Source organism: Lotus japonicus, chromosome 5, assembly GCF_012489685.1.
Source record: "Lotus japonicus ecotype B-129 chromosome 5, LjGifu_v1.2".
Classification (NCBI taxonomy): domain Eukaryota; kingdom Viridiplantae; phylum Streptophyta; class Magnoliopsida; order Fabales; family Fabaceae; genus Lotus; species Lotus japonicus.
This window is the reverse complement of record NC_080045.1, coordinates 63,172,765-63,242,433: the sequence shown is the minus strand read 5'-3', so window position 1 is coordinate 63,242,433 and position 69,669 is coordinate 63,172,765. Positions and strand designations below refer to the sequence as shown.

Sequence of the window (69,669 nt, the reverse complement as noted above, 5' to 3'; positions counted from 1 at the left end):
GAATTTGAGTAGAGAGAAAAATATTACACCGTATTTTGCTCATATAAGGAACATCAGCACTACAAGCAGAACAAAAATATTGCAATAGGAATTTGAGAAGAAGATATTCCAATAGGAGTTTTTCCCTCATTTTTGCTCATATTTTTGTAATATTTTTATATTATTTCATTATTTGTTTTAGGTTATAGCTAATTTTTAATTAAGTATATAAATAGTTGTTATGAAGGGCAATTTGTAAAATGAAACTGAAGATGCTAAGCCACTTCTTGTTTCTTCTCAAAATTGGAAGAACCGCATAAAGTGTAAAACAGTAGAATGTCAGACTCTCTCCTCTTAACGCCTAACGGTTGAGACAACCAAACGAGGGAGCTTGCCACAATAACTCTCTCTCGGGCATTTCTCTCTACACAAAATCATCTAAAACGTACACTGCATAAATGAAAGTGACGGTTGGTTAGGACAGACTATTCTTTGATAGAGATTATCAGGTATACCTATTTATTAAACGCCTCTAAGTTTATCTTCTATTTCTTATGCATTATGGAAGTTTTTAGAGTGAATTCCTATTCCATGTTTGTCATAATGACGAATAAATCAGTACTGAGCTAATCATTAAGTTTCTACCTTTTATTTGGTTTGTGTATTATTTAAAATACTAAGATTTGATGCTTCCTGATTTCTCGAGACTGCAAAAGGCATCATGATATCTGAGTTTCTCTTGCTTTTCTACTGGGTGTGTGTTAAAATGTTTTATGATATGAGCTTATGCGTCATGGATTTTACTTTATATATCTCTTTGTAGTGCACATGCATGTACAACTTTGAGTGTTCATTTCCTATTTCATGATAGGATTGGGATTCAGATGATGGGAAGGCCTTGTATGACTTTGGAAATAAACACTCTTTTGAAGTGCGGACAGCTCCTATCAGTGATGGTGTTCTTCCAGGAACGATTCGCCAGCTAGTGCTTGAGTATGATTGTATTATAAATTAAAATTTTTTTGCTGTTTTTTTTCCTTCAATCACAATTAAAATATGCCCATGTGTAGATATTTTAATAATATATGTTATTTACAGTGGACAACAATTTGCTTGATATTAGTGTAAAATTGGGTCTTTATCTCATATTGCTAACAATTAACAAAAAAAATGGGACCAATACACTACTTTTATAGGATTGAGACTGAAAGCACTATCTTTTTCATGGGAATGAGCACTGATTTACATTATTTGCAGGATATGCAGAAGTGAAGGAATCCCGTTCCAAGAAGTTGCTCCCTCATGGTCAGAACGTGAAATCTGGGAGGAAGCATTCATCACCAGTATGTTTTTGTCTTTTCATTCTTTCTAGTTTTAATGAGGATGGAATTGAACTGGTTAAGAATAGTATCTTGAGGTTCTTTTAGAAATGCAGTTCAAAATATCAAGCCTTTCTACATTTAAATGCTTCATAATCATGAACATTTGCTCTTAATATTCATTCTAAACAAAAAAAATTCTGACTCTCTCTTCCCTTTCTTTTTTGTTTTGATTATATTCTAACATTCACTTGGGACCTAATGTCACTGCAGATAGCTTGAGGCTTTTGCAACATGTGGATAGTATTCAGGTTCCAACAGAATGGCAATCAGCCCATTCTAAAACGTGGAAGGATATACCATGGACAGAAAAGCAATTTCAGGTGGTAATTTTTACTGGTGCTGCATTTATATTACTTCTTTTAAGATTTTCTGAATTTGAGTAACTGCAGGATGGACCTGGGATGATCACAACTCTAATCCAGGTAAATTTAATTATTACTTCCTCATTTTGAATGAAAAAAGGTGGGGGTGGGGTTAGAGGAAAGCGCTTGTCCGCTGTCTATGTGACTATGTGTCCATTGACAGCGTTTTGAATCAGCATATTTTTTCTCATAATCAGTTATGGCACCCAGAAGCTACTCAAGGAACTTCTTTTCATTATTGATTTTGACTTTAGAACCGATTGTAAAAGTATTTCAAATCATGCACGGCATTTGAATTTGATTTTCCAGTTAAACTTAACTCAATGCACTCATAAAGAACTAAATACTTCAAAGCTTTCATTCAATCAAGCTTTGCTTACCTTTTTTGTTTCTGAATTATATTCAACGACATTGCAAATTTGCAATAAGAAAACCATAATTCCCTTTTTATTTTAACCAGGGAAAGATTTTGGAGAAAGCAACGCTGGAAGGGTACCCAATAAGTATCTTGTGTGCAGGGTGATGATCTCCCTCTTCCTCTCTTGAATTGGCTTATACATTTGACTATGCCATAGTTTCTTAGCTCAATGAGTAGATGATGACATAATGACATATGATCTCTTGGAAGATGTCCATTCAAACTGTGGAGGATAGGAATGACAATGTGTAGTGCATTACAGCAATTATTTTTATATCTGTATTTTTTAAAGATACCCTAATTTGTTCCCATATTTTACATATTTAAATTTGGACCCTTATCCCTATTTTAGTTGACTAGAATGTGATTTTTTATGATGTGTGTGTGAGATAAATCAGAATACAGGATTGTAAAAAATGGATTTCAAATGAATGTGAAGATATACCTCACATTCTCTAAATTGTATACCCCCTTTATTTTACTTAGTAATAAATTAAACTTTTAAATGCCATAAAAGATGAAGAAATAGCGTGAAATTATTCATCCAAATTGTGGAAACAATACTGTAGCCCTTAGCAGAGAAGGCAGCTTTCATGTTCTTCTGGAAAAAATACTCAGAAAAATAAATAATTAAAAAAAATGGCACATGCCAGCAGGCAAACAGTATTGTCTTTTGTCTATAAGCCCAATGACAAAAATGTACCTAGGAAAACACGAGATTTTGTAATGAAAAACCATGAGTTCAATTTATAAATGCAATATGTAAGCTCTGCTAATTGAACAAATCAGATGTATAAATAAACTGTTATGTTTATCTTTTTGGTTTTGTCCCTTGTTTTGGACATAGTGGCATCAGGTTCAGGTGAGATCACATTGGATCACTCTGCAACATGTTCAAAGTCCAAAGATCCATGTCTAATAGAGACAGGTGTAGTTGCTGCATTAGACACTTTGATTATAGTAACACTTCTTTCTCAAATCACACGCATTTCTTTGGTGTTTAGCTCTAACCTTAAATATTTTATGATGTTTGAATCACCGCAAACGTCTGATTAAGAAGAAAGGACAAAACTAGAAGAAAAAAAAAAGTTTTAGTCGCATAAGATTAGGTACTTAGATATATAGACAACTTTGGATTTGTGTTGCAGACAATTTTAGCCTTAAATATTACTCCAATTTGATAGTATATAATTGCAAAAACTAAAAATTGAACAGGGCTCATTGGATGCAAGAAACCAAGAACCATAACCTATGAGTAAATTATAAAGCACTTGTTTGATAAAGTCTTTGCTATGTTTTATTTACTTCTTTGCTTTTTGCAATTCTATTTCTTTATTTGTTAGTTTCATTCCAAACAAAAGTACACCTAAAAGGTACAATTTCGTTGTCACAAATGTTGGAAGATTCTGATCTTGAGGCTGAGCTGCTGTCTTAAGGTTCCATCCTCTTTGCCTAATCTGCCACCGGCCTCTACAAGATGGTAGGCACTAAAACCAGTTTGGGAGCACCAGCCATGTGCATAGGCCTTGTTAGGAGGAAGCACTTTAAGATTTCAGGTCACTTGATTTGATTGTTATCTATATGCAATGCAACTTATGGAAGCTTATCAAATTAGCTACGATGTGTCGTCGTCCAGCACATTCTTAAAGACTTATGGGGGTAATTTGACAAAAAGAAAGACTTGTAATTTTTATTAAAAAATGGCTTTAATTAATGATTTTTATATTTTTCATTACATTATATGTTTGGAACTCATTAGATTTTCCCATCCAGAGAAGAAAAATTTCTGAAAGAGATATTATGAAGGAAAAAATGTATTCAAAATAATACAATTTGGAAGAAATATATTATGTTTGTTGATAAACTATTATTAAAAATTCATTTTTGAAAATAGAAATGTACTCTACTCTTCGAAAATATAATCTTGGAAAATAATGGAGATTACAAAATTACACCAAAATATCCAAAAGCAAAACTAGAGGTTGAAAAGCAATTCTCTACTAAAAATCTAAACATGAACCCACAACTTGAAGCTTAGGCTAGAATCCACCAGGAGTGGACCCCTCTGTGATTGAGGCCAGGTAACATGGAGGCTGCCAGCGATTCACCTGCCTTCTCTTACCCAATCATCTCCACTTTCCTCCTTATTCTTTTGGTCCTAACTTCAACTTTTGTTGGATATCTGTGTGCTCCACCGTGTAAAGCTGATAAAAAAGGAAAGAACCCATATACAAGTAATTCTGAGAAGATAGCCCAAACCAAACTTAGAATTAGCTTCTTCTTCTTTTTTCTTTTAATTGTCATTCTAAAAAGGTCCTTATACATATCTGTGATTGTGAATGCAAGCGTTTAGGGACAGTTTCAATGGTCGCTAAATGCAAATTATAAAAATAAAGAGTTTAGGAGGGTTTTCACTCTCCACCAATAAACACACAAATTTGGTAGCAGTTTTTTAGTATTTCCAAACCGCTAAAAAAAATTGGAATAAAAAATTGTAGCAATTAGAAACCGCCATAATTTATGCATGTCTCATGATTTGTGTATGTTTATAAATTATTATTATTTTAATTTTTTTTTCAAATAATATTTTAAAAGTTAATCTTATTTAGTTGTGACTTTAAAATCTAACACGATCTTAATTATTTTTGTACTTTTTTTTTTATCTTCACCTTATGCAATCTTCCCAAATCTCTAATCATTGATAAAATCCTAGTTATCTAGTTAACTAATAAAAAGGATAATTGGTTAAAAACTTGAAGAGATAAAGGACATGTTAAAAATCGAATAATAATTCTTAGGCAAGTGACTCAATTATATCAGGGGAATGGTAAGAAAAATATCACTTATATGTGAGCAAAATTGCACATAGCCTAAACAAGGGGATTAGAAGTTCAATTAAGCATTGCTTAGGGTTAAAAAGGAAAACTGGTGCTATAAAACTCTTGTTACGCACAAAGGTGCAACAAATGGCTGAATTCATTTTGTGAATCTAATGTAAACAACTTTAACTTGCATTTATTTTTACAAGAGGTTAATTTCAATACTCAAACTTGTAAAGTCAAATCAAATGACAACAACCTTAACGTTGCAACTAGGCTATGGTTATCATAAATAATTGAGTGTGAAGTTTTTTTTTTTTTGAGAAAGTGTAAAGGAGAAATTTATTCTAAAAAGGCTTCATAAATTTGAATATTTGAAAGCTAACCTTGCCATAAATGCACAGGACCCAAATTCCCTTCATGTGTAGAGCACCACATAAAATGTTTGTTAAATAATAAAGCCTACAACTTTGCTTGGTCGCTGTAGTGCAAGCTGTTGCATTTAGAGAGTGATAATAGTTTTACAACTCGTGATGAGATGTAAAAAAGGAGGCAAGAGGGTCTGTTTTGTCAGTTATTGTCTGGTAAGCGTGGTTATAGATAGATCATTAGAGGCATCACTCTCCTACCCTGTGAAATCTTTGCCTTGTTGTACTGGCACTCTTGTTTTGTCCTTTTGATGGTCCTTCCTAAGTTCTCTGCTCTCCACACAAAACCAAATATAATCTGTAATCAAAGGTTCCTCTTATTTCTTCTACTTGCATTGACACAACTACCTCCTTTTATCTCTATTCTCGTGTCCTTTGTCTCTCTCCCACCCATATGAGCAGGTAAAAGCTTTGTAGTTGTAGAGAGCAATAAAATAAAGACAAGGAAAAGAACACATAACAAGAAGCAAAGCATGAATGGTGCTGCAAGTGTTGAGACAGACTCTGAGTTTGTGGAAGTTGATCCTACAGGAAGATATGGACGAGTATATATACCCTCTCTTCTACTCCTCAGCTTTTCTTTTCTTTTTTGAAGTTCTTTAAATTCTCAAAAAGTCCTTTATTTTGATTCCGGGTTTTGAATTTCATGCAGTACAATGAAGTTCTTGGCAAAGGAGCTTCCAAGATAGTGTATGCATCATAACCTTACTTTCTTGGTTTTAAGCTTGTCCACCCCAAATTTCTCCTAACAAAATCTTCAAATGGTTTGGGATTACTTTTTTTTCATGATTTTAACATGAAGCCATCTTCATTTGTTGCAGCTACAAAGCATTTGATGAGTATAAAGGTATAGAAGTAGCATGGAACAAAGTAAAGCTTTATGACTTTTTGCAGAATCCTGAAGACATTGAGAGGCTATACTGTGAAATTCATCTTCTCAAGACATTGGAGCACAAGAACATCATGAAGTTCTATACTTCTTGGGTTGATATTGCAAACAGGCACATCAACTTTGTCACTGAGATGTTTACCTCCGGGACTCTAAGACAGTAAGCCTTATATATTTTTTTACTAGCATATATATATATATATATATATATATATATATATATATATATATATATATATATATACTCTTTAATGCCTTATTCATGTCATGTCATTTCAGCTCCTCTTTTTGCTTTTGGCTTTTGATGTAAGCATGTTCATATTTATTTTCTGAGCAGGTACAGGCTTAAACACAAAAAGGTTAACATCAGAGCTGTTAAGCACTGGTGCAGGCAGATATTGGAAGGGCTTCTCTATCTCCACAATCATGACCCTCCTGTTATCCATAGAGACCTCAAGTGTGATAACATTTTCATCAATGGCAACCAAGGGATAGTCAAAATTGGTGATCTTGGCCTGGCTGCGTTTCTCCGCAAATCTAAAGCTGTTCGCTGTGTTGGTGTGTAACAGCAGCAAATGAATAGAAAAATGTTACTTTTTTTTCCTTTCATATATAGTTCTCTGAATTCAAATGCTTCAATCATTTTAAGACTCTGGATTTGCTTATTTTTCTTGTTTGTTTGATTTCAGGCACACCTGAGTTTATGGCTCCCGAAGTGTACGAAGAGGACTACAACGAATTGGTTGACATATACTCTTTTGGAATGTGCATCTTGGAGATGGTCACGTTTGAATATCCATATAGTGAATGCAGCCATCCTGCTCAAATTTACAAGAAAGTTGTCTCAGTAAGAACCTTTTTCTGCTTGATTCACTTTCCTGTTTTATTTCTTCTTTCTGCTTCTCTTACTTGGAAGAATATTTTATAGGGAAAGAAGCCAGAAGCTCTTTACAAAGTAAATGATCCTGAGGTTAGGCAGTTTGTAGAGAAATGCTTAGCTACTGTATCTCTCAGACTTTCAGCTAAGGAACTCTTGGATGACCCTTTTCTCCAAATTGATGATTATGGATCTGATTTGATAGTAGAGAAGTATCAAAGAGATTGCTATGAAGTAACACCAACAGTTAGGCAACCTCTGAATGGAATTCATAGCATTAATAACACCTTAATGAGTGTGTACAGCGAAAATCTTGGTGGTTTTGGACCTGTATCTGAATCGGATTACCATCAAGGTGATTTTGAACCATGTGAAATTGCTCTATTTGATTGTGAAGAGGATGATGATTTGGCTGTAGATGACACCACAATCATAGGTAGAAGAAGAGATGATGGCATCTTTTTGAGAATCAGAATAGCAGATAAAGAAGGTGGGCATTTTTCTTTCTTATTTTATTCTTGAACATATTCGTCACTGATTATTCCATATTCTGTTTGTTCTTCTCCCCTGGTTGGTACTTGCTACTTAATCAAAGAAACCAAATTAACATTGCACTCCTCTAAATAGGTCAAGTTCGAAACATCTACTTCCCATTTGACACAGAGACTGATACTGCATTGAGCGTTGCAAATGAAATGGTTGCTGAGCTTGACATCACTGATCAAGATGTAACAAAATTAGCAAACATGATAGATGAACAAATTGCAACCTTGGTCCCAGGGTGGAAAACAGAACCCAGAACAGAGGAAGATTCCGAACGTTCAAGTTTCTGCGTTAATTGTGCTGAAAGGAATTCCTTAATTGATTATGTTCAATCAGACAAACCATGTGCCAAGAACCTGCAATTTCTTCATTGTTCTAAAACTGGATGTGCTGCAGTTCATGGCCGATTTGAGGAAATCACATTCCAAGTTGAAGGGTCTGGAAATAGTGCTACAGGAAATCCACCAGCTGCATCAAGCCAAGTCAATGGCATTGGTTATACCGATATCTGGGCTCAGCGAGAGGAACCAGAGTTATGTACTGAAGAGTTAAAAGACAAACATTGTGACCAAGCTAATGAGGCATCAAACCTACCAACCATCAAGGAGGAAGAGAGAACAATTGATGTTGATGACCACAGTGATCTCAATACCAGAAAGCTTCCTTCTAGCCCTGCATCAGATGGTGTTCTCTTAGACTACGAGAATGAAATTAGGCAAGAACTAAGATGGCTCAAAGCAAAGTACCAAATGCAGTTAAGAGAGCTTAGAGACCAACAACTTGGGGGTAAACCAAAATTTACTAGCTTATCTCCTGACACTGATGAATTAGAGCATGGGAGAGATGGGGCTCTGAGGCTATCAGCTAAATCCCACTTGAGGATACAAAACAACAAACAGTTGATGAGATCTTTGGCTTCTGGGAAGCATTTTCATGCTGACGCTGAGCAATGCACCACTTTGGTTGATCAAATGATTCAAAATGGTGATGTGACTAGTGGGGCTAACAGTCCTGAGCAACTAATGTTCACAGCCAAGGATTTCTTCACAGGAGCCTTGCTTCCACACCCCCTTCATAGGGCAACCTCGCTTCCTGTTGATGCAGTAGATGTTTAGAATCTAGAAACCACGAAAAAAATTCATAGTTATCACATAAGTGAGCACCAACAAAACATACTTAAAGGGTCACTTCTTTGCTTAAATTTATGGAAAAGAAAATCAGAGCCAGAGGTGATGGAAGTTACTCCAACGAACCTTTCTGTAATGTACCCTTCTCTAGTAAGATCACATGACCTAGTATGAGATAATGTCAGATGTATATCATACACAGGCTAACAAATGAAATAAGTTTTAAGGCAAATTTTCACACTAGACGCACTTCTTCATATAATATGGGATGCTTTCATGTACGTTTGATTCATGAGATACTTTATTTGATACTTGTAAAACCAGGAAGGCTTCTCTATGAGAAAAGTTTTTATCCTTTTGTCTTTATTTCTCCCACTTGTAAATGCACTAAGACTGTGCATTCCCATTTCTTTCAGTTAAAGCACAAACCTGCTTCCCTCCTTTCATGGTTTTTGCATATTGGGGAGCCAGGCTTTCTAAGACAAGATAACGAAATTTTAATTGGTAACTAAAAACCCACTAAGTCATTTCAGAAATGGAGGTATTATCCATCCCCTAAACAAGATGTACGTATCATATAACCACATACCTATACAATTTGGAATGTCTCCAGGAAGCTAAGAATAAATTGTTTTTAGTTCCTTGGCAATGCAATGAAGGGAGGGGGGGGGATATCTAAAAAGCTCTGATGTGAGATATATACCTTAGTCAATTTGAGGTATATATTGCATAAATGTGGGACCACTTCCCTCATGTTCTCCATTTTGATCGATACCACCAAGTATGACCCCTCTGAGACCTCTGCGTGGGAATTTTAAAGGAGCTATGAAGAAATGGTCCATCTTTTGGCATGACGTTCATTGTTCGGCAAATATGAACTCTTGCACATAAATACGGCGCCATGTGATTTTGCTGCTGCATACCCTAGAGAGTAGAGTCGAGGTCAAGTTGGTAGATATTTCAAGGACGTGGATAAGATATTGACCCAGAAATAATACCGTTGCCATATAAATAGATATTTCAAGGATGTGAAAATTTTAGTGGCCAAACAAACCCATTAGTCTGGGAAAGGTTTAAAGGAACTTTGTTGTTTATGATTTACTGCACATGAGATAGGTCCCTTTTCCGTTGAAGTGTGCCACTTGGGATAGGTCCTTTTAAAGAGAAAGTGCTAGATGTTGTTTACTTGAGCAGTGAGTGAAGAGAAGATAAGAGCTCAGTTTAGAAGTGACAAGCAAAAAAGTGACTCTCTGAAGCTAACTAAAGGGTTTGCACAATTTCCTTCATGGTAGTCTTGAGTGAGAACAATGACCCAATACAATGACTCCAGCAGCAATCTAATATTTCCAACCAAAGCATAACAATGGAGGACATCCTTCCGAACCAAATTAAGGGCCATTTGTGAATCCAACTCCACTTTCAATTTGTCCACTTGAATCTACTTTGGCATCTGAAGACCCACCATCAGTCCACAACTGAACTGTCATTAAGATGAAAATTGCGGATGAACTCACTCGCCCCTTTGCGCAAGAGATCTCCATAGCAGTAGCATGCACTATTTGTATCTCTCCTACTGAACCATCCACATTAGTTGGGAAAACAACGTGTGCACGCTTGTTCCACCTACACCTAGAGAGATAGTAATAAAGAAAGAAGTGAGAAATATGATGGGTGATATGACAGAAAATAGGAGAGATAGGATTAGGAAGAAAATTTGAGTGAAAATGACATTAAAGATAAAATGTGTGTATTATATAGAAGTTGTACATTTCCAGCTTATCGCTTTGTATACTTTACAGAAAGAATCAACACACCGACAGCAATACATGTTTTTATGCCCCCAAAATGCTCTTGCGCTCCTTATAGAACAAATTCCCCTCGAGCCTACCACTAGTAGACTAGCAACTAAAGAAATCGAAAGTCAACTATAGGGCATAAATAAACATGAACGGACAGCAGTTGTAACCTTTGCAGAGGGCTGCATTATCTGAAGTGATATGCTCAAATCCAGAGTTCTTGAATATGTCCAATTTGGTAACATAGGATTTCATCTCCAAGATACATAGAAAGGAGTTCATAAAAGCAATTGATGGACTCATAAACATTCTTGTACTCATTCATTTGAAGCCAAACCTAAGGTCAAAAGTCAACTCAGATAGGAAGTGATGGCAAATTTATGCTCCTGTCAGTGTTTATATTATTCTCAGGTGAATATACATGTACATTACTTGTTTCTTCTACCAGTAATCCTGACAGGAACAGAAACCATCCTTGAAATGATGAAAACGCGTGGCATCTCTTACTATAATTTCTCTTCCCATAAGCATAGAGATATATTTTATGGCGGAATGGCAGTCATTACAAACTCTAAGGTTCTTCATGATCCTCAGCGTAGTATATTTTGGAGTATTTATTAATGCAAATGCAATGGCGAGTTTTTCACTATGATGTTTAAGGATTTGTTCCTTCACTTCTTGCTCTAGGTCATGCAATACAGAATCAGTGTCCGGAGTGTAGCCCATTTTCTTTATCTCCTTCCATACTTTCGAAATCATACTGTAGATTGCATCTCTTTGCGGGTGAAGTGCATCTCCAGCCCCAAAAATATGGACTTTGTTCTGGATTTGAACCCAACTGACTCCTTGTTCTTTCTTCACTGCTCTGTCTTTCATTGACTTCCTAATCTTTGCAGCATCCTCCCACTTACCACAGGCTGAAAGTGTATTAGCAAGCGCCGAGTAAGCCCCACTATTGTTAGGATCAATAAGAAGCAAATTTTCAGCTGCCACTTTAGCCAAATCCACATTTTTATGACTCCTACAAGAAGACAAAAGTGAACCCCAAGCTATAACATCTGGTTCAATAGGCATACTTCTTATAAAATTATATGCTTCTTCAAGCAATCCAGCACGTCCAAATAGGTCAACCATGCATGCATAGTGGCTAGGGGTGGGTTGAATGTGATGAACAATTTTCATCAAATTAAAGTAATATTTACCCTGCTCTACCAGTCCCACATGTGTGCAGGCAGACAGCACACCTACATAAGTTATGTGATCAGGCTTTAAGTTAGATTTTAGCATCATTTCAAACAGTTCTATTGCCTCGTTTCCAAGACCATGTTGAGCAAGAGCAATAATCATAGAAGCCCAAGTCACTGTATCCCTGTTGGAGCATATCTGTGCAAATACTTTTCTTGCATCATTGATGCTTCCAGATCTTGAGTACATGGTAATTAAAGCATTACCCACGGAAACAGATGATACTTCTCCCAATCTTATTGCAGTTGCATGAAGCTGCTTACCATGCTCTAGAGAAGCCAAGGCACTTAATACCGCTGCCAGGGTGTGACTGTTCGGCTTTGGTCCTTCTCCAATCATTGTCCTAAAGAACGCCAAAGCATCACTGATTAAGCCATTCTGTGTGTAACCTACAATCATTGCAGTCCATACAACTACATCACGACGTTTTAATGAGTCAAATATCTCTCTTGCCAGGATTACATCCCCAATTTTGACATAACCATCCAACAGTGATGTGAGTGCTATAAAATTAATACTCGAAGTACCGGTTAGTTTTACTATCCTTAGAGCTATCTCAACAGCACCTGATTTTGCATACATTGAGATCAGCGCATTTTGTACTGCCTCAGAGATGTCAATATTGGCTCTTATAATATATGCATGGATTTGTTTCCCAAGTTTCAAGTTTTCAAGATGGGCACAAGCTGACAGAACACTCCCCAGTGTAAAATTATCTGGCTTTAAGGATGAACTCCTAAGCATACTAGAAAATGTTTCCAAGGCCTCGATGTCACATCCCTGACGGCTGTAACCTGTGATAATGGAATTCCAAGAGACAGTATCTCGATCAGTCATTTGGTCAAAGAGGGCAGCTGCAAGGTCAAGTCGACCAAACTGCATATGCATTGAAATCATACTATTCCAAGTTGATTTATCTTTGATCCTCATCCGGTCGAAAACAACATTCGCCATTACCGAATCACCTGACTTAGCATACATGTTAAGCAGCGAATTCGCAACTGGAACAACACCGGCTTGCCCCAGTTTCACAATGAAGGAATGCAGCTTCCTACCAATACCCAATGCTTCAGTTGCAGCACAGGAGGCAAGAACATTAGTAAAAGTGAACTGGGTCGGCGAAACTCCAGAGGAAATCATGTTGAGAAACATCCGAATGGCAACGTTAAAGAGGCCCACGCGGTTATACCCGACAATCATCGTGGTCCACGACACAGAATCCGGTTGAGGAATTTCGTCAAACACGCGGCGTGCAGTATCCATGTGGCCCCCTTTGGCATAAGCGGAGAGAATGGTGTTCCAAGAATGGGTGGTCTTTAGTGGCATTTCATCGAACACTCGGTGAGCATCGGAGAAGGAGCCGGTTTGTGCATAGAAGTTGAGGAGGTTGTTCATCAAGAAGACACTGCCAATGCAGAGGCCGTGTTTGATGATTTGAGCGTGAATGGGTCTTCCGACGAATGGGTCTCTGGATTTGATGGCAGATTGGAGAAGATTGACGTATAGTTCCGAATGGGAGGGAGGTTTTGGGAACTCCATCAACACGAACAGGGTGTGTTGAATTGGCGCCTGAAGCTTGCACCAACATCAAGTGTTCGTTACTGGCAGTTTGAGAAGACTTTGTATGTTCTCACACTCTCATAGAGTCATAGTCATATATCTAGGGGTGTACAAGACCCCACCCTACCCGTCAACCCGTCCCGGCCCAAGCCTTTAGGGTCGGGTTGAACCCGGCCCGATCATTAAAAGAGACCGGGTTCGGGTTGATCTTCGAGTTACCCGACTTCGGGTAGGGTTGGGTTCGGGTTGACACTCGGGTCACCCGGCCCGTCCCATATATATTTTATAACATTATTTGTTATAATGATTAAAATGTGATACATGGTGCTCAAATTTATCTTACCATGTAGATGAGATTAAAATGTTTAACATCTACCTTATGAATTAAATAAACGTTGGTCAAACTATGGACACTTTCATGCTCTAACAAGAGAAAATCATGTGTGTGTATTATGCATATGTGAGACAAGTGAAGAAATGATCAAACAAAATGTAAACATCTCAAGTGCAATAGATTATGAAAGAATTGGATCCTTTCAAGTTATGTCTTCTAAAAAATAGTTCCAACTTATAACTCTTTTAGTATGTTATTATCTTTAAATTTTACAATTAGTATCAAATAGTCTTAAACTTATTGTCCCTCGGGCCAACCCGGTCCCGTCCTACATAGACTCGTCCTAAATTGGACCCGCATAATGTCGGGTTGCTTCGGGTCTAGGGACGGGTTAGGATCTATGAATTGGCCCGATTAACATTTAGGGTCGGGTTAGGGCTAACCAAAACCCGTCCCAACCCGTCCCTTGTACACCCCTTCATATCCGATTTCAACTTCTTTTCTCATTTAGTTAATATTAAAATGATTGAATTAATCCAACTGGCAAGGGTGAATTATGCCCGTTAAAATTATGACTTATAAGTTAGTTAAAAATATTTAATTCACCACTGCCACTATCACAAATGTCGGCCCTACTATCTACACTACTACATCCACCCGCTGTATCTATTATTGTCACCACCATAGTTGTTGTCATTACTATTGTCACTACCATCATCGCAACCACTACCCTCCACAATTGCTACCGCTAACACTATCCTTCACAACGGCTACCGCCATTATTTTGGTGTATTTAATTGCTCTCGTAATTTCGAGTTAGGTAGAATTACTATACATAGTAAAGTTGTTGCTACTAAATATTTAGGATAATAGCATTCATTGATACTCGAATTCAAAACCTTTGTTTAAACTATAATAACTTCGTGTTAGTTGATCTACGTTTATAAAATAGATTTTAAAGTTAAATATATTCATGATATTTTTTCAATAGATTTTAAATGATATTATCTTTTGAAAATTGTTTTGAATCTTGATCACATAGTAATTTTCAATAATTGTTTTGGTTTAGTTTCTATAAAAAAATTAAAAAACTATTTATTTTCATTGACAAACCGTTGATGCATAATAACAACCAATACTATCAGGAACCCACACTTAAGGTTTTGAAATCTGTCATCCAAGGTCCGAGAGACAACCCTTAAGACATGCTCATAGTGCGTTGGGTGGTCTTCATAGGAAGCCAAACCGCTTGCATGATGGTATACATAGAGATTACTGCAATCACCAACTTAGCAAGGCACATGCACCCTGTTGTACTAAGCAAGCAGGATTTTGACAACAAAGCGCGCTTGTTGATATGGACAAGTAAGTAAATAAATTTTTCATGAGTCACTCTTGGACTCTTGAGAGACAAACTCAAGTACCGACCAAGGCCCCTCACAATTGTAATGGGGCACACTAAGAGTCGCTGAGTCAAAGACACTCTCTTAAAGAGCCTTAGACTTTTCAACATTGACAATAAGCCTCAAATTGTTCCCAATATCATCAAGGATATAGGACACCACCCTCACTCAAAAACAACTGTCTTTACGCAAAAGCACATCATCAACAAATAGGAGATGAAAAAGAGGATGGTCCCACGCGACACCTTGACCGCCCATGGAGCCATCCACCTCAAGAAAAAGATGAAAATGTTACTTACACACCTATTTTTGAGGTGGAAGAGGTGTAATGAGGAGAAAGATAGGAAGAAAAGAAAAAGTAAGAGAAAGAAAGTATGAGATGTGATAGATGATAAGAGGAGAGAGATAGAAACAAAAATATGTGGAAATGAAGTGTTTAAAAGTGATGTGTGTATATATCATTGTTGAGAAAACTCTCGTCGGTGCATCAAGTCCAAATCCCCTTGAGCAAATCCGGTTGGAGAAAATGAAGAAACTCGTCATGTTTCTGGCATATCTTCCTCCACGCAGTGTCCAAGGGCCATGGTTGAGTGTCCAACAACACATTACAACGCCATTTCCACACACTCCAAACCTAGAAAGAAAACAAATAGCATGCCCGCTCCTCGCATGGAAAGAGATCCATTCTGAGAGCCCCAAGGATCCAAAATTTGCCTAGCTCCAAGCACCCATCATGTTTCACAATTCAAGAGAGTGAGGACAGTCCCTCAAACTATCAATCCCATCCTCACTTGGGGATCGGAAGAACACCTCGAACATGCTTCAGACATAAACCACGTGGCATTTATTTAACCTATTTGATTGTATATTGGCTATCATAATTTAATATCTCACCATACACATGATTATAATAATTTAAACAATATGATACGTTGTTAATGTACGATGATATTTTATAGTACCATCTATCTATCTATCTATCTATCTATCTATCTATCTATCTATAAATATAATAAAGGAGAAGTTTTTGCAACCTTGAGGGTAGAATAGTAATTCAACAATTTATTACACTATATTTAAAATTTGACTATGGTCATTTTGGTAAAAATGTAAATTATTCTCTCAGATTCAATCACAGCCGTCCGTTTTATAACAATCTCATTGCCGTTTTGCATTCATCCATTCACTAAACTTAATTGTAAAAATCAATGCTCTCATTTATAGCGGATCCTAAGAACCTTTTAAGAGACCTTCAATATTCTTCAGTTTTTTCGACCTTAAATATTTTTCAGTTTTTTAGACCTTCAATCTTCTTCCGTTTTTTAGACCTTAAATCTTCTTCAAAGCTTAAACTACAAGTATAAATACTCCTTTCCTCCATACTTTTTTTTGCTGGTTTTCTTACCTTTACTTTTGCTTCTTATTTGGTTTAAGTAGATTCGGTCATTGACACTTCAAGCTTTATCAAAATCCCAAATGGTAAATGCTCTTTCACTGTATCTTTTTCTTTTTTTTTTCTTCTATTTTATAATTCCTTTGTCTTTTGCCAATTTTTTAAAAAGTAAGTTAGTCTATCAACGCTTGAGCTTCTAATTTTTAATATCATAATTTGATTTTTGTTAATTTCAGGTTCAAACTGTGTGAGTGGAGAAGAGGATAAATGAGATTGTCCTGAGGGAACAAGGAAAGCAAGACAAATGTGTAAAGAAATCATGATTTGTAAGTTAACTAATAAATTTGTATTCCTTCCCTTTAAAATGTAATTTTATTTAAACATTCATGCTTGGATTTACAAATTGCTATTTTTTTTGGTGAGGACTCAACTTGCACCATTTTTTGGCATGACTTTGACACACAAAAAGAAAAATTTGTGTTTGCAATTTGGTTTAAATAACTAAATTGAAGGAAGTCTTGCTTCCATAGCTGAACAACTTGGAAGACAAATTGAATTGACTAAGAAAATGCACGCTATGAAGGGTAGTTGTTGCAACCGTAATGATACGAGTAATGAGGATGACCAAGCTCCCAAATCATGATTTTTATCTTTACCTGATGTCGTATATGTTCATTTACTCTTCTTACACTTTTTTTATCTTTAAAAAAATAATAACATTGTCTTTCATCCATATATCCTTCTAATATTGACAAGACTTTGAGTTAAATATTTCAAGTGATTTATTCTTTTGGTGCTGGAAAAGAAGGAGGATATCCAACTCTAAGAGAGACACATACATCTTTAAAAGTATGGATTCGAGAAAAATGAAAGAGACGACGGTTGAAGAACCTAACATTGCTCATCAAAGTTTTATAAATTCTTTGAAGAAGATTGAGAACTCTGGTGACTCAAAAAGTCTCCATATTGCAATGCCTGTAAATAAGATATAAAAGTATGCTAGAAATTCAAAGCGACAAGAGCATCGATTTGAGTTACTTTAAACCAATGTTAAATCTAGAAAAAGTTGTTATGAGTGTAATCCTTGGTATATTGTTTCTTTTTATTTACATTATTTGTAAATATAATTGTAAAAGTTGTACATATTAATATGTATTTACTAACATAATAAGACTAAAATTGAAACGCAATAGGCTGAAGAATATTATCGAGAAGTTGATGAAAACTAATGGGCTATCCATGTCATTAGCTAATGAAGTGTAGGTTGGTTTTTTTTTTTAGTGTTCTTTGTAACTTAAAGTTAGTTTTGTCTTTGAACCTCTTTGCATAGAAGAATTGAATAATTTGTCTTAAAGGATTTTGAAATTTATTATGATATGAGGTTGATACATTTAGGGACTAAATTATATATGTTTTGGGGGTCGGTATCCATTTCTATACATTTTTTCTTCGAATAAAGAAACTTATATTGTTTAATACTTTTATTTTATTTTTAAGCAAAAAAGTTAGTGGTTAATGTATTTATATCTATCTTTGGTGATTTTTTTTTCAAATAACCTTTGGTGATTGTTAGTGGACAATGTTTCTTTGCTTTCCCAATCTTTTTTATCGAGAGTCCAACAACCATGTGCCTTGCACCACTATACTAGGTTGATTGACAACTCATGAGCTAAATAGAGTGAACTCTATTTTGTTCCAATTTTAAGTTTCAAATGGATAAAATAAATAACTAAATTGTTCTATTTTAATATTACAAAAAATAATAGCGGACCAAGAAATATTAATATGAATAATGTTTTTGAATCTAATCACAAATTAATAAATCTATGAGTCATTGAATATGAAACAATATCATTTACATGAAATTTGGGTGAAGCTTGCAAGTGGATAGTAAAAGAGCATAAGTTATAAAATTGAAGTGCATTCAACAAATTTATAGCAGTTATAAAATGCAAATTTTTCAAGTTTCATTCTATATTAATAATTATAATAATTGATTTCATTATTAAACATTAATATATGACGCTCAAACATATTTTTTATTGTAGTTGTAGGATGGAATAAATGAGATATGCGAAAATGTTCAAAAAAAATAAAATTATAAGAGTAATATATGAAACTTGATTAAAAATAATTTATATGAAGAGCTTTAGGGAGTTGGTTTTGGTTTTTTGGGGGTCTTGAGGGCTTTTTGGGTGTCCCTGGCGTTTTAGGTTTTTTGGTTGGTCTTGGTTGCTTTTGCAGGTTTGGTTGGTGCTTTGGGCGGGTGGGGTTGTTGCGGGCTTGACTATTTTTTGATCCCTTTTGAGGAGGTTGTATATCCTTGACATTTCCTTATTAATAAATTTATATTTTGCTTTTTCGAAAAAAAATAATTTAAATTAATAATTTTAAAAAATAATAATATAATTATTTATTATTTAAGGAAGAAATATCCAAGATATAGATATGAGATATATATCATACCAAGTTAAATATTCAAAATGAAATAAATACAAACATTTTATTTTAAAAAATACTTTGAGTTTTAATTTTAGTTATTGAATATTAAATTATAAATTAAAATAAATATCAAATTTTATTTAATTTTAATTCATATTTTATTGATTTAAAATAAAAAATAAATTGAAAGAAATGATACACATATCATCTATAATCTATAATATATCTATAATCTATATCTATATATAATCTATTTATCATCTATATCTATAATCTATAAAAAGGAGAATTTTTTGCAACCTTGAGGATAAAAGAGTAATTCAAAAATTTACTACATTATATTGAAAATTTGACTATGGTTATTTTAGTAAAATTACAAATTATTTCTCCACATTCAATCTGAGCCGTCCGTTTCATAGTAATCTCATTGTCTTTTTGCATTATCAAATGCATTCACTAAGCTTAATTGTAAAAATAAATGACGTCATTCATAGGGGATCCTAAGAATCTTTGAAGAGACCATTAATCTTCTTCAATTTTTTATATCATTTTCCAAGATTCAATCTCAGTCGTCGGTTTCATAGTAATAATCTCATTGTCTTTTTGCATTCCCAAATACATTCACTAAGAATATTTGTAAAAATAAAGGATGTCATTCATAGGGGTCCTACGAACCCTTGAAGGGACCTTCTATCTTCTTCGTTTTTTAGACCTTCAATCTTCTTCCGTTTTTTAAACCTTCAATCTTCTTTAAATCTTAAACTATAAGTATAAATACCCCTTTGCTCCATACTATTTTTGGAGGTTTTCTTACCTTTATTTTTTCTTCTTATTTGGTTTAAAGTAGATTCAGTCATTCACCCTTTAAGCTTGATCAAACTCTCAAATGGTGAATGCTCTTCCACTGTATCTTTTAGTTTTTCCTTCTATTTTATCATTTCTTTATCTTTTGCCTATTTTTTAAAAAAGTGGGTGGGTCTATCAATGCTTTAACTTCTAATTTTGAATACAAAATTTGATTTTTCTTAATTTCAGGTTCAAACTGTGTGAGTGGAGAAGAGGATAAATGAATATGTTATGAGGGAACAAGTAAAGCAAGACAAATGTGTAAAGAAATCATGATTTGAAAGTTAACTAATAAATTTGTATTTCTTTCATTTAAAATGTAGTTTTCCTTAAACACTCATGCTTGAATTTACAAATTGCTATTTTGTTATGCAATGACTCAACTTGCACCATTTTTTGCTAGGGTTTGAAACGCAAAATAAGAATTTGCGTTTGCAGATTGGTTTAAATAACCAAGATGAAGGAACTCTTGCTTCCTTAGTTAGACAACTTGGAAGACAAACTGTATTGACTAGGAAAATGCACCATATGAAGGGTAGTCGAGGCAACAATAATGATACGAGTGATGAGGATAACCATGCTCCCAAATCATGATTGTTATCTTTACATGATGTAGTATCTATTCCTTTACTCTTCTTATGATTTTTTTTATCTTTAAAAAATTAATATTATTTTGTCACATCCATTTATTCTTATGCAAGATATATAAGAATGGTGGACAATGAAACAAAATTAGAAGGGGGTAGGAAGGTAAGGAAATGTTAAAGCAACAAGTGCATCAATTTGAATTATTTCAAACCAATGTTAAATCTAGAAATTTAACTTAAATTTGATAGAAGAATGTTCAAGTTCATCGGTATATTGTTTTTTTTTATTTATATTATTAATAAATTATAACAGTAAAAGTTGTGCATATTAATATCTATTTATTAACATAATAGAAATTTAAGACTAAAATTGAAACACAATGTGTTGAATAATATTATAGAGAAGTTGATGGAAACTAATGGGTTATCTATGTCCTTAAGTAATGGAGCGTGGATGAGTTTGTCTAGATTCTTTGTAATTTGAAGTTTAGTTTTGTCTCTAAACCTCTTTGCACAGAATAATTAGGTATTTTGTCTTAAAGACGTTTGAAATTTAGTATGATATGTGGTTGAGACATTTAGGAACTAAATTATATATGTTTTGAGCTGATATACATTGTTTTCTTCAAGAAAAGAAACTTATATTGTTTAATACTTTTATTTGATTTGAGGCAATAAGTTAGCGGTTAATGTTCTTTTATCTACCTTTGGTGATTTATTTTTAAATTACCTTTAGTAATGATTCATGGATAATGTTTATTTGTTTTCCCAATCTTTTTTCTCGAGAGTTCAACGACACCAAATTTAAAGATTAAGTCCAAGGGGTAAAAATCATTTCACTTCTACAACTTCATTTTCATTTGCTTACTATATAAATGACTAAGATTGTTCATCCATCTCAATGTACGTATGAACTCCGTGTTCTCTGAAAAAATTTCTCTCACATAAACTATTTATCAATCCAACATCTTCATCAAAATTTGACATTATTTCTCAGCCCTTAACGTTGTTGCATGTGCCCAAATCTCAATAATATATTTTACATTCTTTGAGGAAGATGACTTAAAGATGAAGCTCGCATGCATAATTCATTTCGTCGTGATATTATGCCAACCACACAAGAAAGTTTAGTTCATATCAAAATTTTAAATTAAACGTTATAATGTATTTAGTGAAAACACATTAAAAACATAAAAACACATAAAAGAAACACATAAAAACATGAAAATAAATTAATTGAAAATGATAACGTATTTAGTGAAAAAACATTAAAGAAAAATTGAAGGTGAATGACCAAGGTTCAAACTCTAGAGAAGACACATTTGTATTTTATTATCATTTGCCTACAAAAAAATTAAGATTTTTTTTTTATTAAAATGTGTCTCTAAAATACATATTGTTTATATATTTATTAAATAAAATATTTAAAACTTAAAATGATAGTGTAAATAGCAGTTACAAATTACAAATAAAAATGAAAGAAATAACAAAACTTATTTAGAATAAGTCTTAACACTTCATTTGGATTACATATTTATTTATTAAAATATTTTTTAAAATATATATTGATTATATATCTATTAATTTAAATATTAAAAATTAAAAATACAAAAATAAAAGTAATTGTTACATGTTATGAATTTAAAAAGAACAAAAACTAAATTATATTAAATTGTTATTAAATAAGTCTTAAATCTTAATATTATTATTTTTACCATGAAGGTCTTAGAACATCATGTTGGTTACATATCAATTGATTATAATATTTAAAATTATAAATATAAGCATACAAATAGTGGTATATTTCATACATTGATATCCTTTAGGAGTATATGGAAGCTAAAAAAAAATAAAAATCTTAGACAATTTAAATCCAACTTTGAAGTGCTTAATTATGACAAAAAATTTAATAATTGAATCAAGGGAAAAACTTTTCCACTTCCACAATTCCATTCACGTGTGTTTACTATAATATATAATTTATAAAATAAAAAAATATTTACCTCATTTTATATGAGAATTAAAAAATAAAATTTAACAGTACATTAATTTTATATTTTAAAAATAGATTTTAAATTCCAAAACTAAAAAAGTTATAAAATAGATAGAAATGTTGCTGAAACATATTGGTTACACATTATTATTATAAACTTAAATAAGTTTTCTTTGCTCTACACTCCCCTCAAAAAAAGGTGGTTACATATTATCAACTAATGTCATTAATTAAATAGTCATGTAGAAGTTGAGAAGTTTATAACCTTCACGATTGTATTTAAATCTCACATCAAAGTGTCTAATCATGACACCAAATTTAAGAATTAAGTCCAGGGGAAAAACTTGTTCACATATGTAACTCCATTTCCATTTGCTTACTACGAAAATGGAGAGCATTAACGGCAGCGATAAGATCAAAGGGCGAATAACTCATTACTTACAAGCATTATTTTGAAGTTGTAGACAGAACACTCAGAGATAATATTACAATATTTACTAATAAGCACAGTTTCAACCAACTTTTGGAGAAGTTGTTGTGTCAGGTGGAAAAGTTGTTGTTGTGGAATGAAAATAGCAACTGAAAGTTTCAACCTCCATGAAAATAGTATCACAATTTTCAAGAAAAAAATAATTCAAAACAAAAAGCATAAACCAACTGAACTAGATGTCGAAACAGAAGCATCAAAATTGACATTCATAATATCTGGAGTAGGTCGAGCCTAGGCCGGAAGAAGCTCCCTGGAGGTTAAGCGCATATGAGGTATTTGTTGTCACCAAAGATGGACGCAATGCAGCAACACGTCACAACAAAGAATCCAACGAAGCTATGTTGGTGACAGAACATGTTATTTCGATCTTCCCGAATGGAGTAGAAAAGAGACTTGAGGATATCCGCACTACCAACATCAGCAAAGGAAAAAAAAAATCACAGATAAAATCCTGCATATAGGCAATACAATCCACTATATTTCCATGAAAACACGCAAACGAAAAGGGTTATAAAACAAGACAAGTTAAAAGTGTGTGGTGTGTTGTCTCAAGGGAGACAAGATACCCCAAACAAACTAAATTCATCACCATGCCACGACCAAACAAAAAAACACATTTATCACAAAAAACCCTTAAAAAGTTCTAATATAAAAATAATATATTAATACAAAAATATCTTTTAGAAAATAATAAAAAAATCATAAAAACACACAAAATAAATAAAAATGAATATCCCCGGGTAAAAAATACTAGTATAACATACTAAATGAGTGACTAGTGTGAAATTAAATAATTTAGAGAAGTTCAGTACAATAATAACAATGTCAGACTTTAAGCCCTCAAAATTATAAAAAAAAAATAATAACAACGTCAAGTGCAATTTTTCTAAAATAAAATAATTTAAAAACAATTTACTAAGAGGGGTAATTTTGGGAGAGAAACAGGTAAGTATTATCTGGTTACGCAATTCAGTCCAAGACATAAGCATCATCGTGTTTCTTCCGATTACCCAAACCCAGTACGGCCAAACTGTATAAACAGCCACCAACTCCACCATAACACCGCTCCGATCCTGCCACGTCAACAACAACCACACGTGGCACCATCAGGGACGTCAAGACTGCCAGTAAATAAAAGAATTTGGAGGGAAAACAAATTCTTACATGTTTTCATTTCCATGGAATGGAAGAAACCAAAAAGAAACGTAGTAGTATAAAATAGTAATAAACAGAAAAAAAAAAAAAAAAAAAACAAAGAGAGAAAGGAAACAACACCATGGTTTCATAATTGCCATTTTTATAAAACCACCACTGCAAATCGCGTCGTCGTTCTCCGATCACTTTCAATCTCTCCGGCGCCACCGAGCGGCGGTTTTCATTTCCGATCAATTTTCCGGTGAGGTACGATTCTCCACCTGAAGACAAATAAACTTGCTAATTTAACCGTTTCGGTTCCGGCGAAGGGATCGGATTGGTTTTGCTTCAGATCTGGGAGTGTATGCTAGGGGATTTCTGTTGACTTTGGTTTAGGGCTTTCTGTATTGGATTGTGTATGTGAATTTGAGCTGAATTATAGGGGATATGTTTGTTGCGGATTTAGGATTTTCGATGGAACCGGGAACGAGAGTTCCTGGCCCTTCTGGGGTTGTAGTCAAGAATAGGGGCTCTTCAGGGTGTTTGATTGTTAGAAAGAATGGGGATGGTGGTTTGGGTGGTGGTGTTGTTGGTGGTTCTTCCGGCTCGAGGAAGCCGTCTGGATCGAAGAAAGTGAGGAAAAGGCCCAAGGTTGTTATGAGTGATTCAGAATCGAGCGATGAGCAGCTATTGATGCCTCCTGCCAGGAAGCTTGGCCCGGAGACTATTCGAGTTTGTAATGGTTTGACTGCGATAGAGCGCGGTATGGTTGGCACTGGCACCGACAGCGGTGAAGTCAGTAGGAAGAGGGAGAGAGTTGAGGAAACTAGACGTAATGGGGATGGCGTGGTCGAGGAGAATGGCTTGGAGAGGAGGGGGAAGAAACAACGTACATTGGAGGTGTTTGATTTTGATGAGTACGATGGTATGGATGTGGAGTTGATGAGAAGGAGGCGTTTCGATAATAATGGGGTTGGTTTAGGTGGAGGGAGGCCGATGGGAACCGTGCACGCGGCTAGAGGTAGCGTTGATAGGGAATTTGAGACCGGTTCAAGCAGGCACATTGTGGAAAAGAGGAAAAAATCCTATCATGACCGAGCAAGTGGCTTGAATCTGGGAGACAGTGTGGACCATAGTAAGTTTAAGAAGAGTAGGGATAGAGCTCAGCGTCCTCTACCCTCGTTGAGGGAGAAGTTTACTTCTGATGAGCCCATTAGGGTTCAAGGGAAAAATGGTGTTTTGAAGGTGATGGTTAATAAGAAGAAGGCAGGTGAGCCACTACTACACTATGACCGCCGCAAGCCTACAGACAGCAGACAAAGTTTGAGGGCTGAGGGCACTTCTAAGAGGAATGATCTGATCCGTCCTTCATCACACGTGGAAACAAAACCTGCTAAGAAACAGGGTTTTCTTGTTAGGCCAGAGAAGAAACAGATAGCAACAAGAAAATTATTACCAAGTAAGGACAGAAAGGTTGATGAGCAGGATTCAGATAACAGTGATGCATCATTAAATCTGGGAGTAAAAAATATTAAAGCTTGTAAATCTTCAAAGAAGATAACCTCTGATAATGTACTGACTCCTAAGCAAGAAAAACTCCCAGCTACAAAAACTAAAGAAGGAAAAATCAGGCGCGGCAGCGGCACAGAAAAGCAGAAACTGCGAGAACAGATACGGGAGATGCTCCTGAATGCAGGTTGGACAATAGACTATCGCCCGCGAAGGAATAGAGATTATCTAGATGCAGTTTACATTAATCCCGTGGGGACAGCCTATTGGTCCATCATCAAGGCCTATGAAGCTCTTCAAAAGCAATTGAATTATGATGATCATGAGGCCAAAGCCAAAGGGGAGAATTCTTTTGCTCCTATCTCTGATGATGTGCTCTGTCAATTGACAAGGAAAACTCGGAAGAAGATGGAGAAAGACTTGTTGAAGAACAAGCAAAGAGATGATAGTGATAGTGATAGTGGAAAAGAGCCGCAGATTAAAAGAATTGCCAGAAAAAAGCATGATATGAATGAAACCGATAGTGATAGCAATGACGAGAAGTTAAGCTCCTTTATGAATCAAGGAAGTAAATCAATGAAAGCTAAAATGAACGAAAATGCTGTTAGTGGTGCTAGCTCTAAAAGCCAGAATGCTAGCCATCGCTCAAATGATGTAACTGAAAAGTCATTCTCAGGAAATGATCCTCATCTCCTTAATGGAAGAAAAAGTAGAAAACATGGAAGGTGCACTTTATTAGTTCGTAGTTCAAACAAGGGATTGAATTCAGAATCTGATGGCTTTGTTCCATATTTGGGCAAACGAACAGTGCTTTCCTGGTTGGTTGACTCAGGGGTAGTAGAGGTAGGCCAAAAGGTTCAGTACCGTAGAAGGAAGCGAGTATTGCTGGAGGGATGGATCACAAAAGAAGGCATTCATTGTGGCTGCTGTAGTAAGATCCTCACAGTTTCGAAGTTTGAGCTTCATGCAGGGAGCAAATTTCCCCAGCCATATCAAAACATATATTTGGATTCTGGAGTTTCTCTTCTACAGTGCCAGATAGATGCATGGGAAAGACAAGAGAATTCTGAGAAAATCAGTTTCCATTCAGTAGATATTGATGGTAATGACCCAAATGATGACACCTGTGGTATATGTGGAGATGGAGGGGATTTAATCTGTTGTGATGGTTGTCCATCGACATTTCATCAGAATTGCTTGGATATACAGGTATGTATTCTGCTTTTAGCCAGATGAATATTTTTTATTGTATAAGTTGTCGAGGTCTGATGGTTTTGTCTAGGCTCCTACTTTTTTCTTAGCTTAAGTGCACTTTTAGTCCCTCAAGTTTGTATTGCGTGTGATTTAAGTCCCTTGATTTGTTTTTTAAGTTAACCAAGCTCCTCTTTTTCTAACATTAAGCAAATTTGAATTTGATCCATAGTCATTTTTACCTACCTAAAATTAAGCAATTTGTTTTTTTTTGTTGTGAAATTTAATGCTTCAGTTGGTGAATTTGAGCGAAAGATGATTTCAAGTGATTTAATAATCGATTCAATTTATCAATCTTTAGTAGAAAATATTAATTTGAGAGTTTTAAGCAGAAGGAAAGTGTATGAGTAGCTAAATACGCCAATTAAATTGAGGGATTAAATTTGCTAAAAAAGTTATTAGAGGTACCAAAGTTACACATTAGTTATAATAGAGGGATTGGAAGTCTAATTAAGTCTTTTTTAAGGAGGCCACGGGGGTGGGCCTTATTAGGATGTGTTGTCAATGATGGTTTTATCAGAGAGATAGTCTAATTTCTTCATTGGGAAGTTTGTTTCGCAGATGTCTGGAGGAGAGGGAAAGGAGCCTATATTATTAATTTTTAGTTTTTACTTTTGTTGAGTGACTTCATGGATATGCTGAATTGCTGATGATTGGTATTCTGGGATACTTTTTTCTTGACTTACAATGTTCGAATGGAATGGCCATTGTTAAGGGAAGTTCTGTAAATGATAATTTTTATGCCTGGAACAGTGGAACTTTATTGTGATGAATCAACAGGAGATGTATTGCTGAAAAACGAAAATGATTAAATTTATTTTTTTATTCTCTGTAGCATGTTGAATGGTTTTTTTCTTCGTCATAAAAGTAAGGTCTAGTGTACCAATACAAGAAATCTAGAATTATTTATACCTGACTATGATGTTATTGATACCTTAGTTCAGTAACATAGTTAGTGAGGATTATTTTCAGTCTGAGTAACTCATTTATTTTGTTGCAGATGCTTCCCCCTGGGGAATGGCATTGTCCAAATTGCACCTGTAAATTTTGTGGACTAGCCAGTGTAGCTATTGGCGGAGAAGATAATGCAACTGTATCTGCGCTGCATGCTTGTGACTTGTGCGAGAAAAAATGTATGTAATTTATCCTTGTTTAGATTTGAAGTTCCTTAAATATGGTCTGTGTTTTTTCCCCTTAGTTCCATTTTTCATTGAATAAACAACTTTCTGTTTTTATAGATCATGATTGTTGTACCAAGGATATGGGTGCCGTTCATACTAACTTCAATGCGTCAGGGCCTTCCTTTTGTGGAAAAGGCTGCAAAGAGGTAAACCTTTACATGTTCTTGTGAACTAGTTTATAGACTTTACCTTTTAAGAGTCACAGATTTCTTCTTTATAAGAAATATTGTATTTTGATGTTTGTTAAACTGAAAATTGACAAAAAAAAAAACAGCAAAACCAAAGGGAACTCTCATAGCTGTAAGGCTTGATTATGAATTTCATTCTTTATGCTTTTGCAGCTTTTTGAGCACTTGAACAAGTACCTTGGTACCAAGCACGAACTTGATGCAGGCTTTACATGGTCTCTTATTCATAGAACAGCTGATGACTCAAAGGCAGGTAATAGGGGAATTACCCAGAGGGTGGAATGCAACTCCAAGCTAGCTGTTGCACTGACCATGATGGATGAATGCTTTTTACCTGTTGTTGATAGGAGGAGTGGGATCAATTTAATCCATAATGTTTTGTATAATACTGGGTAAGAACTAACAAGCACGGAAGAACCATATATTGTTTGATACACGAGACACCTCATTTTTTTTAAGATGATGGTTGAATGCATGCCTGATTTTGTTTGTTATTGTTTTAGCATTTGAAGAACTGTGAATTAGTGGTTGCTTCCCTTTTATTGTTTTTCATTTTAGTTTTATTGGAGTGAGATTGTTTGCTAATTTAAGTAGGTAGAGAGGGGATAGATACATTTATGAAAATGATATTATCAAGTGAATTGTTGTTACTAAAATTGGAAGGTGCTTACAGAGTGATCTGCCGACTGCCATGAATTTCAACATTTTGCCTGATGCTCCATCTCCGTCAATTTCGAAATTCGAATTATTGACTCTTTTTTAACAAACAGTAGGCAATGCCTTATATTCTTTCTGTATCATAATGTAGCTTTTGAATATAGAAAAAATATTATTGGTAAACAGGAGGAAAAGTACAACCAGTGGGGGGACAATATATTTTCCATACTAGAAAATTGAAAAGAATAAGAATGTAATATAAAAATTCTAGATGCAGCAAGGCTATCCAATCCCTGTAGCCTGTAAACAAGAAAGGCAAAACCCCTTTGGAACAACCTTGAGCCAAGAACCACTACAAAACCATAAACACAATCCTATTCCAAATAAAATATAGCGTGAGTTAGACTCTCAAGATGCTGGCAATGGGATGTAGTTTAGCATAAAAAGGTAAGATTTTGATAGGTGTGTAGCCCATCCTGATTTGCCACTGAATGTCTAAGGCTGAAGCATAGATAGCTCATGTCATGCAACTATGTTGACAAAATAAGTTCAATCCTTCCTCAAGACAGCAATATGATAGGTGCAGTTTTAAAGATAACATTGTCCTTTCAGATTTCTGTTTTTTCTGTATTTTTTTTGCCTTAGTTGTTCTTTTATATTTTCAGCCTTAGCTCTTCTTTCTTTTCTTATTTAAATGGCTAGTTTTTTTTCCCTGTTTTGTCTTGTTCTATTAAATACATTTCATGTTGTGGATTTCACTATTTTGACAGCATGAATACTTTCTTGATATTATCATTTGTTGTAAGACGCATACTTTGTAAACTTTATGGATTTTTTTGCTCTCATTTTTTTGCAGGTCAAACTTCAGTCGGCTGAATTATAGTGGCTTTTATACTGCTATTTTGGAGAGAGGGGATGAAATAATTTCTGCAGCATCTATCAGGTACTATGCCATCAGATTTTGCAATTTTAATTCTTTTAGTCGGGATTCTTTTGCCTTCATGTATTTAGATTAGAAAAAAAAAGTATAAACTATGTGTATGTTACTTATTTATTACTATGCAAAATGAGAATAAACTCACTTGTGGGCTATTCAATATCTTAGATTCCATGGGACCAAGTTAGCAGAGATGCCATTCATTGGAACTCGCCATGTGTATAGGCATCAGGGAATGTGCCGCCGGCTTTTTTCTGCCATAGAATTGGTAACCTTCACAGCTATTGTTTTGTGATTTTCTTTTTCTGATATCTATAAAACTTTGGCAGGCATTTGTCATTTTGCATACAAATTTTTCATGATACTAAAATGTTCTTATCTTAATCTCTACTTCCACATACGAAGGCTCTTTGCTCTCTGAAGGTTGAGGAACTGGTTATTCCCGCAATTTCTGAACTCATTCATACATGGACAACAGTTTTTGGCTTTACACATCTTGAGGAATCACTCAGGCGAGAAATGAGGTCATTGAACATGTTGGTCTTCCCTGGCATTCATATGTTACAGAAGCAGCTAGTTGAGCAAGGTAAACTAAAGGGTAATATGACCATTGAGTGTGTTGGCTTGTTTCCTTTATAAAATTTCAACATATTAATATATACTGTAAATATGTTTGATTTTTCTATTTCAACAGGTGCTGAGAAAATTGAAAATGGAGATTTGGTTTGTATTAAGCCCAATAAGGCTAATAAGTTAGCTATGGATTCCTTGACTCTGCAAGATCCTCATGGAAGTAATGATGCTGGTTCAAATCCCGCCAATGTGTTAAGCAATGAATGTAGTGATACTTCTCAAGATCTAAACAATCAAGTTTTGATTGGCAGTACTGTATGCTCCAAATCTCATTCTGAGGAAAGATTATCTGATTCTGATTCGGATGATTGTGCTTCACCTTCTAGCACTAGTCATGGAGTGCTCAAAAAGAAAAATAAATTAGCGATAACTTCTCCTGTTAATGATAAATCGCATCCTTCTCCAAAATGTCAACTCATTTCACCAAATGACTTTTCTATGACTAGTCTTCCATTGGATGCTCCAGATTGCCATGAAATTCCAGCTTTGGATCCTAAAACTGTTGCTTCTGACCCTGGTACTGCAAAAAACCTTGTTGATACTGTTTCTGACAGGAATTGCCATGCTGTCACTGATATGAATTGTGATTCACCAAAGCTCAACAGAAATCCAGTGTTGGATTCTCAAGTGGCTAATAATGATTTTGCTTTAAAAGAGGTTGATTTAAGTGATGCATGTGATGAGGTTCTTGGAGCTGGTCCCTCAATGAATTTATCTCAATAGCCAAGGAGAATAAGGAAAATGTAGATGTCCCTGGTTCTGCTCTTAATCATGCTGGTGAGAGTTCCTTGCTGGTAAGATCTGATTTGAAAGATGAAATTGCATGTGAGAGGGAAAGGAATCTACATTTGGAAAGAGAAGTTGCCTCAAATGAAGTGCCTTTTGATAAAACTGGCTTAAATGCTTCTAGTGATGGTTCTGACACTGATCCCGCATAAGAGAATGGTCAAGTCTAAGAGTGCTGATGTTTTTAGTTCACAGCTCAAGCACGTGACTCTCACAATTTTTCTGTCAAAGATCCAATGCCTTGTATGCAATCAATTTTTCAAGGCTTTGGAGCTTGTGTCATGCCTTAATCTGGATAGTATGAGAAGGTTATATTGATTTCAGGGGAACTAGTAATTGGTCCCTTGTATTGTTGTTTAAGTATGAATTTCTCAAGATTCTAAGTTAACTTCATTTCACGTGAATATTTCTTCTGCCAAAACACTTCGAGGTTGCTGCTTTTGGCTCAAGATCTGTGTCCAATTCATGGTCGAATAGGTGAAGTTGCTTGACTGTAATATGCACCAATCCTGCATAGTTCATACCCTTTGAGTGTAGTATGTAATTATTAGGCTTAATCCAGTTTTTGGTCCCTATCCTTTGTCATAAATATGGCTTTAGTCCCTCGCCGGAGCAAAGGTGGGGATTGGTCCCCAGTTTTTGGCAAAATAGTTGGCTTTGGTCCTTCCGACCGGTTGAGTCAACGCCGGAGCTCCGCCAGCTGATGTGGCTCTTGCCACGTCAATTAATGAGCCTCGCTGGATTTTTTTTTCTTTTTTCATTAAATTAAAATAAATTTAAGACACACTAATTAATAATTAAATTAGCTAACAACATCATCTTCATTCATTGCATTTTCTTCATCATTATCAACATCATCTTCAATCCATCATCATTATAAAAAAACCGAATTCATACTTGCAAAGAAAAACCCAGATCTGGTCTACAACCCATCATCTTCAACCCATCATCATGTTACGACACTGTCAAACCACCCCCACAAAAACAGAGATCCCAGAAACATCTATGAGAACCCAGAAACAATCCAACCCAGAAATCAAAGCAATTGAACCCAAAAACAGAGATCCTCATGACTTAAACACATAGCATCTCTCCCTAGCAATCAAAAGCAATTGAACCCAAAAACCATTGAATGAAGCCAAGAAACTCAGAAACCAAACCCAAAACTCTGGACATAGATCTTGGTGTGGTGGTGGCAGAGAGTTGATCGAAGACTTGGGGGGTTTTTTGGGTTCGGAGAGACCCTGATAGACGAAGAGAAGAGGATGACGGTGATGAGTTTGGAGAAAATGGGTTTTGTGAGTGGAGAAGAGAAGAGGTCTGGGTGTTGAAGAGAAAATGGGTTTGTGGGTGGAGAAGAAAGGGAATGGAAGCAGATCGAAGAAGAAAGGGAATGATAATCAATGAATGAAGGAATTAAGGGTTGCTCGTTGAGTGAAACCACCAATAATGGCGGTGGTTGGCGTTGCTATGAAGGGAAGGAAATGGAAAAGGGGGAATTGGGGACAACGATGCAGCAAAATTGAAAATTCATTACTACTTTGATTTATTTTATTTTAAATAAATGAATGATTTAATTAGGTGAATGATTAATTAAGAAGAAGAGATTTAAGGGTTTTAACTTTTAATTATGGTTTTTTATTTTTAGAATTTTAATGAAAAAAGAAAAAAAAATCCAGCGTGGCTCATTAATTGACGTGGCAAGGGCCACGTCAGCTGGCGGAGCTCCGGCGTTGACCCAACCGGTCGGAAGGACCAAAGCCAATTATTTTGCCAAAAACTGGGGACCAATCCCCACCTTTACTCCGGCGAGAGACTAAAGTCATATTTATGACAAAGGATAGGGACCAAAAACTGGATTAAGCCTAATTATTATTGTCTTCGTTAATTTTGGTTTGATGAGCAAAATAGCCATAGATGGAAGCAAGAGACTTTTTTTTCTTTTTCATTTCAATCCCAGCACCTTCTCCTCTGCATTGTCTTGAATATGATTGCGGTATAGATCAGAAACCTTACGTGGATGCAGTGTGCAGTAAATAACAACTTGGTTCTGTTTAGGCCTTTGTTTGTAAAGGGTTTTGTGGCCTGGGTTGGTGAGGTTTCGATTTTATTCCTTTTACTCTTTTGTAATTAAGGTTATGAGAATGCTTTTATAGCGGTAATTTGATGCCGTCTCGAATAACATTCTTGTTCTTTTTCGTGTCTAAAGAATTGTAGCTCTATTCTCATTTCAATTGAGGTTTTGATTATCATCATTCGTCTGGATATGTTTATTAAGTGAGATCAAAATGATGTGTTAGATGTTTAGAGACTGGTGCAACTCCACATTGATGAATGCAAGATGTTAATTACCTGACATTATAGATTTTTAATATATCATGTTGGACAAGTGAAATTGCACCCGGCTGAACCTCTTTAACCCAAATAGAGTTCGGAAAGAGCTAGAGTTTTTATTAGAAAATATTTATCAAACGAATAAAAGAAAACTCAAAATAATAAAAAATTGAAACTAATAGCTCAAGGGTTGGTATAAAAACTAATCGCTGGAGGGCGGGTAGCTCGGATTGTAATTCATTTCTGTAATTTGATTTAAGTTAAAACGCTAATATTTTACACATTAATTTTTCATCAATCCAACACTTGAATAATATAATATTCTCAATTAATGTTCAAATTAATAAAGTTTAACTTTCATGAAAAAATTCATTTCAACAAAAAAAAAAACTTTCATGAAAAAATTAAGCAGAATAGCCAGAAATATTGATGAAATTAATTAAATTAATTTTATGCGATTTAAAAATCAATTAATATTTGATGGCATCATAAAAGTACGGCAGCTAGATTTGACACCCCACTCATTAGAAATGTCACCGCATTTTCGGAAATAAGGTTTCCGTAGTATTTTTTCACTCAAAAGTGAGATGTTACATGTATTTTGCACTACAAATCATGAATTAATTTCAGAATATAAGATTCCGAAATAATTCGGAACCCGAAAATCCGAAAATTGGGGGTGTGAAATCTAAAGGTTGGTTGGGGTGTCAAATCCCGCTCACTAAAATTACATAACATTTGTTCAGAAAACCTGTAATTTGATATTCGCAGTCTGAATGGAGCTAACTGCACCACCTCAGTGTCTTCTTCCAAAATGCCCTGCATCTCTGCGTCTGCAATCTAGGGTTTGCAATTTTCAGAGAACACCAAACCTAACATGCCCACCTTCCAAAGCTTCAATCTTTTCACTCAAACCCCACAATCTCACCTCAATGAATCCTCCCAGACCCATCTCCACCGCTGCTTTGGTGGGTAACAACAGTTCTGCCACAACAGCTTTGCCAGTTGACTCAGGTCAACACAAACCTCAACTTCTCTTCTTCTTCTTCAGATGGTGATGTCAAAATTTAATTTTTTCTGATTCTCTGGGATTTTTCAGGTGCTAGGATTGGAGAGGTGAAAAGGGTCACCAATGAGACCAATGTGTCAGTGAAAATTAACTTGGATGGGTCTGGAGTTGCTGATAGTAGCACTGGAATTCCCTTCCTTGATCATATGCTTGATGTCAGTAATTTCAACTCAATTGGAATTCATTCTTGTTGTTGATGCTGATGCTTTACATGCTACTTTGCTTCTTTTAACTTTTTTTTTAATCTCATTGTTGCTATGTGCCTTAGAACTTAATATGAGGTTGCACATGTGTATGAATGATCAAGAAGATAAATGATATAGGGGCCAAAAATAAATATTGAATAATTAACTAATTGAATCTGTTCTTAGTTTGATTTTGTTTATTTTGAGTGTATTATGTATTATATTAATGCAAATTGACTTGGTGGAACTCTCAGGTAGTATTTTTCATTAAATATCTTATCTCATTATTTTGTTCTAATATTTTAACAGTTATATATGTGAAAGTTTTAGAAGTTATTGACACTTTACACTGCTAGAAGTTGAGATTTTGATAAAAATTGTTCAGAAACTTTGCATAGCAAATTTTAACTTTGTTATAGGTGTGCACACATTATAAATAAAAGGATTAGTTTGCATTTCTTGAACATGTGTGTGGTTCTATGAATTGATATGAACTGAAGACTGAAGAGAAAAAAGATGGGATTTAGACTTGTTTATAGTATAAAGTGTTGAGCATGTGTGTGTTTATAGTTTGCATATCTTTAATGTGTCTGCCGCTGCTCCCATTACAAGCCATCTAATATTGTGTTGAGCGATAGCTTCTATGATCCCTTTCTCGATGTCGTCCTTCTGAGATTAACAACTTTATACTTTATGCTTTTCAAACTATAAAATTTAGATTTAAGATACTTTATACTTTTCAAATTTATAGTATTTCTCTAGCAATTTAAGATACTTATCATTTTGTTTTACATATAAAAAAATAAAAATCTTAACAATTACATATAAAAAAATAAAAATCTTAACAATTTTTGTTTACATAATAATTTAGGGCACACGTTTAATTCGGAAAAAAAAAATTACAGTATTCTGTGCACTTGATGCTAGCTGATAGCTGAGTAAAGTACATTCAAAGTTAGAATGTGTACTATTCCATCAGCATTCTTGCTATCTTAGAGTAATGAGCATGGGAATCTGCCATAAGAGATGTAAGGCTTGGTGGATGTGGGACGAATAAGGAACTTGTCTGCTAAACTCTCCTTGGAAATATCTGAATTGCTAAAATCTGATCATAGATGAGAAGTTTTTTATTTTCCTAATTTTTAACTTGAAAACTATATAATAAGGCTGCTAAGGATTTCAAATCATTCTATGGACGCAGTCACGGAATGATTAGCGAGACTAAACTCAGTTGTGACTTTTCAGCAACTTGCTTCACATGGACTGTTTGATGTACATGTAAAGGCTACTGGTGATATACATATTGATGATCATCACACAAATGAAGATGTCGCTCTTGCTATTGGAACGGTACTGCCAACAGCTAAGTGAGCTGTTTCTTTCTTTCTGTTTTTCCTTTAAACTCGATCATGCTTCATTTATCTTACTTTGAAGAGATTACTTAAATATTGGTGTCTGTTAAACATGAACATGCTTCATCATCTGATCATCATGCACTGAAGATATTACTTAAAGATTGATTTGCAAAGTTATTCCTATTGTATTTCACTTTATCCGTTATATGCACAATGGCATCTAACTAATTGGTTGCATAACAAGTATAATATGGATTTTAATATTTGCTACAATGGGGATTTGTAATTATGCAACAACTAAGAGGTTTTTATTACTTCATCTTCAGGCTTTGTTGCAAGCTCTTGGTGATAGGAAAGGTATTAACCGGTTTGGTAACTTCTCAGCTCCACTCGATGAAGCTTTGATACACGTTTCACTGGTAATTTGCACAATGTTTGGAGAAATAATCATTAATTCTTTGGTTTAAGGTTTAAGTTAATATGTGTTGCTGTTTTGGGGGAAAAGTGTAATTTATCCTTGCTTACGAATATGGTAAATGAATAAAGAAACTTTGACACAATGTTATGGCTTCTGTATCTGCATTTTAACATCATACATTATCATGTTGATGAATGCATATCAACAAATCCTGGCAAATGTTATATAGGAGTACGGAGTACCAATGAGTTTGTGTTGAGGCTCATTGGTTAACTTAGTTGTGCTTGCACACAATGTTTCTGAATTTGAACTTGGAAGTTCTTGTGTCCATTCTGGTAATATTTATGAGCTTGTTTTTCCACTATAAAATTTGTAGATGCTTTACTGTTGCTTTTATCCCTTACCTTGTCCAGGATTTGTCTGGCCGACCACATCTAAGTTATGATTTGGACATACCGACTCAGAGGGTTGGGACATATGACACTCAGGTACTACATGTCTGTTTAATTACTTCATCATTTACTCCAGAATCTTGTGCTTTTGACTATGGAGCTTCAAATTTTTCCAGCCCATATATTTAATTATGCAAATCATTTATTATATTTCACAGTTTCACTTTTCCCTTCATTCTTGCTAATTACTGATAAACCCTCTGGATATCCTCGTTTGCAGTTGGTGGAGCATTTCTTTCAGTCAATAGTGAATACATCTGGCATGACACTTCATATCCGGCAGGTATTAATACATACAACCTTGGTCATTATCAGTAATAGTCGTTTGTGAGTGTATTTGTGCATATATAATTGTAAAAGGAACACACTAAATGTTTTAGATGTTTTACCATGACTATTTGAAGTTTTCCAATTCCTTAGCCACGTGGCTTGTAAAATTGGGATGATCTTTCTATTTGCTTCATGCATTGAGCACATGTTCCAACTTGAATTTTCTGGGGCTTATGCTTTTTCTAGCTGATGGCTTTATTTCAATTTTGAAAACCTTTTAACACAATATATATGCATTCCTTGAAACACAGCTCGCTGGAAAAAATTCCCATCATATTATTGAGGCAACCTTCAAAGCTTTTGCTAGGGCTCTTCGACAAGCAACAGAGCATGATCCACGTCGCCGTGGAACAGTACCAAGGTCTGGTCTCTTCGAAACTGCTTCTTGTTCTTATACAAAGATGATGAGAATTAGATTTATTCCCTGGGTCACTCTGCTGCTAGTATTACTTAAAAACCATCTACTTTTTTTGTCCTTGTCTCTTGACAACAAGATTATCTCTGCTCTAGTATCAAAAGTTCAGTTTGTATCTTCAGAGGATAGAATAATCAATTTTACTTGTTGAAAGGTCACAGTTACCACTCCTTTATGAGACGCTGATTGCAGTTTAATGTGTGTTGACTAGCAGAATGCTCTTTTTGAATATCTGCCATCATATTTAGTAATACTAGGTGTAATTTATTAGTTGACATATCAGGGTTTTGTTTGCTCATATGCTCTTGCATTCACATCTGCAATTTTTCTACAGAATCTAATCTTACCCACCTTTTTTATGTGCAGTTCAAAAGGGGTTCTGTCACGTAGTTAATATCTTCAGCCGATATGCATGATTGGAGCTAATAATATGAGCGAACCTCCACAGTTCTTAAATTATATGCCTCCAAAATGACCCTGATAAATGCCAGTATTTGTCATAAAGTTACTGGGCTCTAGTATTGTTGTGCATTTACTCTGGAAGTAAATTATTTTCCTGGTGATTTTATACGTACATTTATTTTTGTAAAAATTTAGTGGGATTTACTTTGTTTTGTTGACAATGATTAGTCATGTCTCAGAATTATTATAGATTAATAAAAGGTTCAATTGCCCGTAAAAAAAAAGGTTCAATTGGATGGTTCGATCACATAATTTATTCAAATCGGTTCAGAACCAGTTTGGAATCGTTTTTATTTTTACCTAATTTTATGTGAGTTATCATTTTACTATATATACCATTAAAAATATGTTCAGCTGCTTTCACCAGTTCATTTTAAAATATTGCATAGAAAGGTCAATGCATAACCCGGGGGGCATTGGATTTAGAATTCACTGATGACAGTAAATAGAATGAAATAAAACATAAGATGAAAAAGGCCCATGTCATCTTTTCTTGTATCATGGAGTCCATAAAGCAAGAGACTCAAGTTTTTTCTTATTGAGGTAAGGAGGGGGTAATAATCAAAACCTAAACTAGGTAAATAAAATTCTCATGAAATAGTAAAAGTTAAATTCACTTCTTTTTTGTTTGATTTCTTTGCTACACAAGTTAAATACAATAATAAATTTGCTTACTCACATACCATTGTTTCAGGGAATTTGAAATGGTACTATTGTTTCAACAACATAAAGAAAGGTGTCCTACAAAAATTCCTCAGCAGTATTTAGATAATCTAATATTTCAGTCTTCACTTCCTCCGGCAATGGGGCTGATGGCCCTGCCCTTGAGTAAAACTTTGCCAAAGATCTGATTGCTTTCTCCAACATATCATATGATTCCTGAAATGAACAAACCCAGTCATTATCAGAAAAAAAAAAAAAAAAAGGAACAAACACAGCATGATCATATATTGGTATGAATGTAATCTGCAACAAATGCTCACAAATATGCTATTTCAAACATTGAATTTCATTGCTTGAGAGTCTTAAAAGATTTCAGTTAAAAGTATATACTTCTTGAGCAACATCCTGATTTCCCCTCCAACCACCCAAATAATCCCGAATTGACTCCTTTGCTGCGTCTGCAGTTCTTCTAAACTTGGCATTGTCATCAGGGACTTCATTTAACGATTCACGTAGCGTTTTCACTACTTCTCTTGCTGACTTCAAGTAAGCCTTTGGCAACACTTTCCCAGACTTTGATTTCTCATTAGGATCAAATAATGATTTGATGGCCCCAACAACTCCTTTATCATCATCCTCTTTGTCAGCTGAATTCTCTTCAGCAGATGCCATTAATGGTGATAAACCACCACAGGTCATGGTAACCAATGAAGTGCCAACACTGAGTAGAAGATGCCTGCGACTCGATGAAGCCTCCAAAGGAGGCAGTGCAATATTAGACCTGAATTGCAGTTTATCTGTTATATTGCAGAAGCAGTCAATAAATGGAGGACCTGCTGTTACTAAGCAAATCATGTTTGGATCAACTCCTCTTTCATTAGAATCAATTTTGAAACTCAAAACCTACACATAGAAACTTCTCCCTAAAATTGATTAATGCCTTCAGAATCAATTGTAGAAATGTTTCCAAATATGGACTAAGCAGGCAATGCAATGACAGATTTCAGAGAATGCCTAGACAGTGCAATTATGTTGTCCCCCTCTCATATTATAGTGTTGCTATAATGCTATTGATTCTACTTTCTTTCCTTTTTTCTTTTAATTCTCTGATGCATTCTAAGTTCTAACCAGATTAAATCATTGTCTTTCTACAATCGATTTTAAAATCAATACTAGGGAGAAACTCCTATGAGTAGCTTTCGGAGGTCAGAACTGATTCTGATGAAAGAGAAGTTGACGCAAACAAGCTAATAGAAGCAACAAATATACTATGAAAAATCGAAGTTGCAAATTACTTTCTTAAGAGGAAAAACAGAATTGAAAAAAGAAAGGGAGGGAGCAAAAAGTGTTTCAAGTAGTTAGAACATACCATGAATATCAAATCTTTTGATCCTTTCAACTGTTTTAGAACTTGTAATGGAACTCATATTTGCTGCAAGGATACTTGCCATTCTTCTTTATAAATTTCCACAATGCTGAGCTACATCCCCTGAGTACACAACACATAGCGGTAAGTCTCCTCACTCCTCAGTAAGTCTCTTCAGTGTTGCCATGACAATATTCATAGTTGGACACTAATACTTATACATGTACATATATCAGGGGGTTAAATCCAAATCGAAAATCCAGGAAGAAGTTGACAATACTACTTACTTCCAGTGGCTAAGTGCAGCAATGAACAGTTGAAAAATTCAGCCCCAAAATTCCCAAGTAAAATCACAAAATTTTCAGGTGTTTGTTGAACAAAAATGGTTGAACTTTGGGGGTAAAAATCTTAAGGGAATAATTGAAAACCACGTACAAGTAAATAAGTGCAACAACTGCATTTGGAAGCGTGTTTTTCTTCTCTTACCTGTGCAACTCCAAAGAATCTCTGCCTCAACGAACACTGCTCGCACCGCCACATAGGGGCTATCCAAAGGGAGAAGGCTAAAATGGCCATTAGATTTGCATGTATCTAAAAAATACCCTTTACAACATTTTTACAAAATTTACCCAAATCTATTTTAATTCATACTTTATGCCATGGGCATATGTGCTCTGCATCACGGGTTGGAATTTGGAAATATATAAGACTTTTCTAGAGGGTATAACTTTTTCAGGGTTAACCAAAGTATTCTCACAACCGATAATTGTAAGACTAGTCTCTCACTCCATTGTCAATGTGTTAAGTGGTAGGAGACGGATCAATGAGACTTTTCTATTAACAATAGTTTTTTTTCTAGAAGTCTAACTTAACACTCTAGCTTAAATCGGGTCAAACCATTTTTTTTATTCTTCGAAAAACAACAAGCGAAAACATCAAAATACCTAAGAAAAAGAAAACGAGTCTCTCAACAAGAGGTTCTCCAACTCAACAACTAGAGCCACCAATATGCGAATCTCGGGGGACGAGTTCAAACACCCAATTTCACGAGTCAATCAACAACCATGTTGCACCTACGATGGACCCTGCTGGTGATGACAGTCCAATCCTTATTCAAAAGTTGTCTTATTTCATGAAAGACAGGGGGACAAACGCACTCTCTCATCCTCCTTCAGCAATGATAGTAACTTTGCGCAATTCACCTCGCACACAACCTTCATGTAGCCTCTACTCCATGCCACAGAGAGCCTTTCCCTCATAGCAAACGCCTCTGCGCCTAAAACATCACCTCCCATAGTAAAGGAAGCAAAGCCAAAAGTCCAACACCCCACATCATCACACACAAGCCACATCTATCATCCTCTATGTAGTTGTTTTTAATCGCCATGAATTTATTTTTTAAAGTTAAATAATATTATTTAAAGTTACGCACACGTAGTATAACTATATAAACTAATAAAACTTTTTTTTTTTGATTGAAAGAGGGGGAACAAAGCCCCAAAGAAACAAACAACTACAAAGTTAAATGGGGAAAAGCTACCCCAATAACATCATCCCTAAACAGAGGGAACAAAGTACGTGGAATTTGACTACAACTAAATTCTTCTCCATTAGAATTATGACCCAAACTAGCTAGATGATCGTCACATCTATTGGCTTCTCTGTAAACGAAGTGGAAAGAAACATTCCAGTTGAGAGCAGCTAGGAATTGGATGTCTCTAACCAAATCTGAGCAAGGGTGCCCTCGAGGGCACCTCACTGTGATTAAATTGAACGTTGTTTTTGAGTCCATCTCAACTGTTACAGCAGCAGGAGCTAGGGGGAAGCAAGGCGCAGGCCCTTGAGAACACCCCATAATTCTGCTCTGGTTATGGAGCAGGTTCCCAAGGGGGAGAAAAAACCAGCAATCAGCTTCCCAAAATTGTCACGGATAAGTCCACCACAAGAAGCTTGAGAGGAGGGTTGAAAGACAGAACCATCAGTATTAATTTTCCAAATACCTGGTTTTGGGTGTCTCCATCTGATCAAGGTCTCTGTCTTTGGCCGCTTCAGAGGCCCATCAGGAAGGGTAAGGGAAGAAGCAACTTGGGATGCCAAACTAATAGCTGCAACAATGAAAGAATCCGGCACCAGAGTACGGTTGTTGAAAACCAAATCGCACTGATCTTTCCAAAGCTGCCAAACAATAACACCAAACAGGATAGGCCAGCTTATTCCATAGTTGTGAACAAAATTCTTTCCTAAGTTGGTAACCAGCCATTGGGATAGACCTTGGCTAAAGAAGCAGCTCCAGTCTTCTTATTTCACAAAGGCATTCCAGACATCCTTAATACAATCGCAGTCCCTGAGAGCATGCATCATTGTTTCTTCCTCCTCGTTACATCTAGGACATAGGCCATCATCAGTCATATTCCTCTTGGCTCTTTCTCCATTGGTGAGGAGCCTCTCATGAGCCACCTTCCACAACAAGGCTTGCGCACGAGGAGGTCCGCGGAATTCCCAGATAGCTTCGAATCTAGGATCCGGTTCCAGGGACAGGGAAGGGAAGAGGATTGGAGACATAGACTTGAGAGTAAAAGCACCATCAGGGCTATAACCCCAGTAAGGCAGATCTTCACCTATTTCCAAGTTGGGGGGGTTTAAAGCCATGATTTTATTGCAAATATTAGAGGGGAGAATCTGAGAAAGGACATACCAGTTCCAATTACCTTCAGATACAAAGCTAGCAACTGAGAGGTCCACATTCCACTCTTCAGGGATGTCACTAGGCATATGGTCTATAAGATTCCTCATATTAGGCACCCAAGAGTCTCTCCAGAAGGACACAGACATACCATTACCTATAGTCCAATAACTCCTTGTTCAACAACAGCCCAGGCTTTACAGATGCCTTTCCAAGTAGGAGAATCAGTGCTTTTTAGACTTGGGGGTTGTCTGAGGCGAGGGTTGAATTTGTACTTCGCCTTGAAAACTTTAGTCCAAAGGGAATCAGCATCAGCTAGGATACCCCGAGCTAGTTTAACCAAGTATCCCTGGTTAAGAGTATGAAGATCACGAAAACCTAGACCTCCTTGCTCCTTTGGAGAGCACACAGTCTCCCAATTAATAAGATGACATCTCCTTTTATCTGCTGTAGAGCCCCAAATAAAATTCCTACACAGTCTTTCAATTTCCTTGCACAGTCCCATAGGGATGGGAGTGGTTTGCATGACATAGGTAGGAAGACTGAGGAGACAACTCTGAGCTAGGGAGACACGCCCAGCAAAAGAAAGAGTGCTGACTTTCCAGCCTGAGAGTTTCTTCTTAACCTTTTATAGGAGGAAGTTGAAATTTTCCTTCTGCATCCTAGAGTGAAGGAGAGGGACACCAAGGTACATACCCAGGTTGAAGGTCCTCTGAATTCCTAAGGCTTCCGTCACTTGATTAGCTTTAGCATCATCTACATTTTTGGAGAAGAACACTCTTGAATTAGGAGGACTCACTTTCTGTCTCGAAGCTGAGCAGAATCTTCCAAGAATGCCATCAATAAGCAAAGCTTGATCTACAGAAGCTTCAGAAAAAAGGACAACATCGTCAGCAAAAAGAAGGTGAGAGAGAAGGACTCCTGGTCTACCAATGCTAAAAGGTTTCCACTCTCCTGAGGAGCAAGCATCCTGAATTGCCAAGGCTAGTCTTTCTATGCAGAGCACAAAGAGATAAGGGGAGATTGGATCTCCTTGTCTTATCCCTCTGGAAGGCTTGAAAGACTCCGAGTACCCTCCTCTCCAAGCAATAGCCATAGAGGAAGAAGAAATGCAACTCTTAATCAAGCTAACAAAACTGTGTCAAAACCAAAGAAGATTAAGGTTTCAACTATGAAAGACCATCTAAGCCTATCATAGGCTTTCTCCAGGTCTAGCTTGATAGCCATAACACCTTGTTTTCCTTTCATAGACTTCATAGAGTGAATCACCTCTTGAAAGATAAGGATATTATCTGTCGTGCTTCTTCCTTTGACAAAACTAGCTTGATTTGGAGAGACCAAGGAAGGTAAAGTGGAGCTCATTCTGTCAGCAAGAAAAAGTCTGCGTTAAATAACTTATCATCTAATCACATTGATATTTATTTATAAAAAAAATTATTGGTCGATTGATTGAGTTGCGAATAAGTAACCCAACTTATATATATTTCCACCTCTTTTCCAACTGATTCCATTCTTCATCTTAAAAAAAAATTTGTGAGGTTTAAGCGAGTGTTAGGAAGAGAATCACGATTCACGAAGTCAATTCCTGTGGTCAGATTTCGTTATCGGAGAAGAAGAATATCATCTCAATTCTCGGCCGGATGGCCGGCGGTAACCACCACAAGCCCTCTCCATCCAACCGCAAATCGCGTTGGGAGGCCAACTCATCCTCCGCCACCGCCGCCGCCTCCAACACCAAATCTCCATCGGATCCCAAACCCAAACCCAATAACACTACCCCCAACCCCAAACCTAACCCTAATCCTAGCCCCAAACATCCAACCGATCACCCACCCCTGATCCCCTTCCCCTTCCCTGAGCGCGGCCCACCACCCCCTCCAGCCTACGGCTTCCACATGCTCGATCGCCGAACCATCGTCCTCGCCGACGGCAGCGTCCGCTCCTACTTCGCTCTCCCCCCTGATTACCAGGATTTCGCGCCCCCACCCCGCCACCTCGACCGCTTCGACATGCGCTTCCCTCCACGCCCCGGTTTTCGGAATCCAATGGAACCTCCGGCGAAGAGGAAGTACGGCGATGAGGATGGCGGTGATGAATTTGCCAAGCAGAGGGAGCAGCTCTTGCGGAACGCTAACAATGGGTTTGCTAGTGGTGGGTCTCTCAAGCGAGATTTGGGTGGAGACGCTGCCGAGTCGAGGCCTTCGAAGCAGTCGAGGGTTGATGGTGTTGGTGGTAGTGGTAGTAATAGTGGTGTTAGGAACCTGCAGGTAGATCAGGATGCGTTGAAGAAAGCATTCTTTAACTTTGTGAAGCTCATCAATGAGAACACCACGCTGAAGAAGAGTTACTTGGAGGATGGAAAGCAAGGGCGGCTTCAGTGTGTGGCTTGTGGCAGTGCCAATGGCAGGTTTGGTTGAGTAGAATAGGATTCTGCTAATTATGATTTTTCCATGCTTATATTTTGTGCTTTCAATTTGTTTATAGCATCAATAGCATATATTTTGCGTGAATATAGGTTAAATATTGACCATAGCATAAGTCTTGGTAGAAATAAAGAATATAAGTTGATCAATATATGTAACTATAACTGGTTGTCTAGTTTGAGGGGAAGGGAGTAGAGGTTTCCTAATAAGAATCTACCGGTTGGTTCAGAAGTTTGGAGGGGAAGGGAGGGAGGGAATATGAGGGATAAAAATCCTATCACTCCTTAATTGGTTGATTTGGAGGTGAGGGAAAATGGCTTAGACTATGTTTGGTTATATGTATGCGTCATGCATTGCGAACCCCCCTCCTTCAGCTGAAAGGTTTCTGTTATTCTCCCTAAACTCCTGGGGTCCCATGCTCAGACGGCAAAGTCCAAGCTTAGTTCCTGGATTAGCGTTAGAGTGAAGATGTCTTTCCCTTCAATGTCTAGGGTATTTATAAGGTTTGGGTTGTCTCTTGGGCTCTTGGTTACATGAGACTTTATGGTTCACCTAGTGGCTTAATAATTGTCTTGATAACAATCCTTATGGTTGCGCGGCTATTTACGCTGGGTGACCAATTATGTGTCCAGGGGGTCCATTTGTTAGGGTCACGCCTTAGGCTGAGCGTCCTCCTTAAACAGTGCTACAATTGGAAAACAGTGAAATAGTGAGCCTTTGATGTTTATCTACTTGTACTGGCATGATTTATTTCTGTTGTTTATATGGAGTCATTTCCATGAAAGCATCCTTATTGAACTACGAGGTATTTATTGAGCCTATGTATTTCTGCTGTTGATATGATTTATCCGTTAGAAGTATTGAGAAGTGATGTTTGCAAGCCAGTTATTATGAAGTCAGTTGATGTTTTTTTAGGATTTGATGGATTGGGAAACTTAGTTCATTCATTAGATATTCTAATGATGTCACGGTTGCTGTCTCTCATAGTTCCTAAGATGGTTATTTACTTATATATAAATATTATTTATTTATTTATTATTATTATTATTATTATGTGACTGGCAAGTGGCTAGCTTCTTGCAAAAATTGTTCTCACTCATTGGAGTTCTTTTGCCTTATAACATGGCTGCAGCTTATTTTTGGTAGCAAATTTCTACTTTATTTTTGTTTATGTTTGGAGTTGTTTTACATTGTAGCTATTATGCCTCTTAACAACTTCATAGCTCTTTATGGCTTCTAATATGCCTTTACGTCTCTGTCATTTTTTATTTTGATTCTAATTGTTTTTTATTTTTGAAATGGCTGTTTCTGCCATCAATTTCTAATCTATGAAGGCAGTGTAGTCTTCCCTATCCAATATATAGTTTCTTCAGTCTCTTGGATAGGTTGTACGTGAGGTACAATGATAGTTTGAGTATGGTTATGGTGGTTATTACTTATTACAACTGCTTTTTGCTATTTGTCACAAAAAGAATTAGGATCATGGGCATTTTAGATGAGGATGATAGACCTTCTTTTGATTATTATTTCAAATAGACACGTGAACTGCACTGCATCCATTTGGCGTATTCCATGATCATTAGAACCATGGTACCATGCTCAATCCTAATATACATTTTCTCATGTTTCTTTTAAATCCCCTTTATACCTGCTGTTATGCGTGAGTTCTTTTAGCTAAGCTGTCCTTTTTCTACTGGGACTTAGCTTTATAAGTTCCTTGTTATTCCAGTTGGTGCCCTTTAGTCATTAGAACATTGCTTCTGGGGTTGAGTTTCAGTGTCATGTTTGGTCAATGTGGTGAATATAGTTTAAAGGTGGTGAATGTGTTCTATTTGCCTTCTATATATACTTAGAAGTTGGTTACGAGATGGAAACCTAAAATATATTCTTCAATGTCATTGGTATGCCAAATTTCAGGTCCGCTAAAGAATTTCCAGATATGCATGCCCTTGTTATGCACTCTTACAACTCAGATAATGCTGATTTACATGTTGATCATTTGGGATTACACAAAGCACTATGTGTCTTAATGGGTTGGAACTACTCAAAGCCTCCTGATAACTCAAAGACATATCAGTTTCTATCTGCTGATGAAGCAGCAGCAAATCAGGATGATCTGATCATGTGGCCACCTTTGGTGATCATTCATAACACTAATACCGGAAAAAGTAGAGATGGTCGTATGGAGGGTATGGGAATCAAAGCGATGGATGCTAAAATTAGAGGTATTAAGTACCTCTCCATTCTTTAACATCTTCTGTTACAATGTCTCTCTTATTGGTCTGATTGACTTCATGTAAATCTTGCTTGCATTCTGAGTCGGCCCTTAATAGCAGTTTCAGCTGGAAACACTTGATTACCTAATACTTCTTAGTTAGGCAACCTCTGCTTTAGGCTACAGTTTAACGAAATACTCTTAGGACACTCTCTTTTAAGATAACGAAATAAAAAAGTCATTTCAATTTTATAGGACTTGTCAATAATATCAATTCGGGATTGAAACACTAGAGATACATGCAACATCTGAAATGGTGACCAACGGGTACTTGAAGCAGGCTAAGATAGTAAGATTTACTTTTAGTTTATGTATGTTGCCATTGGTATCCGGAATCTAATGGGTCGTTCCCTATCAATACCCCGCCCTAAAAGATTCACAACACCTGGATTGGTGCTCTGATACCAAATTGATAGGAACAGAATTTATTTTAAAGTAATTATACAACTCTGGTTTTCGAGAGTGATGAGGTAATTAGAGACTAACAGGAACTATAGATGAATTAAGAGACTGAAACGAAGTTTGTATTGATGAAGAAAAGGAAAATACAGATTAGGATAGTAGTGTATTGCTAGAAAGCTCTAACAACCCAAAGAGAAGCTCGAATGGCTTTCTCTCTCTAAAGAGATTCCTCTCTCTCTCACTATAACAGAAATGCAATCCTCGATGCCCCCTGTCAACCACACCTCATCATTCCTTATACTCACTCCCTAACTAACTCATTCTTCTCTCCTGCCTTTGGACAGCTCAGCAGCTTTCCCTTTCTTTCTCGTGTAGACTTTCCATATTGTGGGCTTACCAAGGCCCAAGTTCCCTTGAATATTTGAGTTTCTATCAACTCCTGCCTCCTTAGGAACAGCCTTGTCCTCAAGGCAGAATTCAGGAAACTGTCCTGCAAGAACCTCATCATCTTCCCAGGTTACATCATCTAAGGACTTGTGCTTCCACTTGATTAAACTTTGATGGACCTCTCTGTCTCCTTGCCTGATAGTCCTGGAGCCCAGTATTGACTCAGGATACACATCAGCAGCTTCATCAATGCCTAAGTCTCTAGGCAATTCTCCTTGCACCTGATAGTTTCCCACTGCTCGTTTCAGGAGGGACACATGGAAAACAGGGTGGATTCTGGAGTCTTCTGGTAATTTGAGTTTGTAAGCCACAGCCCCTATTTGAGCTTCAATCTGAAATGGGCCATAGAACCTAGCAGCCAGCTTCTGGTTAATTCTCTTAACTACTGAATGTTGCCTGTGGGGTCTGAGCTTAAGAAACACCCATTCCCCTACTCCAAAATTTAAGTCCCTTCTCTTCTTGTTAGCATAACTGGCCATTTGTTCCTGAGCTTTCTTCAAGTGTGCCCTTAGTTGCCTTAGAGCTTCATCTCTTTCACTTAGTTCTAAAGCAACAGCTGCCACTTTAGTTTCATTGGAGAGAAACCTTACCAAGGGGGGAGCTTTCCTTCCATAGACCACTTCAAATGGAGTCAAACCCGTAGAGCTATGGAAGGTAGAATTGTACCAAAATTCAGCCCAAGGGACCCAATAGGACCATGACTTAGGATGATCTGAAGCAAAGCACCTGAGGTAACTCTCCAAACATCTATTGATGACCTCAGTCTGACCATCAGTCTCAGGATGATAGGCTGAGCTCATTTTCAATTTGGTCCCTTGCAGTTTGAATAGCTCTGCCCAAAAGTGACTAACAAAAATGGGATCTCTATCACTGATGACAGTGCTTGGCACCCCATGTAGCCTTACAATCTCTCTGGTAAACACCTCAGCAATAGATTTGGCAGTGTAAGGATGCTTGAGTAAGATGAAGTGACTGTATTTGGATAATCTATCCACCACTACCAGAATTGCTTCATAACCCTTTGACTTAGGAAGCCCTGTAATGAAATCTAGAGAGAGATCCTCCCATACTGCATTAGGAATCGGAAGAGGTTGTAGTAGACCCCCAGGAGATGTGGAACTGTATTTCTGCCTTTGGCAGACATCACAAGATCTCACAAAGTCTCTAATTGTCTTCTGCATGCCTACCCAATAGAGTGAATCTGCCAGTCGTCTATAGGTTCTAAAAAACCCTGAATGTCCCCCAGAAGGAGAACTATGGTATTCTTGCAACAGCCAAGGAATTGAGGGAGATGTGGGGGAGAGTACCAATCTGCCATGATACAAGAGAACCCCTTGCTGAACAACAAACCCAGGTTTGGACTGAGGGTTACTCTGAACTTCTTGAAGGAACTTCTGAATGTAAGGATCATTGGCTATCTCCTCCAAAAGTTTCTTCCTATCCTCCCACACAGGAAAAGACAACAGAGTTTTGAGCTCCTCCTCATCAAAGCACCTTGAAAGAGCATCAGCTGCCTTGTTTTCTTGCCCTGGCTTGTATTTTACCTCAAACTGGTAACCCAGAAGCTTTGCCAACCAACACTGCTGATCTGGAGAAGTTATCTTCTGCTGCAAAAAGTGTTTCAAACTCCTGTGATCAGTATACACCACAAAAGCCTTTCCCAACAAGTAGTGCCTCCAGTGTTGGATGCACAAAACCAGTGCCATCAGCTCCTTTTCATACACAGATTTTGCCAAATTCCCCATAGACAGGGCCTTACTGAAAAAGCTATGGGCTGTCGCTTTTGCATTAACACAGCTCCAATGCCCCTCCCTGCTGCATCACATTCCACCTCAAAAGGCTCATCAAAGTTGGGCAAAGCTAGCACAGGAGGGCTTGTCATGACTACTTTCAATTGTTGGAAAGCCTTCTGTGCCTCAAGTCCCCAAGAAAAATTGTCTTTCTTGGTCAGCTCAGTGAGTGGTCTTGCCATTTTGCCATAGTCTTTGATAAACTTCCTATAGTAGCCAGTTAAGCCCAAGAACCCTCTCACTCCTTTGACATTTTTGGGTGTTGGCCAATCCACAATACACTGGATCTTCTCTGGGTCCACTGCAACTCCAGCTCCTGAAATGATGTGGCCCAAGTAGTCTATTTGTGCACATCCAAATTTACACTTCGTCTGGTTTGCTACAAAACGATTATCCAGTAACACTGTCAAAACAGTTCTAAGGTGATCTTGATGCTCTAACATAGTCTTACTATAGATTAGAATATCATCAAAGAAGACCAAGACAAATTTTCTCAAGTAGGGCCTAAAAATGTCGTTCATTATAGCTTGAAAAGTTGCTGGTGCATTCATCAACCCAAATGGCATTACCAAGTATTCATAATGACCATTATGAGTCCTAAAAGCAGTTTTAGGAATGTCCTCTTCATGGACTCTAATTTGATGGTAACCAGACTTTAAGTCAATCTTGGAAAAAATAGCAGCACCATTTAATTCATCTAAAAGCTCATCTACAATGGGAATAGGATACTTATCTGGGATTGTAGCTTTGTTCAAAGCTCGATAATCCACACACATTCTCCAGCTTTTATCTTTCTTCTTCACTAGGATTACAGGACTTGAATAGGCACTCATACTTGGCCTAATGATTCCAGCTTCCATCAGCTCTGCCACTTGTCTCTCAATTTCCTCCTTTTGATGGTGTGGGTATCTATAGGGCCTAACATTGATAGTTCCATGACCTGGAATCAAATTGATTTGGTGCACCTTGGTTCTGACAGGAGGCAATTGAATTTTCTTGGAGAAAACTGCTTGGAATTCCTCCAGCACATTCTTGATCATCAAAGGTACTTCGAGTACTGCTTTAGCCATCTCTGAGGTTTGCAGTTGAGGTCCCCAATATTCTAATTGTATTCTGCCCTGAGTGTTGCTGAGAAATGCGTGAAGGTTGCTTTGCTTGCTATCCTTGATCCTCATACCCTGCAATTTTACCACTTCATTCCCATACACAAACTGCATAGTCAAGAACTTCCAATCCATTATCACCTCTCCCAAAGTGCTAAGCCAAGCAACACCTAGCACCATGTCCAGTCCCCCCAGCTCCAAAACCAATGCATCAATAACAATCTCAATCTTTCCCAGTCGTGCTTTGATTCCCTTGCAGATCCCTATTGACATCACCCTATGCCCATCTCCGAGCTTGATGCTCTTTGACAAAGGAGTGATTATCAAACCCAGTGCAGCGACGACCTTGGGTGAAATGAAATTGTGGCTTGCTCCACTATCCACTAAGATCAGCAATTCCACACTACCTACTTGACCCAATATTTTCATGGTTTGATGCTCACCCAAACACCCCAATACTCCCATGAGTTTACACTCTACAGTTTCCTCTTCTTCGCATACTTCAGGTTCACCCTCCTCAAGCATTACGATTTCACCATCTTCATCAATGGTTTCTCCCTCACCAAGAATCAAGACTCGCAGGGATCGTTCTGGGCACTTATGCAAGGTGGGGTGATATTTCCCTCCACACTTGAAGCACAACCCCTTGGCCCGCCTCTCGGCGATTTCTTCCACCTGGAAACTTCTGACCCCCTTCCATCGCTCCGACGACCCTGAGCGGTGGTCGCCGTCGCTCTTGCGCGCTGTCAAGCCCGGCGGCGAGGAAACACTCGTGTTGGACCCAGCGGAACTGAAAGATCGGGTCTGGTTTGACCCACCGGGTTTAGAAAAGCGGGCCACATCTTTACTTCCCAGCCCACTCTTGTTAGCAAACGACCCGGCCCAATTTCCTTGACCCGAACGCTCGTACCCAAGTCGTTTTACAACCCGTTTACCTTCATCCTCATCTTCTTCCTTGAGTTCATCCTCTACGTCCTTTGCGATGCGCATCATCTCCATGCGAGTGCTTGGATTTAGAGTTCGCACGCGTCGACGAATCGTCGGTTTCAACCCGCTCATGAAGTAACCCATGTATTGGTCCTCCGGTAACCTTCCCACCTGAGATGAGAGAAGCTCGAATGCCTCCACGAACTCCTCCACGCTTCCGCGTTGTCGAAGCGTCGACAGCTCCTCAAATGGGTTTTCCAACCGACGTCCTCCGTAACGAGCGATCAATGCTCGTTTGAGCTTTTCCCAAGATAACTCGTCTTCTGTTTCCATCAACAAATTGAACCAATGGATCGTCGATCCTTCCATGCTCAAACGTGCCAGCTTCACTCGTAACTCATCTGGTGTGCCCTGCACATCGAAATAGATTTCCGCTCGCGTAATCCAGGCCACTGGGTCATCTCCTTCGAACATGGGTAGCTTCACCTTCTTCCCGGCGAGGCGCGACTCACCCAGATTGGAGTCCCCTGTCGAGGCTTCCCCTTCGTAGACCACCTTTTTCCCCACTTGCTTACTGAGCTCAGTAAGCACTAGACTCTGCTGCTGCATCTGGAGTGCTAGTTCCTGCAGCGTCGCAGTCACTGTACCCATCTGAGTTTCCAGAGCTTCCATTCGATCAGTCATTTTGGGTGGCATCTACCAACACTGGTTCCAGAGATGGTGTTGATGATCCGGTAGGTCGGACCAATTGATGAGGTAATTAGAGACTAACAGGAACTATAGATGAATTAAGAGACTGAAACGAAGTTTGTATTGATGAAGAAAAGGAAAATACAGATTAGGATAGTAGTGTATTGCTAGAAAGCTCTAACAACCCAAAGAGAAGCTCGAATGGCTTTCTCTCTCTAAAGAGATTCCTCTCTCTCTCACTATAACAGAAATGCAATCCTCGATGCCCCCTGTCAACCACACCTCATCATTCCTTATACTCACTCCCTAACTAACTCATTCTTCTCTCCTGCCTTTGGACAGCTCAGCAGCTTTCCCTTTCTTTCTCGTGTAGACTTTCCATATTGTGGGCTTACCAAGGCCCAAGTTCCCTTGAATATTTGAGTTTCTATCAACGAGCCAGTCTCTCCTATAGATTCTGGAATTCAAGAGTCAAGTCCCTCTCCTAAAACACACAACTTCTGAATATCCTTCAGTTCAGACCCAACCCCTAATATATAACTACTGCTATATAATAACTGCTGCTGTCTAATTTAAATTCAAACTATAACAGTTACTAACTGCTAAAACTACCCAACTTATAATAATTAAATAATAACTTCCTAACTGCTATCTAACTGCTGTCACTGTTCATGCGCGCTACTGTTCATGCGCATTGTTCATTGTACTCTGTGTTGGCTGCTGCTGCTCCTTGCTGTCCAGAATCTAATGGGCTGTTCCCTATCACATTCCCAGATCTTGCACACCATAGGTGCTGAGAAATTTTAAAACAACAATGTAATACAGCTTTGTGGAAGCTGTTAATTACTTAATTTGTCTTCTGTATGTCTCATATGTTACATCTTCCTCTCTGAGGATTGTTGTCACTTTCTGTTAATATGGTTTTGCTATGTGTGAGAAGTTAGCTTTGATATGTAGATATTAGAGTTGCGAGTTTTCATCACCATTCTTGCATGTTCCATCATATGTTTATCTGCTCTTGATGAATGGAGCTTAGTTGTTAACTTCTTGCAGCAATTTACATTGTCATTTTGACAAGATTTATGCCAATCACCGACGAATTTTAATTTGAACTGTTTGGAATTTTTGATACATGATGCATAGCTGATTTATTCAACTTGAGTAGATGCGTTAGGATCATTATATGGTTTTCTTTCAGTTCGCATATTAGGTATCGGTTAGATTCTTTGTAGCCTACCCGAATGGTTTAGGTTGTAAGTAGTTCAGAATGTTGATTTTGGGGTGTGATTGGATGAGAGTTTCATACTAACTCTTAGGTCTATCTCCCTGTAATCAGTATATATTATCATTCTTGAATGAGATTGTGGTAGGGAACGTATAGGAAGTGAAAGGCAGTCACATTTCATACTTGCTGTGTTTTGACAGAATAAAGGGTTGTCTGAATTAGATCACGTCCTTTCACCCTTTTTTCTGTTTGCAATTTGATTCATTGGATTCTTTTTTGTTTAAATTTTGATTTTCCTTGACTGGCTTAAAAGCTGTCTCCTTGATATTCATTCATGCATGAACATTTGTGTTTATATTTTGATGACAGTCAGTTATAGTCTACAACCAAGAAAGTAGGTTATGAACATTATTATGGGTTGGTTCTTCATGTGGTGTCTATCATTTCCTGATATCATTCTAGTTCTTAACTTAACTATGTTGTCCTTTGAAATGTGTGTGGACATATAGTCCATTTATGTATGCAACTACATTCATGTATTCATGCACGTGTTTACTGGACGACCTAGAAAGCAAGTATCATTTATGTTGTTACCAGGTGACTGTTCATTTGTGTTTATTATTTTTCGCCAGTCACTCAACATATTTGAGTGAGTGCTTGTGCATATCTGTACTTACCTGTCTATTTATTGACGCACACATGTGGCTGTGAATTAATGCACATGTGTTTGTTGACATTTTATTGACATCCAGTGGTACAACCAAAAGACTGGGTGAACATTACTGTGGTGTAGCTCTTCATTTTGTGTAGATAATTTCTCTACATTACTCTAGTTGACTCTTATCTATTTTCTTTTTACAAATAGCATTAAGTATATATATGTTGAGATCCGGAATTTTAAACTAGACTTGTAGCTTGTTTGCATTTTTATCTAGTTGATACGACGCTATTGCCTTGATTTTAAACAAGGTTTAAAGGTGTTGATTTAATCTATAGGCTTTCCGATCCAGAGTCTGTTTAATTTTATGAATTATAATAGTGTTTGTCAAGTGCTGTGGTACCTAATGTCATGTAAACGGAGTGATTATTGTTTTTTTCATTCCTGGATTCAGCTTTCTTGGCTTTATTAGATAATTTGTTACCTTTTTGATGGTTGTGTGAAATATGTATGTCCTCTGCTTACACATCCGTTCTATTTTCATTTTGCTTTTCTAGCTACTTATTAATTCATCTTCTTAAATATGTATCTCTTAAACCCTCTATTTGTTACCTACTAGCCTGCGGGTTCTGCTAATTGTCGTTAATGTAATCTTACTACAGTTGCTTATCTGGTCTGTGACCTAATTTCATTCAAACCTGTTTTTGGTTTGGGTCATATTAGATTAGACATTGATCTATTTTACCTAATAAATTGTCTTTACTGGTAGATAGAAATTTATCACTTGGGAAAAGTTTCTCCCCTGTTGTCTATACTGTTGAGTCTTTTGATATAGATGGTTTGTCTTACTATCCTGCCCTTTTTTTTCCTCTCCACATCCACCAGATTTTGCTCCTATATATCTCCTTAACAATAGCTTAGGTTGGACTATAAATCTCCTATTAAAAGTAAATTAATTGGCCTAGTTCCTTAAATGGCAGCATTTATGTCCACAGCTGCCATTGCCATATGCTTTAAAATTTGTCATATAGGTGCAAACAACTCATTGTTAGGAAGCACTTCAAGGTCTGAAGATTTTGTGATCATCCATTCAATTATCTGATGATAGTGAAACTTTTTTTGACAATATGTTTTTTCCATCTGATATTCATGCATGGTTTTCCAGAGCTTGGATTTACGGGTGGCAAATCAAAGTCATTATATGGAAGAGAAGGTCATTTGGGCATAACACTGGTTAAATTTGCTGGGGACCAGTCGGGCCTTAAAGAGGCTATACGGCTTGCTGAACACTTTGAGAAGGAAAATCATGGTCGCAAGGATTGGGCCCGTGTGCAGCCCCAAATATTAGGAAAGGATGATGAGAACAATCCAAACCTTGTGAAGGTGGATGAGAAAAAAGGAGACAAAAGGAGGATCTTGTATGGCTATTTAGGAACTGCTTTTGATCTTGACAAAGTTGATTTTGACACAAGGAAGAAGCTAGTCATAGAGAGCTGGAGAGAATACAAACCGTCCATGTAGTTTCTGGGCTACATGGAATAGCAGTGTAAAATTATTTGTAGATTGTTCTGGAGAAAGTCTTTCCCTTTTGCGTTATAGTGCTAATTCCGATAAGAGCTTTAAATAATATTGTACTAACCGTTTCAATGTACCATAGGAGGCAGGGTCGCCTACATTTTTATTCTAACTTTCCTGATTCATCTTGATTTTACCTGCTGTAGTTTACAGTCGGCACATTAGGGAGATTTGTTGCCTTTCCACCATCTCACAACCTGGAATGCACATACTTTACTTAAAGCCAATGACTGGAATCTAATGTCATGGTTTTTTCCCTGGCTTTCCCCACGTTGGATGGGGACTCATTGTTTAGAGTTAAACTTTTTCACTTTTTTTTTCTGTGTGGTTATAGAAGCAGGGTTGGAGATTATGTATGGTTTCTTGAAAACCGTGTAAATCCCTCACTAGAAGCCCATATCTTGTTGATTGTTTAGTTTAATTTAATTGATTGATTAAATCCCTCTGTTGACTACTCGTTCTTAGTTGATTATTCATTTATTCCTTTAGATTTTCCTGTTTACTTATTGAATTTTTGACGGGGTATCGAGTATAGGGCCCAGCGATGACTGATGATAAATATAACTTGTACTGCAGTCTTTCATTCTATCCTAACCAAAGGTTGTACCTGAGTTTAAACGTAAAACACTATTAACATGTTTGGATCCGTGTTTAAACTTTACATCATCATCTTTCTCTTATTGTGGAAAACTTGAAAGGTTAGGCCGTTAGGGTGTCTAATAGTCAATAGTTTCTGGACTGTCGCATACTATTGCTACAGTTTGGATAAATGTGACAATGTGACCCACTGTCACTGCTTAGTGAGTTTTCCAGCTCACTGAAGTCACTATGCTTTTTGTATTTGTTCATATCAAAGAGTTGTGCAGAAATATTCAAAAAAACCAGTGGATTTTATTGATTGGAGACAAGTTCAGGGTAGCCTAGATACTGCGATCTCTATAGAGTAGTGTTTATAATTAAACAAAATGCTTCAAGCTTTTTGCGAAATTTGCTGGGAGTGATGTGTGTTGATCAGTAATTTATATTTTTTGGCTCATGATAGTAAGGATTTCTAATATAGGATGATGTGTTTTTAAAGTCTGTTTGATTGAGTAGAAGTATATTTACTTTTGACTTGTGTGTTTACTTTTGATATAAGTTAATGATGATCTAATTGAAATTTATGTTCATTTCTATTTTAAAGGCATTTATTTCAAAAGATGTTTTTAAGACAATATGCTTAGGCCATATAGTGATATTTTATTTTAATACTTTTGGGATCTCAAAGGGTTGATTACTTGTAAGTTCTAGAACTTGTAGGTTACTTTCTCGGGATAGAATGATCATCAAGTTAGACAATTAATCATAAGGAGACTCCCTGGTCATTCATTTTGACATCACATTTTCAGCTCGTGGTCATTTCATATACTCCTCCTTGAGTATTGGGCTATTGGCTGTTCAGTCTGTGTTTCCGTCTAAGCTTGTAAAGTGTCTGCATCCAAACAACGTGATTCAACCACATTAGGTGCACACTGCACAGATATGTTTGTCACTTTGTCTAGAGTCTATGTTATATAGCTGAAGCATGTGCGTTTAAGCACTTTTGATTTGGTGAACATTGGTTCACTTCAATGTGTTTGAATTACCTCGATGTTGCAGACTTGCAGTGGAGAACTTTGGCCTCTATTATGTTGTTGTGTTCTTGCGGAAGTGTCTCATAATTTTCTTTTTGTAGAACAAAAATCAGTCTGGTGTCTTAAAAAAATGGTTGTTTAAGTTTAAAATTTTACAACATCTAACATGAAACAACTTTTAAGTTGAGAAATACTTGAAATCTTGGATGTAGTTTTGCTAATCTTTAAAATGTTATGTCTAAAAACAAGCTTTGATAATTGATAAACTTGAATGCTGAATAGTGATTCACTAGTTAGGCTCATATTTTCTCTAGGCCAGCTACTAGAGTTGCCTATACTGAAGAAATGATAACAAACACCTTTACATCTAAACTTTTAGATTATCTTAATAATTATATCCGGTCCAGTGTTTTTCATAAACTTATTGAATGATCAAATCATGTAACGGAATAAGAAAAAAACAGAATGATCTGATCTCACTTTTCTAGTGTAGGTAATTATAGTTTTTTTATTAAAAAATTTACACATTTTTCGTACATAAAAGTGGAGAAATGTAGAAGTTTTTCTAGAAAAAAAAAGTTAAAAAGTTAAATAATAATATGGAAGTAGGAAAATGATGTGGGTTTAAATTTACATTAAGAAAATTCGGTATATTTTATTGAAAAGATGACATGTTTATGTTGTGTGAATAAGTTTATAAAATATAAATAAGAAAGTACGTGGAGTTGAAGGTTTTTAGCTATATGAATTTAAAAAGGAATGAGGTAATGTAAAAAGAATTACAAGGAAAAGCATATAATAAAATACTAGTAATGATTTGAAGGTGAATTTCTAATTGTTTTGGAATTTAAAACATGCAGATGGCAGACTAAGAACATGAGGATGAATTATAGTTTGACCAAAAACGAAAACAGTGGATTTGTACGCATGCCTGTGTGTGTCTTTGTGGAATGTCAGGTACTGCACCCTCCACTCAAAAACACAAACACAAGGAATAGGATAGTGATTTCTTTCATATTTTAATATAAAACCGTTAAGAATTACTACCTGCCTTCATTCCTTCTTCATACATTCGCTTCCACCTGCCTGCTATATACTTTTGATTACTACTACCACTACTACTTTATCTGACTCTTCCCATGTGTTTACCACTCTTGTCCCACCACCCACACATTCTCTCTCTCACTCTCTCGTCCTCATCGATCTAACTTTGATTTCCGCGAAAGTTCCATCTCTTCTCTGTACAAATACTGTTAAACATTCTTGCATACGCAACGCACCTATGCTATCTCATCAATAATGTGTGTGCATGCATGTTTCAATATATTATATTATTGAGACCCAAATTATGATCCGTTTGAACCAAATTAGGTTGGGTCAAATGAAGTTTGGCATAGGATGGCAAGTAACCAAGGGCATATTTAGAATTTTCTTGTTCGGAGCGAATATAAGACTAAAAATATATTTATTGAGTATTATATAAATTTTAAATAATAAGAAATTATTTAAATACAATTCTTCATTTTTTCATAGTGCTAAATTATCTATTATTATATCAATAGAGATTTTTTCAGCATTTTCTCTATCGATATATACAACTAATAAATTTTTTAGAAAATCATCTTTAATTTTGTTGTGAAGCCGAGTCTAAACAACTTTCATTGCAAAAAAGATCACTCTGTATATTGATGTTGTTGAAACATGAAGTGTTTTAAATAATGAAGCTTTGTGGTAACTGAGTGACTCAGCTAAAATTCTACAACAACAACAATTTTTTGAGGTGGACACTATAACTACAAAATAAAAAATCTATGTAAAAATACCAATATTCTATGACAATTTCAAATTCTTGAGGAACGATGGCCCCTGCGTAGATACGCCCAATAAAATGACTAAAGATAAAATTACTTAATCTGTCATTGGATAACACATGTAATACAAAGGTTGAGATTATAATTACATACCATATTTTTTCTCAGCAGATTGTGTGTTAAATATCTGATATCATGTTATTAATAAGTAATTTATAAGTAATTTTATAAGCGTTGTACCTTGGTCCTGACCAGCAGTGGAGACCAGAGTCGAATTCACACAAATTTTTATTCATCGAAAAATACAACATTCAGTTTTAAAGTGAGTATAGGGACATTTAAGATATGTTTCCTTAAGATGAAATTATCTATGAATATTGTTTCTAAACACACATTCTAAAGTTTAAAAACAAATTTTTATTTGTTAAGAAAATTATTTAGAGTGTGTAAATATTAATTTGTGATGTTTGTTAAAAAAATTATGAGATATTAAAAAAATGACAATATGTAGAGGCATGTGGTCACACACATTAGATCAGTCCCGAAAGTGGATGCAGCACTGCTCATCCTTTTGCCGCGGCCGCCCTTCCCTTTACAAATTTTAACACCTACCTCTTATCCTATCCTACTCACTCCCAGCGCATTCTAGCAGCACCCCTCAACCACCTTTTTCAGAACACAATAACACGTGTCCCCCACTCTCTCCTCCACGTCAGCACCTTGTTTCTTTCTCTTCTTCCCCATTTCACCACCACCTTTACTCTTTCACCTCTTTTCTCTTCACTATGGTTTCTCCCTTTCTTCCTCCATTCCCAAATTCAACCAACTAGGGTTTCTTCTTCTCTTCTCTCCTCCGCCACCATGGCGTCCACCCCCGATCCCGGCGAGGTTTGCGAGCTTACTCCGCCGCCCAGCTTCGACGACTTCCAACGCCAAACCTCCCTCATGACCAGCTGCACCCTCCTCTGGAAGGAACTCTCCGACCACTTCTCCTCCCTTGAACAAGACCTTCTCAACAAATCTGAAGCTCTCAAGAACAAGATTCTCTCCCTCGACCACCACACCACCACCTCCCTCCACCTCCTCCAACACCGCGAGACCACCATCGACGGCAGCGTCCAGATCGCGCTTCGCAACCTCGACCACCGCCGTGACGCCGCTCTATCTTCCCTCACCGAAGACTCTCACGATTCCCCTCTCGGCGGTGAGGTTGATAATGGAGATGGACTCATGCTCAAGCTGAAATCGTTCTGTTTGAAGATGGACGCGCTAGGGTTTTGGGGGTTTGTGATTGGGAAGAAGAAGGAGCTGGAGTGTTTGAGAGCTGAGATGCCGGCGGCGCTGTCGGAGTGTGTGGATCCGGCGAGGTTTGTGCTGGAGGCGATGTCGAAGGTTTTTCCGGTGGACAAACGTGGGGAGAAGAAGGGTGGGAATGATTTGGGTTGGGCTTGTGTGCTGGTTCTGGAGTCGTTGATTCCGGTGATGGTGGACCCGGTTATTGGGAAGTCGAGGATGCTGGTGACGCCGTCTGTGAAGGAGGAAGCTAAGGACATTGCAGAGACTTGGAAGCAGAGCTTGGAAGAGCGCGGTGGTATTGAGAATGTGAAGACCCCTGATGTTCATACTTTCTTGCAGCATCTTGTTACCTTTGGGATTGTTAACCATGATGATTTGCTCCTGTATCGTAAGCTTGTTATTGCCTCTGCTTGGAGGAAGCACATGCCTAAGCTTGCCCTTTCCCTTGGTCTTGCTAATCAAATGCCTGGTAACTCATAATTCCTAAGCTTCTCTTGTGCTTGAATCATTGTTGTTTTGTTAGCAATGTTGATTTGTATTTGTGTGCATGTAGAATCAATTTCAGTCTCTTTGTTGTTCAATTTATTGGTGATGTTTGTGGTGCTGAATGCAGATATATATTATGTGTTTATGTTTGCAGATATGATTGAAGAGTTAATCAGCAAAGGGCAGCAGCTTGATGCTGTTCACTTCACATTTGAAGTGGATCTTGTGGACCAGTTCCCCCCTGTTCCACTCCTGAAGTCTTTCCTGAAGGATGCTAAGAAAGTTGCTGCCTCTATATTGGAAGATCCTAATAACTCAGGCCGAGCTGCGGTACTGTTTCCTTTATCTTATTTAGTAACCTATGATTTATCTATGATTTTGCTTAATTGACTAGTTCATTCAATGTTGTGGGAGCTAAAGTGCTAAACTGTTTTTGATCCTTGTGAAAATGAGTAGTGTGTCTCTATCTTCCTTCCTTTTTACTGCTGATTTCTTATTTAGGTGTGGTCCAATTTCTGACCCTGAAATAGAATCACTAGTTCTGTCATCTTGTGAATGTGTAGTTGATAGAAGTCCAGAAAATTTATTTTTTTTGGTTCTCTTGAGTATAGAGTATGCAGCTTGTGATACAAGGGCAAGGGGTGTTGATGTCCCTCAGGCTTCAGTGTGTTAATAGTTAGTTAATGCTGGTTTGGTTTCTGAGTTTTCTCATCTATTTGTGCTGCTTTTTTTCATTAGTTGGAAGAAAAAAGGCTGGAAATGGTAACAGTGCTCTGCTAAATTCTTAGATTTGTTAGATGTGGGTTTACTATTTTAGTTGACTCCTTTTTATTGTGCTGAATGAAATTTCCCAGTACCTAGCTGCAAGAAAAGAGCTGTCTGCACTGAAGGCTGTGATTAAATGCATTGAAGAATACAATCTTGAGGATGAGTTCCCTCCAGAAAATCTGAAGAAGCGTCTTGAACAGTTGGAGAAGGTCAAGATTGAGAAGAAGAAACCAGCTATTGTCGTCCCTGCCAACAAGAGAACACGAGCAAGCAACAGCAATGGAGGCCCAATGCCACCAGCCAAGGCTGGCCGTTTGACGAATGCATATGTATCATCTTTCCCTGCTGCTGCTCCTCCTACATTTGTCAGGTCACCATCACACGGGCAATACCCAGCTGCTCTTCCACCATATCCTTCACCACCCCACATGTATGGCAGCAGAAGTCCACCCTATGCTTATTCACCAGAGCCAGCACCTATTGCAGCGTCATACCCAGCTGCTCCCATGAATTACCCTGCATATGGTGGCTATGGAAATGTTTTGGCACCCACTTATCAGCAGGCTTACTACCGATAGACAATGACAACCCTTGAAGATGATGGTAACCACTGATATGATGACCTTGATCCCATTTACTTTTCGAATGTTGTTTGTAATCACTAACCGTTTAACGGTAGCAGTTCTGTTGTGTGTTAATTATAACTACTGTCTCTGCATGGGGAGAAGTTGTATTTCTAATGTTGATCCCTTAGTACTAGGTGATTATGGAAAGTAACTAGGACGGGCAAGAAACACCAGAAACTCTACTACCACTGTTCGGTTTAGTTGTAGAAAGACTTTTACTTTTACTGTGTTTACATATGCTTATCCTGGGATCAAACTCATAAGGGGTCTTGGCAGCTGTTGACTGTGGTATAAACTTTGATGGAAATAATCTTCTCTTGAGATTAAAGTAGTTTACTTTGACGAGTGCTGGGTCCTGCAAGCACAAATCACAATCACAAACCACATTAGTATTAATTTGTTCAATTCAATGTCATCTTCCCTTTTTGTGGCTTTCCTGCAAATAAAAGATGAAGATTGCTAGTAATACACTTTTCTTAACACAAATTCAACATAATACACCTTTTTTATGATTGATCTATAATTTGATCACTTTTTAAAAATTGGGAAAACTTTGCTTAGCTGAATTGAGATTGTGGTATTCCTGTTTTAGAAATAAAGATTAGGGAATGGGATCACCATTGTTTGCCCTTAAATATCAAGGAAAAGTGTCTACTACTTAGCGAATTAAGCCCAGCAACCCATGAAAAGTAGGAAAGAAGCATGCAAAGCCGAGGTAGCTAGGGAGGCCACAATGGAGACAGGGAATCTGTTCTCACATGTCTAACTGGCTGCAGAAACGTGTTACAACTGGCAACTTCTGATCACTTGCTTTTTACATATGGCATTTTCTCTTTTGGACATTCAGTTTTTGCTGAAAGCCCTTCACAATGATTTTCATCAAAGAAGTTGGGTCTACAACTCACTTTATACAAACTCCTTATTATTCTAGGATCGTTCATACTTCTTCTTTCACCATGGTTCTATGACTTTGACCATCCTAAATGGATATGATATTGTGTTGGATCTTTGATGCAAGCTGCTTGAGCTCAGCTGGGCTAGACAGGAAGTGATGGAACTCAGTAATTTGAGCGTAATTCACTTGAACCCAGAACCAAATATGCTCAGATTTGAGTTCAAAGGATGTGATTTAGAATTCTGAAAAATGGAATTCACTTTAGAAAGACAAAAAGGAAAATACTAAGTAGGTAGAGATAACCAAAACAAGTCCAAATATGACTTACAATGACAAGAAACATCCTGAAGTTGATGAAGACACAAGTAAAGCAATACCAAATCAATGACATTTCTCATGTGTCCAAGATGCAGGGCTCCTACTTTTACAAACCTAACCCTAATTCTTTTTTAGTTGAACTGTGACACTAATTCCACGGATTGAATGTGTTAATTTTATAAAATCCATGCAAAGTAATAATTTCAACAGCTAACATTGTATGTAAAATTTGCTTTTGTTATTTCTGATGCAAATGACAATTATTTGGTATTGGACATTTACATATTAAAAGCTTCTACTCATGCTTCTAGTGTTCACAGTGAAGGAAAATAGCAAGCTTGTTGCCGCGGCACATTCCATTTCTGAAAATATGGACCTAACTTTAAAAGATTGTAGGGGAAATTCTGACTACAAAGCATTAGCTGATGACTTATCTTTCATGGCGTAATTTACACTCCAAGGAAAGGATAAAGACTGGGGCGGAAGCTTCAAAATTCAGGGTACTTTTCAACATGTCATTGTCTCCTTGATAATGGCTTTAAGTTGAAGTTAGAGATTCAAGAAACAAGAATGAAGAAATCGATTCAGACTCATTTGATCTATTGAATATAATTCACCAAAAAAAATCTATTGGTATTCTATTTGGCATTATTCTATCTACTTTGCCTTGTACTGATTAACATCATCATCATCTGTCTTTCAAAAAAGATTAACATCATCATCTGTAAGTTTTTTTTCTTTTTTTTGGTCAAATCATCTGTAAGTATTTTTTTTTGGGTCAAAGGTTAAAGTTTCATTGTGAGGCTTATGATAGTTCAAGCTGTGCTGGTATTATTTTCAACTTTAGTTGCTGTTTGGGCCTTAAAATATTGGGAAAAAATATTGGCTCATTTTCGGTACAACCTTAGACCTATTTGGGCCTCAAAATATTGGACTTTGGAAAAAATATGTAAGAAACAGGCCCAAGTAACATCTCACAATTAGATAATCCACTCCTTCAAGAGAGGCCATAATTAGAATCACTTAAGTTAATTACTTTCATTTGACCAAAAAAAATGTTAATTACTTTCTGATTGTGAGAGTTAGTTTTTCTGTTTAAGAATTAGTTAGTTAGCTTGGGTTTTCTCGCCACTGACAGTTAGGATTAGGAAGTTAGAGAAGCTTAGATATATAGCTTACATAGTTAACAGAGGATAACTGATTTTTCACTTGATGAATTGAAATGAGAAAGTTTTCTCCATCTCTAGTTTTGGATTCTGTGACATTTGATACCCATCACTAATTCTCTAAATGGATGAGAGAAGGGCTATTGGGGTTGTTGGGAACAGGGGGTGGGGTTTTAGTGTGGGGTGTTACAAGTAAGAGACTCTCTTTTGAATTTTTTTAAAATGTGGGTGAAATTCCTATACTGCCATAAACTATTTAATGCCATATCATACTTTTCCTATTGAGAGTTGAGACACATATATAAGACTTAGCTACAGAAGACATCACTCAATAATTCATAACTCTTCATATATATATTATGTAATATTTTACACTATGTAAGTGTGCATTTCCCCTGCATCTCTCCTCCATACTGACATTATTTTCATTTCAATTATATGAGGGGTCGCATTGTCAAATCATGCACAAACTTAAACGTTGGCGTTTCTAATTTCTTTATTTCTTACAACATAAAACCAATATGCTGACAACAATTTTATGAATCAATCATGTATGTGTCGGGTTTCATCTGTGGTCATCAGAGGAAATCCAAAATCATTTTCAAGAAGATACGCAGTTAAGGGTGTTAACATTATTGTATCTGAGCTACTTTTCTAATTGGCGGTATGAAACAAGAGTTAAAAATTTCATCAAATCCATCTTTTCAATCATGTTTTTTTTAAAACAACAAGGAAGCTTTTCAATCATGAATTTAAAACTGGAAAGTCGATCTTTTTAATTAAAAAAAAAAATCAATTGCACTTTCAAGTTTCAACCCCTCCAAAGTAACTCATGTACCTTTAAAAAAAAAAAACTCATGTAATTAATTTAATAATTTTGGTATGCAATACGTTTTTACTAAATTTAAACTCTTAACTCTATAATTATAATGGTTACAATTAGGCCCCTACGAGGGATTAATTTAATGTTTTTTTATCTTTGATAATAAAATTTGAAAAATTAAGTAGATCCTTACATGAGAGAAATAAATAAGTGGATGGTAAGAAGTCATATATTGATTTAAGATATGATCAAATATCAAAAAGATTGGAGATATGATCAAAATAATTTTTATATTTGATAATTCTCAACTTTTGAGCTAGTTTTAGTTGATATATGTCTCACAAATTCTAATACAATACCAGAGTCTATCATTGATTCATTAACTATAGACATCTCATATATGAGTTTCCTTGCAAATGTACAATCCTGCAAATTTGACACTCCATATCTTACACATTTATATGAGGAGGTGTGTTAAAAGTCTTATATTAACGGTAAATAGAACTAAAATAGTCCTTATACACAAGTTAGGTTTTGATTAAGTCATAAGCGGTCTTCACTCATGTACATGATTGCTCCTCCACACTATACCCTATATATATATGGCACATGAAGTTATTGTGCAAATAAACAATGAAATGACACACATTCATAGTGCATCCACTTGCTTATCCAAAAAAAAAATAGTGCATCCACTTGAAGACAAATAGTCCGGTATATGAACATACCTAAACCAACTACTTTTAATCTATAATTAAATTACTTTAGTATAAAACGATAAGAGCATCCATATTTTTGCCATAGTTGTTGAAACTATCTCTTTGGATCCTCTCTGTCTGTCTCCCTGTCTCTGCTACAGGACACGGTTAAATAAATACCAATTATTAAGCAGTGCAAACCCAAGCATGTATTCTAATGTAGTGTCATCCTTTTTATGTCAAAAGCAAACTTTTGAGTTCTTCAACGTTGGCTCCTGCCTCCGGCCAACCATTTTCCAGTCCAACTGGACCTTGTGAATTTTAGTTTTTGTTTTTGATTGAATGTGAATTTTAGTTTTGAAGCTTAGCTATAAGACTATTCATATTTATAAGTACCTAATTGATATAAGTGTAACTAATGAATCATATATATATATATATATATATAGCTCTTTCACAAGATGTTTCTCTGACTTACTATTGTCTTCATCTCCTTTTTTAACTTATGGAATACTAGGCTCATACTTGCGTTCCAACAAAAACAATTAATTAAGAATTCTAACACATTTTTGTACTTCTGTGTTCCTAATTTAAACTAGAAAAAGTGTGAAGAAAACATAAGAATTATGCAATTCTGATATATTCACACTAATTTTTTTTTTCCTATTCCACTTATTTCTTCTTCTTATCTCTTTTCTTTTGTCATCACATCACTCATTATATATCACATATTAGGTCTTAATGAAATGAAGCATACCATTAACCTTTGCGGAATCAATTTTGGATCCATAATTCACTCATATAAATTCTTCCCAAAATTGATTTTGGTTTTATAATTCATTATTCAAGAATTTCCAAACATAAAGTGAAGAACTAACACTTGAAATGAAATGAAGCAGAGGGGGCTCTGAGTCTGGGAATTTAACTTCACTACGCTTTTGTTTCTCTGTTTGGCCTCTATTTATTCACCAACCATTGTTCCTAGCTGGCTTCTTGATCATTGCAATTTGGCACACTGCTAAAAAGCCATATCTATTTGTGTTTTTGTTGCCATTTGTCTGGCTTGCTCTTTCCTTGTCCTTGATTGTTTTTTGTACTTTTTTTCTGCTTTTGATTGGTGCATTATTTGCATGGAGTAAAAAAGCTGAGAGAAAAGGGAGAAAAAGAGCAAGTCTTGCCACCTGCAACATCAACTGCTCCTCCCAACAATATTAATTAATCCCAATATTCCTTGTTCTTTTTCCCTTTCCCATGAACCCTTACATGGCTCCCTTCCCTTGATCAACCCCAACTAAATTTGAGGTCTATCAATGTCTGATAAGATCCTATTACTTACAGCACAAGTCCAAATTTCTATTCATCTTCATTTATATTTATGAGAGAGTTTCTTTCATTCAAACTTTAACCAAGGCTACATTTTTTATTGTGATGATGAGTAAAATTAAAGAGGACATTTTTATGGAGAGACAAATTAAAAGCCACAACTGTACCTACCATTAGAAGAAAACCAAACTGTTGGTGAGTTTGTTTTCAGTAGAACAGGAACTCATTTGCTACCATTAGAGGACCACACACACACAACACAACAAACACAAGGACAATAAACGAACTCTGCTTGTCACCCACTATCTCCATGATCAACGTCATACAATAATTCCAACAAATTACAACATACTACTAATTCATGTTACCAGTTAATTTTACTTACACAATAACTAAATAGGATTAATTGAAAACATCAATGTACTCTATTAAAACAAAACAGCATCGAAACACCAAAATCCCTCTCCCACACACTCCTCTTTTTTACTAACTTTGTCCTTTTTCTCATCAAAAGACAAACCTTGCTTTGTTCCAATAGTTGAAGCCCAACAAGTTTTAAGCAATGACAAAGTGAAAAATCCCATAAAATGGATCACACAATCGCCAATGCTTTTCTTTGTCTTAAGTCCTAACTCTTCACATAATTAAAGAAAATTACCAACTGTGAACAGGTTGCATTTTTACACCAATCTCCCTGAGAAACAACCCTGCCGTTGGTGGTTGTGGTTGTGCATCCGGCAAGGGGTGTTTGATGATGAAGATGAAGATGATGATGATGACAAAAGATCCACAACAAGATGGGTGAAGGCACGAACAATGTGTTTGTGAGTATGTGGAGGATTGAGAGCAAGGTAGCATAAGAGGAGCTGGTGGAGATAATCCCAGTCACTGTTCACGTCCAACACTTTGTGGGAATCGATCATTTCCTGCATTGAACAGAGGAAATCAACGAAGGGGTTGACAGAGTACTTTTGCACACTCACAACGTCTCTTCGTATCAACGTGTTGCAGGGGCGAGAGTCAGGGGTGGATTCTGTGATGGAATTGGAGCTTCCAGGAGAGGAGAAGAAGAAGCGCTGGGAGGCGTAGATGGAGGCGAAGTCCGGCGGAGGCAGGTCCATGGAGTCAGAGGAGGAGGAGGAAGAGGAGGTGAAGTAGTTGTCTGTGGTGGAGTCGTAGAGGGAGTGGCTGTGGTGGGTGAAGGTTGAGTTGAAGTGGAAGGTGGTGGAGTTGAGAGTGGAAGGAGGTGATGGGGTGTGGTGGTGGTGGTGGTGTGGATCAGGTTGGGATAGAAAGGTGGGGTATTTGATCTTGAAGAAACAAAGGTGAAGGTGTTTAGAGAACATGCTGGGCATCTTTGCACACAATGAAAATAAGAGAGAAAACAGAGAGAATGTGTGTTTGTGTGTG

The 69,669-nt window shown here is 36.7% G+C and overlaps 9 protein-coding genes across 13 annotated transcripts in view; 6 read left to right on the top strand and 3 right to left on the bottom strand.

Annotated features, from left to right (window-relative positions):
• Positions 1-2,515, top strand: part of LOC130718300 (uncharacterized) — a 6,104-nt gene extending 3,589 nt beyond the window's left edge. For 3 of the 4 annotated variants that reach the window (XM_057568856.1, XM_057568854.1, XM_057568852.1), the window contains 5 exons: positions 851-972; positions 1,237-1,322; positions 1,572-1,681; positions 1,751-1,783; positions 2,184-2,515. In XM_057568856.1, the coding sequence (XP_057424839.1) occupies positions 851-972; positions 1,237-1,322; positions 1,572-1,681; positions 1,751-1,783; positions 2,184-2,246 (414 nt within the window). In that variant the 3' untranslated portion in view covers positions 2,247-2,515. The remainder of the gene's footprint in view (positions 1-850; positions 973-1,236; positions 1,323-1,571; positions 1,682-1,750; positions 1,784-2,183) is intronic. The other variant, XM_057568855.1, reaches the window with a different exon arrangement.
• Positions 2,516-5,411: 2,896 nt separating this feature from the next.
• Positions 5,412-9,190, top strand: LOC130717209 (probable serine/threonine-protein kinase WNK9). 2 transcript variants are annotated; one of them, XM_057567350.1, is made up of 7 exons: positions 5,412-5,933; positions 6,041-6,078; positions 6,210-6,437; positions 6,615-6,835; positions 6,967-7,124; positions 7,206-7,644; positions 7,782-9,190. In XM_057567350.1, the coding sequence occupies exons 1-7, from the start codon at positions 5,862-5,864 to the stop codon at positions 8,810-8,812; spliced, it is 2,187 nt and encodes a 728-aa protein (XP_057423333.1). In that variant the 5' UTR covers positions 5,412-5,861; the 3' UTR covers positions 8,813-9,190. The 2 variants fall into 2 exon arrangements, with proteins under 2 accessions (XP_057423333.1, XP_057423334.1); XM_057567351.1 differs by lacking the exons at positions 5,412-5,933; positions 6,041-6,078; positions 6,210-6,437 and having other exon boundaries at positions 6,736-6,866.
• Positions 9,191-10,525: 1,335 nt separating this feature from the next.
• Positions 10,526-13,478, bottom strand: LOC130717208 (pentatricopeptide repeat-containing protein At2g22070). Its single transcript, XM_057567349.1, has one exon. It carries the CDS (start codon positions 13,402-13,404, stop codon positions 11,062-11,064), a length of 2,343 nt encoding a protein of 780 aa, XP_057423332.1. The 5' UTR covers positions 13,405-13,478; the 3' UTR covers positions 10,526-11,061.
• Positions 13,479-24,121: 10,643 nt separating this feature from the next.
• On the top strand, positions 24,122-31,638 carry LOC130716705 (uncharacterized). The gene is made up of 8 exons (XM_057566707.1): positions 24,122-26,765; positions 27,808-27,940; positions 28,046-28,134; positions 28,330-28,568; positions 29,690-29,776; positions 29,939-30,038; positions 30,176-30,356; positions 30,465-31,638. The coding sequence occupies exons 1-8, from the start codon at positions 24,495-24,497 to the stop codon at positions 31,124-31,126; spliced, it is 3,762 nt and encodes a 1,253-aa protein (XP_057422690.1). The 5' UTR covers positions 24,122-24,494; the 3' UTR covers positions 31,127-31,638.
• A 2,636-nt stretch (positions 31,639-34,274) lies between these two features.
• On the top strand, positions 34,275-38,433 carry LOC130720665 (imidazoleglycerol-phosphate dehydratase, chloroplastic-like). The gene is made up of 8 exons (XM_057571341.1): positions 34,275-34,537; positions 34,623-34,747; positions 36,023-36,127; positions 36,459-36,551; positions 36,964-37,038; positions 37,223-37,285; positions 37,584-37,693; positions 38,114-38,433. Exons 1-8 carry the CDS (start codon positions 34,300-34,302, stop codon positions 38,139-38,141), a joined length of 837 nt encoding a protein of 278 aa, XP_057427324.1. The 5' UTR covers positions 34,275-34,299; the 3' UTR covers positions 38,142-38,433.
• Positions 38,434-38,810: 377 nt separating this feature from the next.
• On the bottom strand, positions 38,811-40,868 carry LOC130718287 (photosystem II D1 precursor processing protein PSB27-H2, chloroplastic). The gene is made up of 4 exons (XM_057568837.1): positions 40,725-40,868; positions 40,242-40,361; positions 39,263-39,669; positions 38,811-39,088 (listed from the first exon to the last, which is right to left on the bottom strand). The coding sequence occupies exons 2-4, from the start codon at positions 40,321-40,323 to the stop codon at positions 38,951-38,953; spliced, it is 627 nt and encodes a 208-aa protein (XP_057424820.1). The 5' UTR covers positions 40,324-40,361; positions 40,725-40,868; the 3' UTR covers positions 38,811-38,950.
• Positions 40,869-44,422: 3,554 nt separating this feature from the next.
• Positions 44,423-56,548, top strand: LOC130718219 (uncharacterized). The gene is made up of 3 exons (XM_057568742.1): positions 44,423-45,328; positions 47,262-47,569; positions 56,027-56,548. The coding sequence occupies exons 1-3, from the start codon at positions 44,562-44,564 to the stop codon at positions 56,380-56,382; spliced, it is 1,431 nt and encodes a 476-aa protein (XP_057424725.1). The 5' UTR covers positions 44,423-44,561; the 3' UTR covers positions 56,383-56,548.
• Positions 56,549-60,574: 4,026 nt separating this feature from the next.
• On the top strand, positions 60,575-63,364 carry LOC130721000 (FRIGIDA-like protein 4a). Its single transcript, XM_057571723.1, has 3 exons — positions 60,575-61,625; positions 61,797-61,972; positions 62,497-63,364. Exons 1-3 carry the CDS (start codon positions 60,722-60,724, stop codon positions 62,986-62,988), a joined length of 1,572 nt encoding a protein of 523 aa, XP_057427706.1. The 5' UTR covers positions 60,575-60,721; the 3' UTR covers positions 62,989-63,364.
• A 5,173-nt stretch (positions 63,365-68,537) lies between these two features.
• LOC130721002 (transcription repressor OFP12-like) overlaps positions 68,538-69,669 on the bottom strand; it is a 1,162-nt gene continuing 30 nt past the window's right edge. Inside the window, exon 1 of the mRNA XM_057571726.1 lies at positions 68,538-69,669. This exon is cut by the window's right edge and continues 30 nt beyond it. Coding sequence (XP_057427709.1) covers positions 68,940-69,614 — 675 coding nt within the window. The 5' untranslated portion in view covers positions 69,615-69,669 and the 3' untranslated portion in view covers positions 68,538-68,939.

Excerpts from the sequence above, each read along its gene's own strand:
- LOC130717209 (XM_057567350.1), top strand. The coding sequence starts at position 5,862 with ATGAATGGTGCTGCAAGTGTTGAGACAGACTCTGAGTTTGTGGAAGTT. Across the intron at positions 6,079-6,209 it reads AAAGGAGCTTCCAAGATAGT|CTACAAAGCATTTGATGAGT; the intron begins GTATGCATCATA and ends CATTTGTTGCAG. Across the intron at positions 6,438-6,614 it reads ACCTCCGGGACTCTAAGACA|GTACAGGCTTAAACACAAAA; the intron begins GTAAGCCTTATA and ends TTTTCTGAGCAG.
- LOC130717208 (XM_057567349.1), bottom strand. The coding sequence starts at position 13,404 with ATGGAGTTCCCAAAACCTCCCTCCCATTCGGAACTATACGTCAATCTT.
- LOC130716705 (XM_057566707.1), top strand. The coding sequence starts at position 24,495 with ATGTTTGTTGCGGATTTAGGATTTTCGATGGAACCGGGAACGAGAGTT. Across the intron at positions 28,135-28,329 it reads GTGGAAAAGGCTGCAAAGAG|CTTTTTGAGCACTTGAACAA; the intron begins GTAAACCTTTAC and ends ATGCTTTTGCAG. Across the intron at positions 29,777-29,938 it reads ATTTCTGCAGCATCTATCAG|ATTCCATGGGACCAAGTTAG; the intron begins GTACTATGCCAT and ends TCAATATCTTAG.
- LOC130720665 (XM_057571341.1), top strand. The coding sequence starts at position 34,300 with ATGGAGCTAACTGCACCACCTCAGTGTCTTCTTCCAAAATGCCCTGCA. Across the intron at positions 36,128-36,458 it reads TCGCTCTTGCTATTGGAACG|GCTTTGTTGCAAGCTCTTGG; the intron begins GTACTGCCAACA and ends CTTCATCTTCAG. Across the intron at positions 37,286-37,583 it reads TGACACTTCATATCCGGCAG|CTCGCTGGAAAAAATTCCCA; the intron begins GTATTAATACAT and ends CTTGAAACACAG.
- LOC130718287 (XM_057568837.1), bottom strand. The coding sequence starts at position 40,323 with ATGGCAAGTATCCTTGCAGCAAATATGAGTTCCATTACAAGTTCTAAA. Across the intron at positions 39,670-40,241 it reads CAAAAGATTTGATATTCATG|ATAAACTGCAATTCAGGTCT; the intron begins GTATGTTCTAAC and ends GCAATATAACAG. Across the intron at positions 39,089-39,262 it reads ATCAGGATGTTGCTCAAGAA|GAATCATATGATATGTTGGA; the intron begins GTATATACTTTT and ends TGTTCATTTCAG.
- LOC130718219 (XM_057568742.1), top strand. The coding sequence starts at position 44,562 with ATGGCCGGCGGTAACCACCACAAGCCCTCTCCATCCAACCGCAAATCG. Across the intron at positions 45,329-47,261 it reads TGTGGCAGTGCCAATGGCAG|GTCCGCTAAAGAATTTCCAG; the intron begins GTTTGGTTGAGT and ends GCCAAATTTCAG. Across the intron at positions 47,570-56,026 it reads GATGGATGCTAAAATTAGAG|AGCTTGGATTTACGGGTGGC; the intron begins GTATTAAGTACC and ends ATGGTTTTCCAG.
- LOC130721000 (XM_057571723.1), top strand. The coding sequence starts at position 60,722 with ATGGCGTCCACCCCCGATCCCGGCGAGGTTTGCGAGCTTACTCCGCCG. Across the intron at positions 61,626-61,796 it reads TCTTGCTAATCAAATGCCTG|ATATGATTGAAGAGTTAATC; the intron begins GTAACTCATAAT and ends TTATGTTTGCAG. Across the intron at positions 61,973-62,496 it reads ATAACTCAGGCCGAGCTGCG|TACCTAGCTGCAAGAAAAGA; the intron begins GTACTGTTTCCT and ends GAAATTTCCCAG.